General features: G+C 44.8%; 2 protein-coding genes across 2 annotated transcripts; one reads left to right on the forward strand and one right to left on the reverse strand.

Moving 5' to 3' along the window:
* Positions 1-19,439: 19,439 nt before the first annotated feature.
* On the forward strand, positions 19,440-22,393 carry LOC124675920. Its single transcript, XM_047211999.1, has 3 exons — positions 19,440-19,736; positions 20,104-20,151; positions 20,370-22,393. Exons 1-3 carry the CDS (start codon positions 19,447-19,449, stop codon positions 20,527-20,529), a joined length of 498 nt encoding a protein of 165 aa, XP_047067955.1. The 5' UTR covers positions 19,440-19,446; the 3' UTR covers positions 20,530-22,393.
* A 3,693-nt stretch (positions 22,394-26,086) lies between these two features.
* On the reverse strand, positions 26,087-27,926 carry LOC124672208 (exocyst complex component EXO70H1-like). Its single transcript, XM_047208478.1, has one exon. The coding sequence runs from the start codon at positions 27,924-27,926 to the stop codon at positions 26,262-26,264; it is 1,665 nt and encodes a 554-aa protein (XP_047064434.1). The 3' UTR covers positions 26,087-26,261.
* Positions 27,927-72,089: the final 44,163 nt, after the last annotated feature.

Below are 72,089 nucleotides of genomic sequence, written 5' to 3' on the forward strand. Positions count from 1 at the left end.
GCCCTTTAGCAGGAAAGTGGGACCCACCTGTGTTTTTGGCCCGCCCACCATCTTGTTGGGCGGCCCACTTGCTATATGGTGGACCCCACATACTAAATGGGCCGGCCCTTTAGCTGGAAAGTGGGACCCACTGTGTTTTTGGCCGGCCCACTATCTTGTTGGGCGGCCCACTAGCTATATGGTGGACCCCACATACTAAATGGGCCGGCCCTTTAAGCTGGAAAGTGGGACCCACGGTGCTTTTGGCCGGCCCATCGGCTTGTTGGGCCGGCCCATTTGATCTAATGTGGACCCCACGTACTAAATGGGCGGCCGATAGCGGGAAAGTGGGACCCACATGCTAATTGGGCGGCCCACCAACTTCTTGGGCCGGCCCAGTTGCTTTAATGTGGACCCCACTTTGTAAATGGGTCGGCCCGATACCAGGAAAGTGGGTCCCACATGTCTTGTGGGCGGCCCTTTTGCACTGTTGACCAGGTCAATCGAGTGCATTCGGCCGGCCCACATGCTTAGTGGGCGGCCAATTAAAGTTTTGACCGAGTCAACCTTAGAGGTTAGGCCGGCCCACGTAACTAATGGACCAGCCCGGCTATATAGTTGACCGGTCAAACTAAGTCAGTGGCCCGACCCGCAAACTTAATGGGCCGGCCCGCTTAAGACGTGGCGAGGCCTCGTGCGGGCCTACCATCTACCACGGGGTTTCGGCCGGTTAACGCCGTTAGCTGCCGATTAACGGCGTACGCCACGTGTCGGTTGCATGACGTCGGCGATCAACGGGCTCCCGGAAACACTTGGGCAACGGTCCGATTTTCCGTGGCGGAAGGGCGCCCAAGCGCGACGGACCGAAAAAATCGCCGTAGGACTTTGCTCGACGCGGTTTCACAATGAGAACCCATATCGTCGGGTTAGGCCCATAGGCGACGGAAAATACCCCTTAGCGGACGATTTTGAGACGTTGTCTATCAGAACTTTTCTTGTAGTGAAGGAAGACGGTGTAGAGTCTTATAATGTTTACAATATGTCTTTTATGTGAGTTTTGCTGCACCGGTTCATCCTTGTGTTTGTTTCAAATAACCTTGCTAGCCTAAACCTTGTATCGAGAGGGAATACTTCTCATGCATCCAAAATCCTTGAGCCAACCACTATGCCATTTGTGTCCACCATACCTACCTACTACATGGTATTTCTCCGCCATTCCATAGTAAATTGCTTGAGTGCTACCTTTAAAATTTCCATTCTTTACCTTTGCAATATATAGCTCATGGGACAAATAGCTTAAAAACTATTGTGGTATTGAATATGTACTTATGCACTTTATCTCTTATTAAGTTGCTTGTTGTGCGATAACCATGTTTTTGGGGACGCCATCAACTACTCTTTGTTGAATATCATGTGAGTTGCTATGCATGTCCGTCTTGTCTGAAGTAAGAGAGATCTACCACCTTAATGGTTGGAGCATGCATATTGTTAGAGAAGAACATTGGGCCGCTAACTAAAGCCATGATTCATGGTGGAAGTTTCAGTTTTGGACATATATCCTCAATCTCATATGAGAATAATAATTGTTGCCACATGCTTATGCATTAAAGAGGAGTCCATTATCTGTTGTCCATGTTGTCCCGGTATGGATGTCTAAGTTGAGAATAATCAAAAGCGAGAAATCCAAAATGCGAGCTTTCTCCTTAGACCTTTGTACAGGCGGCATGGAGGTACCCCATTGTGACACTTGGTTAAAACATGTGTATTGCGATGATCCGGTAGTCCAAGCTAATTAGGACAAGGTGCGGGCACTATTAGTATACTATGCATGAGGCTTGCAACTTGTAAGATATAATTTACATAACTCATATGCTTTATTACTACCGTTGACAAAATTGTTTCATGTTTTCAAAATAAAAGCTCTAGCACAAATATAGCAATCGATGCTTTCCTCTTTGAAGGACCATTCTTTTTACTTTTATGTTGAGTCAGTTCACCTATTTCTCTCCACCTCAAGAAGCAAACACTTATGTGAACTGTGCATTGATTCCTACATACTTGCATATTGCACTTGTTATATTACTCTATGTTGACAATTATCCATGAGATATACATGTTACAAGTTGAAAGCAACCGCTGAAACTTAATCTTCCTTTGTGTTGCTTCAATACCTTTACTATGAATTTATTGCTTTATGAGTTAACTCTTATGCAAGACTTATTGATGCTTGTCTTGAAAGTACTATTCATGAAAAGTCTTTGCTTTATGATTCATTTGTTTACTCATGTCATTACCATTGTTTTGATCGCTGCATTCATTACATGTGTACAATAGTATGATCAAGGTTATGATGGCATGTCACTCCAGAAATTATCTTTGTTATCGTTTTACCTGCTCGGGACGAGCAGAACTAAGCTTGGGGATGTTGATACGTCTCCGACGTATCGATAATTTCTTATGTTCCATGCCACATTATTGATGATATCTACATGTTTTATGCACATTTTATGTCATATTTATGCGTTTTCTGGAACTAACCTATTAACAAGATGCCGAAGTGCCAGTTCCTGCTTTCTGCTGTTTTTGATTTCAGAAATCCTAGTAAGAAAATATTCTCGGAATTGGACGAAATCAACGCCCAGGTTCCTATTTTGTCCGGAAGCATCCAGAACACCCAAGAGTCGCCAGAGGGGGGCCACACAGGCCCCAGATGATAGGCCGGCGTGGCCCACCCCCTGGCCGCGCGGCCCTATGGTGTCGTCGCCCCGTTGACCTTCTGACGCCGCCTCTTCGCCTATAAGAAGACCCTCGACCTAAAACCTCGAGACGGAAAAAGCCACGGTACGAGAAACCTTCCAGAGCCGCCGCCATCGCGAAGCCAAGATCTGGGGGACAGGAGTCTCTGTTCCGGCACGCCGCCGGGACGGGGAAGTGCCCCCAGAAGGCTTCTCCATCGACACCACCGCCATCTTCATCAACGCTGCTTGTCTCCCATGAGGAGGGAGTAGTTCTCCATCGAGGCTCGGGGCTGTACCGGTAGCTATGTGGTTAATCTCTCTCCTATGTACTTCAATATAATGATCTCATGAGTCTGCTTTACATGATTGAGATCCATATGATGAGCTTTGTATCGCTACTAGTTGTGTGCTACTCATGTGATGTTATTAAAGTAGTCTATTCCTCCTGCATGGTGTAAAGGTGACTAGTGTGTGCACCGTGTGGTTCTTGTCGTAGGCTATGATCATGATCTCTTGTAGATTGTGGAGTTAATTATCATTATGATATTATTGATGTGATCTATTCCTCCTTCATAGTGTAATATGGACAGTGTGTGCGCTATGTTAGTTCTTGGTTTATTTTGCAATGATCTATTATGCTCTAAGATTATTTAAATATGAACATCGAATGTTGTGGAGCTTGTTAACTCCGGCATTGAGGTGCTCTTGTAGCCCTACACAACGACTGGTGTTTGTCATCCAACAAAAGAGTGTATGTAGCACATATGAGAAAGAGTTATTTATTATGCGATCAATGTTGAGAGTGTCCACTAGTGAAAGTATGATCCCTAGGCCTTGTTCCTTAATACTGCTATCGCTGCTTGTTTACTGTTTTACTGCGTTACTACTGCTTGTTTACTGTCCTGGGCAAAGCACTTTTCTGGTGCCGTTGCCACTGCTCATACTTATTTATACCACATGTATTTCACTATCTCTTCGCCGAACTAGTGCACCTATTAGGTGTGTTGGGGACACAAGAGACTTCTTGCTTTGTGGTTGCAGGGTTGCTTGAGAGGGATATCTTTGACCTCTTCCTCCCTGAGATCGATAAACCTTGGGTGATCCACTTAAGGGAAACTTGCTGCTGTTCTACAAACCTCTGCTCTTGGAGGCCTAACACTGTCTACAAGAATAGAAGCTCCCGTAGACATCAGAAGGGCAGAGTCAGAGGAGGCACGGGGGCCCCACACCATAGGCCGGCGCGGGCCCCATGCTGGCCATGCCGCCCTATGGTTAGGGCGCCTCGTGGCCCCACTTCATATCCTCTTCGGTCTTCTGGAAGCTCCGTGCAAAAATAAGACCCTGGGCATTCGTTTCGTCCAATTCCGAGAATATTTCCTGTGTAGGATTTCTGAAACCAAAAACAACACAAAACAGGAACTGGCGCTTTGGCATCTCGTTAATAGGTTAGTGCCGGAAAATGCGTATAAATGATGTAAAGTGTGTATAAAACATGTGAGTATTGTCATAAAACTAGCATGGAACATAAGAAATTATAGATATGTTTGAGACGTATCAGGCAGCTATGAGAGGAAAACCGGCCGGTACCATGGCCGGACGCGAACTTGCCGGGAGGGGGCTGGTACCTCAACTCGAGGGGTGTGCCGGTTCCCCCCGTGCCGTGCGAGGGCCGAGAGCGGCGGGACGAGGTGCGCCGCCGCCAAGCGATCTTGCCGCCGGATCTGCGGGAGGATCCGCCTACGCGCTGAACTCCTACAACTGGATTTCATTCGGGTCGTGGGAGTTCGACGCGCGCCGCCGCGCTGGCTACCTCGCCGACGTAGACTACTTCGAGCGCGAGATCGCCGCAGAAGAAGAAGAGAACGACCGAGAAGATGCGGACGAGGACGGCGATGAGGACGAGGACGAGGACGTGACCATGGCATAGTACGACCACGACGACGGCGGGCCGGCGTGGGATCCAGAGACCCAGCCGCCGGACATTTCCGAGGAGGAGGCCATTGCCATGGCACTGGCCAACAACAAGCAGGACGAGCTCAACGAGCTCGCTTTGTGGGACGGGCTCGCAATCCATCTCCGCAAGTCAGCGCTCGCGCAGGGGAGGCCGGTGACTCCTCCGGCCATGCCGACGCGTTCCAACGACCGCTCTCCGCCTGCTGCTCCGGCGTGGGATTCCTGGCCACAGCCTCCTGCCCATGCGGCGGTACCTCCTCCACCGCCGGCGTACAAGCTTCCAAGGCCGACGCCGGAGTTGATTGACCTCATCAGCGACGACGACCAGTAGGCAGCACCTACTTTTAGCACGCCTTTCTGGCTTTTTTATGTTTTTTATTAATGTAAATTATGGCTTCATGAATGAAAAAAAAAATATGCGTCGTGCCGCTGGAGCCACCCCCGACGCAAACGGACGCCCGGACGATTTCGACCATTTGACCCGACGCAAACGGACACGACGCATCATTTTGAACATCCAAAATACGTCACGCCGCTGGAGATGCCCTTAATATAATTATTTTTCATGGCAACATTACCAGTCTACAAGAGTTTCATTTTTTTTATCACATGCCTCCTAAGACAATACATCGATTGTCCTTGATGTAGTACATCATTTGAACCTAAAAAAGAATTGCGTCTAGCCAAATATAATTAACATATTCATTGCATCACAATTATCGTTAGAAATTAGACAGTCACTATGGATTATACATGACTTCCATGTATAACGTTATTGTGATGGAAAGCATTTCTTGTGCCATATATTCTCAATCCGGAAGATATTTTTTTTATCATGTGATGGAAGAAAAATTCCTCTCCGGTGAAAACATTTTTTCCATATGAAATATTCTTTAGATGGCAAAAGATACCCCTCCGTATTAGCTGTCGCTCATTTAGATATATCTAGACATATTTTGTGTATATATGCATCCGAATCTGCACCAACTTATGAAACAAAATGATTATTAATTATTAAACATGTGAGGATATTGTTTTAGCTATGATGAAACTGGATATATTTCTTTTCCGATCATTTCATGACTACTGTATGGTAGTTTAACGTAACTTTTGGGAGGTGGAGACAATTATCAACCAAACTATACATAGAAGAGGTGCATGTGCACCGTCTTCCTGCACGATAAATGTAAATAGAACAAAACAAAATCGCAAAGATCAACAATTATGTGAAACCAGAATTATGCAGGGCATTATTATTATGCCTTAATAAGATTAGATGCTGTTAAGTAAAAGAGTTAGATACTGTTGCGCATAAAAAAGGGACGTACATTATCGTGCAAAGCACGTGCTGTTTGGGTCAATCCAAAATACCCATTGGGCCAACAAGAGCAGTGCTTAATTTTACATGGGTCTGACTGGGGGCAAATCCTATACACCGACCAGGTCGGCCGCTACCGCGCGCCGCACACCCCCCCGCGCGCGGTATGGGCCGGCCTGGTCGGCCCAGTTCGCCTCTTTTTTCTGTTTTCTGTTTCTCTTTTTTTTTCTTTTTTTCTTTTCTTTCTTTTCCTTTTTTATTTTCTGTTCCTTTTTGTTTCTTTTTTTGTTTATTTTTATTTTTGTTCAAATTTGAAAATATTTCAAATTCAGAAAATTTAAAAAATTGAAAAATGTTCAAATTTTAAAAACGTTCAAATTTTAAAATTGTTTAAATAAAAAAATGTTCAAATTTGAAATCCGTTCAAATTTGAAAAATGTTCAAATACAAAAAATGTTCAAATTTGAAATCCGTTTAAATTTGAAAAATGTTCAAATACAAAAAATGTTCAAATTATAAAAGCGTTCAAATTCGAAATCCGTTCAAATATATAAAGCGTTCAAATTTGGAAAAATATTCAAGTTTGAAAAATGTTCATAACTAAGAATGTTAATTTTTGGAAAAAATAAATTTTAAAATTTTTTAAAATTTTCCACATTTAAATTATATCCATATCCGAAAATATTCAAATTTCGAAAAAAATTAAATCAAAATCTGAACATTTTTAAAATTTCCAAAATTTCGAATCTGAACAGATTTTGAAATTTTGTTCTCCGAAATATATTTTTTAAAAGTTAGATATTAAAAAAGAAAAATATTAACAAAAAAGAAACAGCAAAAAAAAGAAAAAATCCGTACCAACAACTAATGGGCCGCGGCCCAACCAACCGGCCTGGTCGGTGGGGTGTGCGGTGGCCCGTACACACCGACCAGGTCGGTGTACAGCACTCCCCCTGACTGGGTCCTCCTCGCACAGGAATCCGTCAGGTGGGCTTTTTATTTGACAGCCCATTTACGTCAGACCGGTATCAATCGCTGTCTAACAGCTGGATCGAAGCTGGCGACGAGAACTGGTTGGCAACTACAACCGCGAGCGGGTATTTAAGCTAGTGTTTTACTCCTTCGATTAGCGATGTGGGACTAAAAAAGTGGAACTGCTCTGGAAACGTGGTGCGCTTCCGAGTGCATGCGTACGTAGCAACGTTCCGGGCCTTTCGGCCGCTTAATCCATACACGCGACGCTCCTGATCACCTACCATCCATGTACTGGGCCTAATTCATGCGACGTGACGCTCCCTGCCGCAGTGTCGCTTAAGCCATGTATGGCGTATTTGCTCCGGCCGTATAATCTATACGTACATGCGTACGTACCGAGCCACCGGCCAGCTGCTTTTTTTTTTTTGCGAAACACAGTACAATCAAAGACGCTCATACATACGCGCACACACTCACCCCTATGAACGCACACACGCACACCCTACCCTATGAGCACCTCCAAGAGACTGCGTTGAGAATTGATCCGGCGGGTCTTGAGATTGACGAAGTCACCACGAGCGCTCGTTGTCGACCGGAACGTCGCCTCCCACTGAAGAATATTCCGCCTTTATGAGACACCAAGTGTCAAATCGGGATTTGAACTCTGGTGGCTGAGGCATCAGTCCCTCCTAACCATCCAACCACAGGTTGGTTCTCACCGGCCAGCTGCTAGCTTGCTAGCTCCTGCCACTCCTAGCTGCGTAGCTACATTTTCTGTCACATGCACGCTCACGGCTCATTTTTTTTTGTCTCGAAATATTGTACATGCAAAGTTTTTGATTTGCGCATGCACGGACACACTTGCTTGCTAACTTGGATAGCGACCTATATCTAGCTAGGCTCATCTTAATAGAATGAAAAGGCATAGTACAAAATGAGCGGGACCAGCATAAAAAATATTCATGTTAGAAGTCCCGATTAAAAATATTCATGTTAGAAGTCCTGACATGTGGGAAAAAAATAGCGCTCGACTAATAAATGTTATCTACATGAAAAAAATGTAAATGTCTGAGAAAATATCGTATGCGCACGTAAAAAAAATATAGCGTATCAGAAAAATAATCTCGTGGGAACAAAAATATAACGTTCGAGAAAATAATCTCGTCAACTCGGGTAACAAGAGCGTAGATAGAGGGGAACAACAACTTAGACAGAAGGAAATAAGGGACTACATCAAGAGGAACAACAACCTAGATGGTGGGGAATAACATCTTAGACGGAGCGGAACAACAACCTAGACTGAAGGGAACAACATCGTAGATGGAGGGGAACAACAACCTAGAGAGAGGTGAACAACATCCTTGACAGAGGGGAAACACCAACCATGACAGGGGGAACAACAGCCTAGACGAAAGGGAACAAGGGCCTAGACAGTTGGGAACAACATAATAGACGGAGAGGAACAAGAACCTTGATGGAGGGGAACAACAACCCAGATAGATGGGAACAACATAATAGACTGAGGGGAACAACAGACTATATGGTGGGGAACAACAACCTAGTGAGATGGAAAAAACATCCTTGACGAAGGAAAACAACAGCGCAGACAAAGGGGAACAAGAGCCTAGACAAATGAGAACAACATAATATACAGAGGGGAACAACGATCTAGACATATGGGAACAACGGAATAGACGGGGTGGAAAATAGACTACACAGTGGGGAACGACAGTCTACACAAGGGGAACAAGAGGCTAGACAGAGGGGAACAACAACCTAGGTGGAGGGGTGTTATCACCAGAATTTGACCGAGTCAGAGGTGGGCCGCGATCAAGATGGATTTGAAGATATATACATGGAAGAAATACGTGAATCGGCCTTTTATACCAAGTTGGGCTTAATTGCCTATGTATCTGTAATATATTAGATCGCATCTTAGTTTAGAAGTTAGGATCTTACCCGTGCACGGTTTGGTGCACGCCCACATTAGAAAGTCCGCTGGACTATAAATATGTATCTAGGGTTTATGGAATAAACAACAACCAACGTTCAACCACAAACAAATCTCGGCGCATCGCCAACTCCTTCGTCTCGAGGGTTTCTACCGGTAAGCACCATGCTGCCTAGATCGCATCTTGCGATCTAGGCAGCACAAGCCTGCCCACGTTGTTCATGCGTTGCTCGTACTGAAGCCTTTTTGATGGCGAGCAACGTAGATATCTTAGATATGTTAGGGTTAGCATTGTTCTTCATGTTACATGCTATCGTAGTGCAACCCTTGCATGTCTAGCCGCCCTTACACCTATCTTAGGTGTAGGGCGGCACCCCGCTTGATCATAGTTTAGTAGATCTGATCCGTTACGATTGCTCCTTGTTTCATCAAGGATTAGTTTAACATCCGCAATAGTTAGGCCTTACAAAGGGTTGGAGGATCCAGCGGCGTGTAGGGTGGCGTTTGCTAGCCCTAGAAAGGATGTTCCGGGGATCAACCTCATGTTGGTTTTTAGGCCCTGTCTAGGATCGGCTTACGGTCACCGTGCGCGAGCGCGAGGCCCAATCGTGAGTAGGATGATCCGATTATGCGGTGAAAACCCTAAATCGTCGTAGATCTCATTAGCTTTACCTTGATCAAGCAGGACCACCATATATTCGGACACCCCGTCCGGATCATGGGTGGATCGGCTCTTTGAGCCGATTCACAGGATAACCTGAGAGCCGATCGAGGCTCGTATTTAATGTTTACGTGTGTGCCCTGCAGGAAACTAAGCGAGGCATCATCCACACCTTCCTGACCAGGTATAGGTCAGGTGGCACGCCCTTGTGATAAACATCGGACGTGCGACCGGGAGGCTTTGCGGGCCGTCGCTCCGAGGGACCGGGGCCAGCCGTAGCCCTAGTTGTTCCCGGCTCTACCGTGTTGACCGTCTCTCGCCCGCCGAGGGGTTTCGACGTCAACACATTCTCGGCACGCCCGGTGGGACGCCCTTCGTCATCCACAACATCGCCATCTACATCCGAGATGGCGGAAGGCACTCCGGTCAAGTACGAGGATCTGCCTGATGAGCTCAAGAAGAAGCATGACGAAATCAAGGCAGTCCTCGAAGCCGAACTCATCGGCTCTTTCCACCGAACCCGCTCCCATGGCGTCAGGTGGAAGGGTTTCACACCTGAAGGCGCACTCGATGGAGTGGACCTGTCCGCCCCGTCAGAAGAACGCACCAGGTCGCTGAAGTACGAGGATTTGCCCGAGGAGCTCAAAAGGAAACATGACAATATCAAGGCAACCCTCGAAGCCGAACTCATCGGCTCCTCTGAGAAGACCCAGCCGCACGATATCAAGCTCGGTAGAGACTCACGTCCGTCGCCTGGCGTCAACATGGTGGATCTCAGCCACTCCATAGGCCAGCCAAAGTTCTCCTTTGGTGTCAACATGGCAGGGCTTGCGAGCCGCCATGGCAAAGACGAAGCAGAAAGCAGCCACTCCCGTGGCAAGGACAAAGAGGAGGCCGATCCACGCGACCGGCCCCGAGATGATGATAGACGGTACCTGACAGAAGAGGAAGTGAGAAGCGTGCGGTATCAACGTCCACTCTCCGAGCATCTCCTCAACAAATATGAGCAGCAGTACGACCGACGTCGGCGCTACGACGTAGACGATGAGAGAAATTGTCGGTCTGATGCAGAGGTCAGGAGGTACCGTCAACATGATAGAAGCAACGACGGGTACAATCGTCGCGCCGAAGGAAGGTCAAGGGGGCAGGATGACATGGATAGGCACTGGGACTGTCCGTTCTTCAAACATTGCTGGGACTCAGGAATGAGCCGATTGCCAACAATCGAGAATTGCCCAGAATGCAAGCAAAGGAAGAAGGATGCTGCTAACGTGTCCGTGTTCAAGCGTCTAGGGCCTCTGCCGCCTCGGAACAAGCATGCTGAGTCCGCTCGGGTGGAAGATCTCGAGGAACTAGAGGACGATGATGAAGAAGATAAATATCATCGGCCCAGGTGGTGCCCTGATGGGCTCGGCCGTTCCCAAAAGCGAAGGGTTCAGCGTCTGCGTGGGTTGGAAGAAGCCGAAAGATTGTATCTGCACACGCTAAGGAAGGCACGGCCTGATCCGGCCGCCAAAATTCGGCGAACCCCGGACGAAGAAGGTCGGCCACAAAGAAAAGAGTGGCGCCCTAAGCAGAGGAAAGCCGATGATGATACATCGGCTGGCACAAACATGGTCTTCATTCTTCCAACGGAGTTTAGCGCTCCAAGATTATATGAAGCACTCGTGGCACAATTAGACTGCGGCCCACGGCCGGTCATCTTTGAGAAGCCAAAAGAAAGAAGTTACAGGCATCTGAAGGCCCTGTACTTGCGAGGTTACATCAATGGGCAGCCTGTCAACAAGATGTTGGTAGACACCGGGGCGGCGGTTAACATTATGCCATACTCCATGCTACGTCGGTTGGGACGCTCCAGCTCGGATCCGATCAAGACCAACGTAACATTGAGCGATTTCAACGGCCAAGCATCCGACGCACAAGGTGTTCCGAATGTGGATCCGACCGTAGGAAGGAAAACTGTCCCTACGACGTTCTTTATCGTCGACGAGCAAGAGTACCTACGCTGTCCTACTAGGGAGAGATTGGATCCACGCCAATCGTTGCATTCCATCCACGATGCACCAATGCCCGATACGATGGGATGGAGATGAAGTAGAAGTCGTCCACGCAGATGATTCGGTCGAAGTTTCAACGGTCGGCATGGACGTTTGGGAGACATCGGGCCAAGAGCCACTCTCGGGCATCAATTTGGACGACTCGCGAGCGCATCGACGTGACAAAGAACGGGGTTAGGCTGGTTTTATCCACAGGCCCGACCGTGTAACAAAGCGAACGTCGATGAACAAACGTGGCGAGGCTGATCTTTATGATCGGCCCCAAAAAAGTCCATGAAGGAACATTACAAAACCTTCATCGAACAAGCAACGTGGAGGCCGATCCCAGCAATCGGCCAAAATTATCTTCACCATCCATTCTGCCTGGGTTCAACATGTAACCCAACAGAGCCGATACCATCAATTCTCTTGATAGAATCGGCTCGGGGGGGGGGGGCACCCAGGTGGATAAGACATGAGGATATGCAGAGGAAGCGTCTCATCTTTTGATGATGGATATTGAAATATGGGGGCCGATACAGAAATCGGCCAAAAAATTCGAAATTTTTTGAGCACAGCCGATGTGCAGACGTCGACTTAAGAATCAATGGAGCAGGAACGTGACATCTTCTGGAACCAGAACTGCAGGATTGAGGATCGTAACCCTGACTAACGGCAAGGGCAGCATAAACGTGCCAGTCAGGTTAGGGATGAGCCTAACGAAGGGAGCATATCTCTTCTAAGACCAGGAGAACAGCCGATGACAGAGCCATCGGCTGTCACGTTTTCGACTCAGTACTGTCACTTCCAGGGGTTGTTGCACCCAGAGTTTGGAGGGCTTCAGAAATTCAAGGACATCCTCACCAGAAGTTACTGCAGCCTGCCGAAGATGATGAGCCGATCTGATCAGCAAGGCGCAAGGATTAAACTGAAGAAGCTCGGGGGGCAGCTCGCCCTGAAGGTGCTCTGCTCTTGGGGGCCGATTCTGTCGGATCGGCTGGTCCTGCTCTATAAGTTGGAAACCAAGGATGGCTGAGTTGGTCGGCTCACTGCTGTCCTCACTCTGACTGAGGCTCGGGGGGCAGTTTGCCCTGAAGAATCCTTTGCTATAGGGAGCCGATTTTTGCTGGAATCGGCTGGCTCTGCATCTCCGTTTTATCTTACGAGATGGTTGATGTTAAAAGACAGAGCAGGATTATAAAACGTCACTGCAGAATATCACCAGGGGATTTATGGACAAATGATATCTGTTCTGCGGAAGTGGCAGCTTCGACGTTCGAATTGATTCAGCAACCATCCTGAAGCTTTCCTGAAGACAGAAGAGGATCTGGAAGAGGGAGATTCGGCAGAAAAGTGTCTGAAACCTAAAGTTAATGATGAGATCAGGCATTTTTTCAGGAGTTTGCCATTAAATCCAGCACTACGCTCAGTGGATCGCGGTTCGGATCTGTTCAGTCGGAAGTTGGGGGATCTGAATTCAAGTTAGGTTCGCAACTGCCGTTTGAAGGGATGACTGATTTGGACCGCCCCGCAGGTTAGAATGAAGGACTTATGTGTTGCCATCGGCTCGTTGAACATCGATTAAGCTAACAATCGGCAGAGCCAGGATGAGGAAAAATCGGCTAAATTGGCATACAAGGAATCGGCAAGATCAAATTAAGGGAAATTCTTCATTGATAGCCAGATTTCTTACACAAAGAACCGAAATTGCTCTCAAAAGGAGTTGCTAGGGGATACATTGCCCCGTCTACTACTACTGGCCCTATGCTAAGATCCTATCTAGGGGCTGTTGCTGCCCTCATCGTCGTCATCACCGTCATCTCCACTGTCGGCGCTACTCCCCGCCGGCTCGTCGTCGCTGCTCCAGCGACCGCCGGCAGGGCCCTCGTTGTCCTCGTCCTCCTCATCAGCGTCGTCATCGTCGCTGTCGACGTTGCTGAGGTTCCCGGGCCAGAGGCAGCGGCGTTTGGCCGGCGGCTCGTCGGAGGAGCTGTCATCGTCCTCCTCCTCCTCCTCCTCCTTCGCCTCCTCGGAGGAGGTGAAGTCATCCCAGGAGAAGCGATCGTCATCGCTCTCCTCCTCCGATTCCCCGTCGGCGAGGAAGCGGAGGTCGCTCTCCCCACTGGTCAAGGACTTGTCTTCCTCGGACCAGATGGAGGAGGCGTGGTCTTCGAGGTCCCATTTTTCTGGTGCGCGAATGTCCGGCGGCGTCTCGCGGGAAGAGGAGGACCCAAGGGAGAGTTCCGATGAGGTGGAGGAAGAAGAAGACATGGTGCGCGGAAGGGTTTTTGGAGTGCTAATGCGGAGATGATGAGAAGAATAAACTGTGCGGAGCGGTTAAATAAAAGGGGATATAGTGGGAATTCAATGCCACAGCAGTTTCCGAGGAAGTGGTGTCTGAAAGAAAGAGAAAAACTGCCAGGTCACGCGGAGAAGTTGAGAAGACAAGGCATCATGATGACGGATACTGCGACGGTTCTGCCACGACATGACCCGACGAAAGAAAGGCATAATGATTTTGGAAATGTCATTTCCAAAACCAGGGGGGCATGTGTTATCACCAGAATTTGACCGAGTCAGAGGTGGGCCGCGATCAAGATGGATTTGAAGATATATACATGGAAGAAATACGTGAATCGGCCTTTTATACCAAGTTGGGCTTAATTGCCTATGTATCTGTAATATATTAGATCGCATCTTAGTTTAGAAGTTAGGATCTTACCCGTGCACGGTTTGGTGCACGCCCACATTAGAAAGTCCGCTGGACTATAAATATGTATCTACGGTTTATGGAATAAACAACAACCAACGTTCAACCACAAACAAATCTCGGCGCATCGCCAACTCCTTCGTCTCGAGGGTTTCTACCGGTAAGCACCATGCTGCCTAGATCGCATCTTGCGATCTAGGCAGCACAAGCCTGCCCACGTTGTTCATGCGTTGCTCGTACTGAAGCCTTTTTGATGGCGAGCAACGTAGTTATCTTAGATATGTTAGGGTTAGCATTGTTCTTCATGTTACATGCTATCGTAGTGCAACCCTTGCATGTCTAGCCGCCCTTACACCTATCTTAGGTGTAGGAGCGGCACCCCGCTTGATCATAGTTTAGTAGATCTGATCCGTTACGATTGCTCCTTGTTTCATCAAGGATTAGTTTAACATCCGCAATAGTTAGGCCTTACAAAGGGTTGGAGGATCCAGCGGCGTGTAGGGTGGCGTTTGCTAGCCCTAGAAAGGATGTTCCGGGGATCAACCTCGTGTTGGTTTTTAGGCCCTGTCTAGGATCGGCTTACGGTCACCGTGCGCGAGCGCAAGGCCCAATCGTGAGTAGGATGATCCGATTATGCGGTGAAAACCCTAAATCGTCGTAGATCTCATTAGCTTTACCTTGATCAAGCAGGACCACCATATATTCGGACACCCCGTCCGGATCATGGGTGGATCGGCTCTTTGAGCCGATTCACGGAGATAACCCGAGAGCCGATCGAGGCTCGTATTTAATGTTTACGTGTGTGCCCCTGCAGGAAACTAAGCGAGGCATCATCCACACCTTCCCGACCGGGTATAGGTCGGGTGGCACGCCCTTGTGATAAACATCGGACGTGCGACCAGGAGGCTTTGCGGGCCGTCGCTCTGAGGGACTGGGGCCAGCCGCAGCCCTAGTTGTTCCCGGCTCTACCGTGTTGACCGTCTCTGCCCGCCAGGGGGTTTCTGACGTCCACAAGGGGAACAACAAAATACACCGAGGAAAATAAAAACCTAGAGCGAGGGGAACAAGAGCCTAGACTACAAGAGGAGCAATAGTTTAGACCTGTGGAACAAATCGCATCTACACAGGAACAACGTTTTAGACCCGTGGAACAAATCACTCTAAATGAGGAACAACATTTTAACCCGTGGAACAAATGATATCTACACGACGAATAGCATTTTAGACCCGCGGAACAAATCGCATCTACACGAGGAACAATTCCCGTGGAACAACATTTTAGACCCGTGGAACAACATTTTAGACCCGTGGAACAACATTTGAGACCAATGGAACACATCTCATTTAGTCGGGGAACAAGATATTGCGTCTAAGGAACAGATGCCGTCTAACCGTGGACCAAGAAATATTGCAGCCGAGGAACAAATATCGTTTATTCGGGGAACAAGAATATTGTGTCTGAGTAACACATCTCGTCTACTCGGGGAAACAAGATATTACGTTCGAGGAACACATCTACTCGGGAAAACAAGATAGTGAGTTCGAGGAACACATCTCGTGTATGTAGGGAACGAGAATGCTACGTCCGAGAAAGACATCTCATTTAAATAAGGAACAAGAATATGGTGCATACGAAGAAATTCCGTCTACTCAAGAAGAAAAAATTGCGCCTCAGTTAAAGAAAATTAACTTAAAAAATAAAATGTATTGCATCTAGAAAATAACAAAAATGGAAATAAAAACGAGTGAAAGAAACATATATGCAAGAAATTAAAATAAAAAAAACTAACTAGATCCTATCAAGTATCAAAAGCTAGCGGAAATTCAATTCGGCTCTTGGGTGCATATGCTCCCTCCACCTAAAAAACATATTTCTAATTGTCAAAAAAATTTAACAAAAAAATTCGCATGTACATCTCGATAATCTATGTGCGTTCGTGCAATTTCGTGAAAATCCGATTGTTTTTGTGATCGATATAAAAAGATAAAATAAGTCTCACAAAAAACCTTATTTTTAGCACTAAATTTTGTCATTTTTACACAGGTCAAACTACAAATCGATTTTTCATGGAAAGACTTTGTGCGTACTTACCATGTCAAGATGTACACGTGAATTTTTTGTTTAGAATTTTTTGACATTTTAAAATATATCAAAATTACGGTTTAAACTAAAGGGAGCATATGCACCCAGGAGCCAAAACACCACTCCCGAAAGCTAGAGGCAACCCATACACGCTGAAGGAAGAAACAACTAAACGTTAGCTACCGAACCATATTGAAAGAAAGCCACGCGAATGTTCAGCTCAAACAAACGGAAGGAAGACGAGTTTTTTTGCTATTTTTACAGATCTCGCCTGCAAAGATAATATAAAGTATCCGGCACTCACAAAACATCATCACAACAGTAGCCCTGCGGTAAGCGCACCAACCTCACATACGCGACTCCCAGGTTCGAAACCATGTACTCCTATTTGTTTCCTTTTTTACGTGACGCGCCATTCATAATGGGCCGGCCCACAACCGCCCGCGCTTCAGCGAATTGGTGATCGGTAGCGAATTGGCCCTAAGGCTAGAAGGGCCAGGTCCAAGGCAAAGTTTGGATCGGCCCATTTCCATCCTAACCTAGAATGATTTAACTGCCCAGGGCTAAAAAATTGCAGGATGAACACCTATGCGTAATTAATTTTTAAATATGGTGTATGGATACCATAGAAACTTGATGAGAAAACATTGACCAGTGTTGGAGTTGCGTTCACAAATAAGATATGCAAGGTAATTAGCTAAGAGAACTTGTCAAGTAGCACATGTAATAGTGTAATACAGAATTTTCAATCACAAGACTATCTTCATGTTTCTATTGGAAAACAAATGGATGAGGTTAAAGTCATACAAACTGGCTCCTGCTATCCATACGCTGTAAAGGAATGTCATCCAAAAGATACATTGCACACCCAATAATTGGAAACATAAAGATTTTGTTCTTGCTTACAAACTTGAAGCGCCTTCCTAGAATTGGGTGGGTATAGCCAAGAAGCTCCGATGGTTAGACAAAAAAATAGTATACGAACAAATGAACATAAGAGCTTGTACCAGGGAACAAAATTAAATACAGCACGTGCTTCTTTTCCTTTTGCAAGTTCCATCTATTCATAAATACTACTCCCTCCGTTCCTTTCTATAGTGCCTATAAATTTTTGGCATTTGTTTCACAATATAAGGCTGTAGGCTTTTTTCAATTACCCCCTCCACCGGTCAACTCCCACATGACATGCATGAAAAAAAATCCGTACAAAATAGGAAACAATTAAATGAGATTCCTAATGCATGGTCCCTAGGATTGCTTAGATTTAGGAAGCAATGTTTTTCTTTCCTTAATTAAACCTGGTTGCACATATATGGAGAGTCAACCAGACAGATTTGTGGGATTTGTTATGGTAAGTTAGGAATTTATCGATTTCCCTAATTTTAGTCTGATCTCAAATCATTCAGCCAGGGAGTCTTGTGTAAAAAATACTCTTGCGCTAATTTCCGTGCCAAAAAACTATAAGCACTATAGAATGAAACGGAGGGAGTATATATTATGTGACTGCTACCATGTCGTGTCTAGTGTCTAATAGTGTCTGCTTGTTGTTCGTGTCGTATTCTGAACTATGATCGTGTTTGAACAATGATGTGTCCTAAACTAGTACTGTCTATGATCACTGCTAAGTTTGCTTGTGCTTCCATTGTGTTCTTGCTTGTGCGGTTGATTACTGGTAACCTCACCACTGAAGAGAAGAGGTAACCAGAAGCGGATTCTGGGTTGCAACCAAACAACAGGAGCGTCGTTCTGAGCTGCTACTAGGCCCGAAAACCGACCTACCAAACGCGCAGAATCCAAATCTCCATGGGGCCGAAAAAACTCTACGCAGGCGACCAAACAACGTGGCTTTTTTTTTGCCCACGACTCATCTCAGACTCGCTGGTGTTTCTTCCCACTAGCGCAGTGGTGCAAGAAATCGACCCAGATAATCAAACGCGTCCTTAGAGTCCATGTTTGGAAAATCTCTCAACTAGATATAACTACTATATTAAACCTTAACAGGCTTGATTTTTCTCAGATTTTTAGATTTTGTTTTGGATTAATTTGGTGCTTACACGTATGTGCTTTAGATGTTTTGATTTCTTCAGGGGTTTTTGCGTGTGCACTTTGGGTGCTCTCTAGAAGTTTTTAGGAATGCTGAAAGTTAATATGCTGGTAACACGTATGCAACTTTTTTCCTTCCTTCGTGCTGACTGTGGGATGCATCTGGTGCCTTTGCGTGTGGCTATAGTACAATATAGATGATCAAAGCGGTGTCCACTTCCATCGTATTACGAGCCAACCAGCCAATTTGCCCCCAACCTCTTCCATCTTCCATGGCCTCTACCGACATCCTTTTCCCATGCCAGTCTCCTGCTCCCCCTCCCTGGCCACGCCCAGCGGCGTCGCACGGCATCTCCGCCTCCCCGTCTTCCGTTTCCCTGACGCGGTGGTCGGCCGCTCAACTACGCGCGCCCACGAAACCCTAGCCTCGCCATGGGCTTGGTCACCGCCGCACCTCCAGCTCCTCCTCCTGCTCCTCGTGGAGCACGACTTCGTCTACTTCGCCTGCACCTCCTCCTCAACCTCCCCGAGATCCTGCCTACATCGACGTCGACGACCGCCTCCTGGAACCCCGCCTCGACCACATCATGCCCGACCACCCTGTGGCGTCCCCGATGGTGTGGTGGTCTGGTGCTGGTGCTACTGCCTCCTGGGCTGGCCGTCGCCTCCCGATCTCAGTGCGGCGGTAGGCTCAACTAGCCCCTTTCCTTGCATTTTGTGTAGATTTCCTTCAGTTGGTGAGGGCGGCAGCGTTTTCAGATGATTTCTTGGCTTCTTGAAGGCCAGATACATCTTTGACCCGACTTTGCCTCATAGTTTTGAGCAATTTTGCCATTTTGGTTGAGCTCGAGCGCCCCTGATCTTGATCCGCTCCACAGGTCTCCCTCTATGGAAAATCTACGCGAATCCGTGAATCTTGGTGCAGGAGCCCCGCGTAGCCTCCGGTGCTGATGATTTTGTCCAAGTATGTTTCCAGCGTCAAGCTAGAACAACTCGCCGATGAACTTCAGCCTGGCATCCACGCTGGCGAGTGTCGTGTTCAAGCGGCCGTTCCCGCCGCCATCTATGGCGAATCGTATTGGCGCGCTCCTGCCACGGCGGCCGAGGGAGCCCAACGAGGCATCCATCAGTGAGGCAGGACAAGAGATTTGTTTTTCTAGAACTTCTTCGCCAAGTACAGGCTCGGTTAGAAGGTCAACAGCGGCCACTTCGGTTACACGTGCGCCTTCAAGGCCAAGAAGGCAAGCAAAAGGGCCAGGATGGTCACCAAGGTCATTCCCAAGGCAAAGGTCAGATGTTATTTGTCTCAGATTCTTGGAAACGCTATTTGCTCACCTGAAATCAGATTAATTGATCATGATTTCTGTGTCATATATACCATGTAGTTTAGATCAGTTTTGTGACTATTTGGCTGTGCAAATTTGATGTGGTACAGATTCATTTCCTTCTGGATATGTTTTGGCTTAGATGAGTTCAGATGACTGGCCGGCCTAATTTTCTTGCCTTCATAACCTGTGAAATGTTGTGCGAGAACTGAGAAACCCCTCAATATGAATTAACCATTCTTTCCTCTTCAGCAATTAGCCATTGATTACCATTCATTATTGCGCTAGCTATTATAAAATATAATCTAATGAACACAGATCCTTTGCACAGGCACTGCAGACACCATTCAAAAGCTATTCGCCTGACATGCTGCGTCTGGTAAGTGTATTTTGTAGTGCTTGCATCGTCTGCTTCGTTGCAGAAATCTCTCATACTGTCTATGTTCAGTTGCACTCTCTACATCTTTACCAGATTTTACTTATGTGTAATTGAACATCATCATGTCTGAATGATGCAGTATCTGCTCATTTGTGTCATTTGCAAGCTCATCTTTATTAGCCACCATCCTTGCTTAGTAGTCAGCCCTTCGGTTTCAGGTTGACCGCTACGAACGCTGATTACTCGGTCGCACTGCAAGTCGGCGTTCCGGATAATTCGTGGAAGCTGTCAAGCGCACGAGGAGGTGGCTGGTTGGCGCCGTTGTCGTTGTCAAGACAGCCCAAGTGTGCTCTCTTCTTGGTTCCCTGCATCCTGTGATCTTCCGCTCTGTCCTAGCCTACAGTTACACCGTGACTTCACCGCTTGGAGGCTTGGAGCCTTCGGCTGCCCTGTGTCCCTGGCTCCCTGCTTTCCATCTCTGGCCCAGAGTTCAGAGCTGTAGGCGCCTTTGTATTTTGTACTGTCTGACGCAGGACCGTACTGATTTTAGTTCATACTCTGGCTTACATCTCTGACATGCACAGCCGCGGCACCGCTGATGAGCAATCAGCTCACATTGGACTGTAGCACTCATATTATTTGTTTTGAGGTAAATAAATCTCCTCCATAAGAGATTCTTTGCTTTAGTTTCCAATAGCAATTAGTATGCATATATATGTTTTGAGTGGCTGCAGATAGTTTGTGTTTTGTTTCCTGTCATTTTGCATTTATATATGGGCTCAAGGTGGTGTATTCACTTAGCTAACACGTATTGTGACAGCTCAAGTTATCTACAAAGTGTCATTTTTTCTTGCTCATGGTGCATCTATGTTTGCAGCAGCTAAAGAAATTTTCTTAAATTAAGCTCAATCCTTTATATCCATAGAGCAAACATTTTGAATTTAAATGCATTTCAAGCATATTCTTACATCGTCTCTTGACCTGATATGTTGATAGAGATCATTCGTTCTCACTTTGGCACTATTTGCTAATAGAAAATGTTTGTCTGACGCCTCGATCATAAATGAGATGAGCTTTGCTGAACTTCAGGTACTAGAAAACATCAAGGAGGAAAGGAGGGCCAAACATGGACCTAAAACCTGGAAGTCTTTATAAAGGGCAACAACAGATAAAAGCTACGGGGCCGTTTTGGATAACTCCTTCCATGAAGATTGAATATTCTCCTCGGATATTACCTTGCCACGTTATATCTAACAGACAGTTTGCATATTTGTTAGGCTTTATTGAACATGTATTAGAACATAGGGCCTGCTTTCAGTGAGGTTTGATGGTAGATATTTTGTGTTTCTTCACAAAATCTTACAAGTTCAAATTCAGATCAGTGGGGTATTTTCTTAATGGGATTAAGGAGGAGTATATAATAGGATCAAGGAATTGATCGTGTGTCGTTCCAGTGATCTCATAACAGTCTTGGGCTAGATTGTGGAGAACTATGAATAACTAAAAGTTAACAATAATATATTTATAACATATCGAACTTCAGAATGAGTTTTGGGGGTTACTTTGATATATTCTTTAATATCTACTGATATATCTAATCTCATTTAGCTTCTGCTTAACATTTATGCATCATTAGTGCGGCCATAGCAACACTAGAACTCTGAGCATACAATGTAAAAAAAAAAAGAACTATGAACAGTGCATGCACTCTAAGAAAGACAATCTTTTATTCTACAACTAGCATCCACATTTTTTGGGTCTAAATATAGATTCATGTCAGATGTCTTGGCTGTAGGTCCAAGCGCCAACACTAAAACTGCATATGATTTGTTTCTGTGATACCTTCTTATTCTTTTTCATATTAATATAGTGGTGTCACTAGAACTGCTAATTAGGAAAAATTTAATTTCCCACATCGTGTTCACTTCCATTGATAAACAGCTCAGAATTAGAAATTTGCTTATAGACAATTAAGTTTCCATTTAGCTACATGTACCACAATGATGTAGTTTATAATTTCAATGATCTCTGATGGTGCATAATTTTCGATTGCTCCACACCTTAACGTTTCAAGATTAATATATATTTTCTTATAGTAATGTTGCCGATAGAGGAGTAGGGTCGATGCAACAATTACTGTGTTTTCAGTTTTTTTTGGAAGTGAGCTTTTGTTTTGGTTGGAGTTTCTCTTTTACGTCAAGGTTTAAGTATAATCAGTACCCTTTTAAGATTGGGATCTTTAGATGCTACAAAATTATGATATGTCCCATCGCCCAAGGATGAATGTCCAGGGTGAGCAGCACGGCAGTGCGCCATTCCCTGTTGGGTGAGGAGGAAGAGCATGTTAGTGCCCATAGATGAGCCTCCTCCTTCTCTGATTCATTTCTAGGTTAGTTTATCATCTATGTAAAGGGCCTTTTGCTTTAGAGATGGGATCACCATAATTTCTATGCAGTACTTTTTTACACCCGAATTTCTGAATTCAAAGCAAGTTTTAATAGTTAGCCTACCCCAACTTGTTTGGGACTGAAAGGCTTGGTTGTTGGTTGTTGTAAAGCAAGTTTTAATAGTTATGTGTATTAGTATAATACTTTTGGTCTTTGCAAACTCGCAACGTCTGTTGGTGATATGTTATTGCTGAAGCTTAATTCAAGAGGGTGATATCTCGCTGTTTTTTCGCATCATTACCTTCTCAAGGAAATGGGTATATGCAAAGTCATTATTGTGGGTGAGAGAACAGGGAGATCATTCGAGGCAACACACCTGACATGGATGACCTCCAATGGTTCTTGTTATATATGGATTAAATAGTTCCATGTAAATATTAACCTTAAATGTTTTCTGGTGTAGATATTGCTCATGCAGATACATGTGCATCAGCTGTCGTGAGACCAACAGAGGATTGCCAATATCAACTACCAGACTGATGTACATGTCATGATATCCATTTCGTTGGGTAATTTTACTGCCGAACCATATGCAGCATCACCTGTAAGTAGTGTTTAGTAGACAGCCTTTCAGTATCTGTCATAGCATAACCATCTTATATATCTTTTCGTAATAGTGGGATTTTAGAGTGCCTTTTGCATAAAGATAAAACTTAAATCTATGCAAATCATATGTGTTTAGAGGCCAGTAAAGAGTGTTCCAGACTATCCTTTTCAGTTCTTTTTAATTTTCATTTGTCTCTAACATACAAACTCTATTATGAAATTGTCTGATGTTCTTAGTCATGTATAGTAGTATTTACATTTGAATGCAAGTTGCAAGGCATAATTATGTTTTTATCATGGGTTGTTGGCGTCCTCCAACAAGGCTAATCCTGGGATTAATTTTTCGGAGGATTTTACATGTGACCCTTGTATATGCTGAGAAAAACTGCTTAAACTTAAGCGATCTGAAGTCATAGAAAGTGCACTTCAGTTCTTTCTACATAATTACCACCATTGACTTGCTAAATGAACAATGCAGTTTGTGCCCATTTGAGCTTTGTGTAGTCCGCTATATATAGTTTTCTTTTGGTGACTTTTGTCTGTTCACCTAGGTAAGCCGCATTACCTAAAAGCTCAAGATTTATGTTAGATTTCGAGTTTTGAAAATATGTTTCCATATGTTCTTTAAATTCAGAGTAGTGGAACTTTATACTTACGTGGCCATCAAGTTGTTCAGTCCTGCATGTGTTGCATTATCCAGCGTACTAGACACATTTTGTCGTTGTTGTTATTAGCTCAGGGAACTTTGCATCGTGGCCTAGCATTTGAACTGTTTTGTAGCACTGCCGTGCTTACTCGGTCCTCACACCCATCTGTACTTGCAACATTGGCTAATTTCGTAGACATTCTAGCTGGAGGTCTTACTCGGTTTTTTGGTCAACATTGGAGTGGAACTGATGCAACCCTTATTGTGCATACCACGACGTTGATGAGCAGGCCCAGCGAACAAGCTGCAGATAAGCAAGGTACCGACTATAGGCCTTGCCATTTTGTCTTTGATCCATGGATTTGCTCACGATTTAGTTTGCGGTTGTCATGTGTGCATGCGGTGTGTTCTCATTCAACCTGGAACAGATATCTGCTCCTGATGCTGCCATACGGTAATGGCCAAATAATCATTTGATAGTGAGGACCGAGGAGAGGTGGAAATGAGATTAAGAACTGTGTTTTTTGTGATTTCAAGGCTGTAGTGCATAATTTAGTTGGTTGAAGGAGGGGCGCAAAGTAGGTTTGCTTGGCTGCATTGTGTTTTTACTGTATAGTGGGGTACTTGCTATATTTCCATTTTACACAAAAAGAACTTGTTTTATGCATGTTCCACTCAATGTGTTCTAAAAGATGTATGCTTACCATTCTCCTACATTTGTAGATGATCTGAAGTCCATTGGAGTACACGAGAAAGCTCATCTTCTGATTAACAATTTTGTCTTCTAAATAGGATATGGGTTCAACTGGCAAATTCTATAGTGATATATTTGGAGAAAACACTAAGAATTTGCGTTTCTTTTCATTAAATAGAAGAACGGTACATGCCTCCTAGGAGGTGAGTTACATCATTTGTTACAAAGTTTAGTAGACGTCCCAAGTTCTTGGGATGATCACTCTTTGGCCGGCAGCCCCGGTTTTTGCCCAAAGTGCCGCCTCCGCCCTAATTCTCTCTACTAGAAGGAAATTGAAGGCTGATCCTTATACATGTATCTTGGTGTGGCTTGCCTGGCCTTGATCCACTGGTTGCTAAGTGAGGCTTTGTCTTGGTCTTTAGGTGGTCTGCATGTCATTCTTAGCCAATAGAGCGTCTCATGCCACACTTGCCTTAAGAAGGGGCAAAAAGTCAACTACCATTTGGCGCCATATGGTGCCTGATTAATGGTATTTTTTGAAGCTGATAACTATTTGCCATTAATTTTAATTGTTTACCATTAATGAGCCATCATCTGGCGCGGCGTGCCGCCGCGCCGATCATTGCTAGTAACTACTGATCCCACTGTAAATTTAACCGCTCAGATTCGCCTTGTGAACACAAGGCATTGCGGTGCTCACGTCCCCTTCGCCGTGTCAGATTTGAGCACTTTTCCATTGAATTGGGCATTGGCGCTTGACTGGACCCGTGTCACGACCCCGCGCTGCACTTTCAACGTAACCCTTGGCTCCATCGTCACGCTTTTCTTTTTCGTGTCCCATTATAGAAGGCTATTGCAGCTAAATGGTTCATGAAGCTACCTGACCATGATGATTTAATTTTTTTGAACATGGCAAACTGTGGACCAAATATCCAGTATCATATGCATTTTTTAGGTGTGCGCGCGAAAGCGCATTTTGTTTCTTTATAGATAGAGGAAGAACCAAATTAAATATAAATCCATGCTGAGCGAAACACCGGCGACTTGTGGAGCCAACTTCATCGTCTAAGTGTGCACGTGGCCACTACTAAAAGAGACAAGGGTACGAAGGCCGACCTAAACGGGGAAGACCCCAAACCAAATGGTGCGAGAGAACTAGCATTGGAGAAGAAGGTGCTCCATCATCTCAGAGTTATGCAATTATGCAAACATAAAGAATATGCATCATCGTCCGTCTGACTTCGGCACCGATTAGCAGTCCAACAACGATTCCAGACAATTTTTGTGATGCCCTAGTTTATATATACACTCAATTTTACCTAAAATGAGCGAACTTATATACTAAGGGTGTGATAAGTTCTTAGTCTACTAAGAATTAACTTAGTTCTCATTAGAATAACACTATCGAATCTTACTTGTAACTTACCATTAGCATGGATGACGAAACAAACTTTAAATGGTTGAAGCCATTTTTCGTAATTGCAACCACACTTACAGTCGAAAATTTTCTTTTTTTGCGGGTTACAACTGAAATTTTTTGGTTGCAATTGGGAGCGGAACTAGCAATTCACATATACTAAAACAAGCATTTGGAACGGAATCTGACTAAAACTGCATCAGTTAATTTGAAAACGGGGGCAGTATTTATTTCGGAATATGTACACTCATTCTTGTTTACAACACGCACAGGTCCCGTGCTGCAGCCTGCATATATGTACCGTATTCATATCATCGTGAAACTAAATGAGTATAGTAGATTAACCTACGTACCCCATATTTACTTTCGTTGCCTAGCTAGTGCTAACTGTTGTGTGAGTGTGACGTCTGGCCGCCGAACAGCCCGTCTACGTACGTACACCTCCATGTACCCTCGTGCCTTGGCCGTCTGCGCTTCCGCCCACTCCTCCCCGAGGACCGCCTCCAGCTTCGTGCCGCCGCCCACTTTCTTCGCCATGTAGTGCGTGTTGTTCGCCAGGAACAGGTAGCTCAGCGCCGCCTCCCGGTAGTTCGCGGCAATGGCGTCCAGCTTCAGCTTCAGCACGGACACCAGCCACCCGATCGGGTTCGACCACAGGCTCAGCGTCCTCAGCGTCGTCGACGCCGAAAGAACCAACGACGACGAGCCGGCGGTGCCACCGCCTCCAGAACCCAGGGTCGACGACGAGCCGGCGGTGCCACCGCTTCCAGAGCCCAGGGTCGACGACGAGCCGACGGTGCCACCGCTTCCAGAGCCCACGGAGGACGACGTGTCGTTGAACTGCTCTGCCGAGTATATTTGCGCCAGAGCGTTCTCATAGTCGGCGAGGAAGACGAGGTAGTTCATGACGTAGCGGGTGAGCGGGTGCAACTCTCCGCCCGGCACCGTGGCCTTGGCCGGCTCCTTCTCGATGGCCGCCTCGAAGCTGGCCACCATGCCCCGCGCCGCGTCGGCGACCTTGGTGACCGCGAGCGTGACGGCGCGGGCCTTGAGCTCTGACCCGTCCCCGAACGTGGCGACGATGGCCGGGATGATGGTCTCGGTGAGCGCGTCGTGGACGTCGAGCATGCGGAACAGCCGCTCCGGGGCGCGCTTCGCCTTCGCCACGGCGGCCTCCGCGAACGCCAGGATGCTCGTGGCGTGATCCTCGGCGATGGCGGAGAACACGGCGTCGCCGACGGACGCGTTGTCCCCGGCGAAGACGCGGTCACAGAGCTCCCTCTCCCCGACGAATACGGACGCGAACGCTTTGCGCGCGCCGGCGAGCCAGGACTGCATCTTGGGGTCGATCTGGTCCCAGGTGAGCTTGTTGATCGTGGCCTGCTGCAGGGAAGGCGAGAAGACTTGCAGGCACTGCAGCGCGGCGGCTACGGACGCGCGGCGGTGCGCCTTGAAGACGGAGACGCACTCCGTGCCGTACCCGACGGCCAGCATGGCCTCCGCAACCGCGCGGAGGTGGTCGCACGTTTCTCTCACTGCGTCGGGGCTCTGGATCTCGTCATCATCGTCGGCGTCGTCGTCTTGTTGGAAGTGGAGCACGTTGGGGAGGGAGGAGAGGAGGATCTTGAGCTCGAGCTGGAGCCTCCGCATGGCGGTGTCGAGAAGCTCCTGCGCCTCTATGAGACCATGGCCCCCGCCGTGGATGTCCTTGGTGGTGAGGCCGGACGCGTAGAAGAGCATGGCGCGGTGCAGGTCCTTGGCGGCGCGCAGGAAGCTGTCGGCCTCGTCCGGGGTGGTGGAGTTGAGGAAGAGCGAGCGGCCGGAGGAGGAGCCCTCCGGGTGCCACTTGTCGAGCAGGACGGCGGCGGCGTCCACGGTGTCGTCGACGACGGTGGCCGGGAGCGTACGGCGGGGAGCCAGGGGGCTGCGGCATGGGCTGCGGGGAGTGAAGGGGCTGCGGCATGGGCTGCGGGGAGTGAAGGGGCTGCCGGGAGCCATGGGGCTGCGGCTGCCGGCGCGTGTCATCGTTGCTGTCGGTAGGATGGTTCGGGCGGTGTGGTCGGCGTGTGACCGTGATGTAGCGCTCGAGCTTCGCTGAGCTTTGGGTTCGGGAGGAGGAAGAAGAGGAGCTTTGGTTGTTAGGATGGCAGGGAGCCGCTATTTATCGACGCCGGTCAAACGCGACACGTACTTGGCCCAGCGGCGTCGATCCATCTCCATCACGATGTGAGTTGCGTGGTAGCCGTGCACTGCAATCTTCGAATAGTCCTATAATCAGAACGCGGAGAAACAGCGTATTTTGGAAACGATGCTAGCTCCAGTTTGCGTGGAGTATTAGCGGCCTGTAGTGTGATTAAGCTGCTCGCTCCAAATACCAGGTTTACTTTTGTTATGGCCGCTACGCGTTAACGGCAGTTACTGTTACCACAAGTCCGGAGCACACACGTGCTTACGTAATTGCATCACTTAGCATGGTAGCATGGAACTTACCCCGTCAGTTCCTAAGTCTTGAGATTTGACCCACACTTCATGGCTACTAGCAAGGTCTGGGGTTTATGATATTGTAGCCGGCCGATTGTCAAACATAGCCGCCACCTCTTCTCCCGTGTGGCCTGCAGATCTAGTCACGTCATCTGCCCACTATATTCTCACAGGCGCCGCAAGATAAGGCAATAAGGCATGCCTCGTTTTCAGCTAGCTAGTTGCAATAGTTCAGGGCATATATTGAGATCTAGGGTTTATGATATTGTAGCTGATTGTCCGCCACCTCCAAGTCTAGTCACGTCTTCTACCCCTTATATTCTCTCTCTCTCAGCCACAGGATAAGTCATGCCTCGTTTCTCAGCCAACTTGTTACCATAGTCCAGGGTATGTTTTAGGTACGTAGTACTGTATTAAAATGTGTACAATCTTTGTTTCTAAATATAAGACGTTTCGGGTACTATATTTTACAACGGATGGAGTAACTAACAACTTAACTGGGATGTGTACACGACCCAATAAGATGTTTTTATCGTATGTGTTTCATATAGTCTCTAGAAAAAGCAAAGATAAATATATATTACCACTACCTGTTTGCATGCTTGTAAAGGTTGATTGTTCTGTAAATTAGCCTATGTTCTTCTCGTGTGGGAATATAAAATAATGAAACTAGCTTTTTCATGTTTTCACTAGAATAATCGAAAACTCCAAGCGACCTTGTCTAAGCTCTTTGATTTAAAATATAGTTCTCCCGCCGCAACAATAAGTTGGTGCTTCAGTTTAAATTATCTTAAACCTGAACTAAACTCTCGACACTTATTATGGATTGGAAAGAGTAGATGGTTGTGGTGGGTTTAGTGCATACAGATCGAGAGTTTAAAGCATAACATGCGAGAGTTAGTTTGAGAGCGCATACTAGCCAAGAGTTAGAAGTGTACTAGTTAAAAGCACCGAGAGCCCAAGTTCCTAGTTGAATCTGGACAGTACCCAAATCAATAGAGGAAAATGGCTAGTTCAAAGTGGTTTATGATTATTATTTTCAACTCCAAGTACGACATATATACTGGAAGTAAACATAGACACAGTGATGCTCAAACGATAGCGATCAAACATACAAAGACATTAGCTTTTGACTAAATTTGCAATCCTTCGCTTCTGAAACAGAGGATGTACATACCTAAGGGCATCTCCAGCGACGCGACGCAAACGGACGCTGAGCGACCGTTTGTGTCCGCCGACCGAAAATGCGTCGTGCACCACCTCCAGCGGCGCGACGCAAAGTGACCGGGCCGTCTGCAGAGACGCAAACCTGGCCCAAATATGCGCCAGGTTTGCGTATCGGCGGACGCTGCGCGGACGCGCAAAGTGTCCGCTCGGTCCTCGCACGGGCCCGCCTGGCAGCGGCACAACTGCTTCGACTTCGGGCATTACTTCCGGGCGGCGCGCTGCAGCCTTCGCAGGGCCGCGTTAATTCGTGCCTCGGCTTCCGCGAGTGTGCGCAGCTAGTAGACGTTGCACTGGCAGGCCATTGAAGGCGATATGGCGTCGGAGCCTTTTAAATGGACGCTGCCGGCGTCCATTTCGACGACCAAACCATTGCCAAATCCCACAGTATCCACCCCACCGACGCCATGAGAAAGAAATGCTGGCCGTTCCGCAAGACGAAGAACGACCACGAGGCAAGCGGCTCGCGTTCCGGCAAGAAGGCAAGGGTCGGCCGGTACGTCCGCGTTGAGCTCGCGCGGCAGCTATGGGAGGAAAACCGGCCTGTGCCATGGCCGGACGCGAACTTGCCGGGAGGGGGCTGGTACCTGAACTCGCGGCGCGTGCCGGTCCCCCCCGTGCCGCGCGAGGGCCGAGAGTGAAAGTGCATGGAGCCCCCATGTGTGGTTTTGGTAATTAATGACAATCCCTATGGACTAATGTTTGCATTGAGTTATATTTGTAGGTGTTGTCCATAGGCAATGCTTGAACCATATGTTGGCTTCAAGGTTGCAATAAGAAGAAATTGATGAAGGATATCAAGTGTCAAGTATGTCTTGAAGATGAAGATGAAGATGAAGTGAGCCCTCAAGTTATCTCAAGACATCAACATGATGAAGAATGAAGAAATGAAGTGCAAGTTCAAGATGAGCCAACTCGAAGAGATCATATGCTTGAAGCTTGCCATCCATATGGTGTTCATGGATTTGAGAAGATGCGCCGAAGAAGAAGCTCTCCCATGGTGGATTATGGGGGAACAATCTACGAGACTTCGTCAAGCAAGCACAATCAAGAAAGGCGTTCCATCTTGTTGCGGTCAAGACCATCATCATCAAGCTCAAGTGGAATGCGCAAGGTTAAGGTTTGCTCTTGATAGGGTTTCTTTCTCACCGGTCTCATGGTGTAGTTGGAGACCGGTTCATAGTTTAGTTGCCGTACTATCAAGAGGGCTCTCGAGTGAGTAACTCGATCGTATCATTCGGAGCGAGCTCAAACCTTTGCATCCTTGCATCATCTTTCTTGGTTGTTACTTGGATCTTATCCATGTGATATTTTAGAGCTTGTGCTTATTCTCATGACAAGCTCTAATTCATCGAAAACGGATTTCGCATAAATCACTTGTTGCGTTTTCGAGTTTGGTGATTTTCTCGGTTTCTCATATTGAGGTGTTGCACCTCTAAAAATAATAGAAAATCACCCCCAACTAGTTTCCATATTTTCAACAAAATTGGTTTCGTCTTGATCGGAGTTTCCAAACTCTAGATATTATCTTTTGAAGTTTGTCTTCTATTTGGGTTTAAAAGAAAGAAAAGTAAAAAAGAAAGGAAAAAGGGGAGGAGGGGCAGCCGCCGGAGGCACGGGCGGTACCACCGGCCTCACCATGGCCGGAGCCTCCGGGCTAGGTACCGCCTGTGGTACCGGGGAGCCAATTGTGGCTCAGTACATGTGCCAGGGAGGTTGGAGCCCCGACGGTACCTTGGCCGGTACCCCGGCCGGAGGCTCCGGCCTCCCCTCCCGACCCGCACGCCCCAGGCCTCTCCTGGCCAGCGCTGCTCGACCATGGCCGGTAGTACCGGCCCTACCTGGCCGGTACCTCCGGCCTCCCCCTCCCACGCGCGCACCGGCCTCCAACGGGCAGATTTTGGGGCCTCCTTTTATGTCCCCTCTCTCTCTTGTTTTTTAACCCCTTGCTTCTTCTTCTTCCTCCTCTCTTCTCAAGCTTTGCTCCTCCATTGTTGTTGACTTTTTGAAGCTTGAGATCTTTCTCCCCTTCCCATGATTCTTGCATCTATTTGAGAGAAAGATTGAGGGGATCTAGATCCACACTTTGACCAAACCAAATCATCTCTTTGTGAGTGAATCCTTGGGATCTAGATCTTGGAGAATTTTGTGTTCTCCTCTTTGTTCTTCCTCTCTTATTCCCCCAATAGCTTTTGTAGCTTTGTTGGAATTTGAGAGAGAAGGACTTGAGCATCTTTGTGGTGTTCTTGCCATTGCATTTGGTGCATCGGTTTGAGTTCTCCACGGTGATTTGTGGTGGTGAAAGCAAGAAGGTTGTTACTCTTGGGTTCTTGGAACCCTAGACGGATTCTACGCCTTTGTGGCGATTTGTTGGGAGCCTCCAATTAAGTTGTGGATGTGTGCCCCAATCTTTGTGTAAGGCCCGGTTTCCGCCTCGAAGGAAATCCCTTAGTGGAACCGTGACCTAGGCCTTTGTGGCGAGGGTCACCGGAGATTTAGGTGAGGCGCCTTCGTGGCGTTCGGTGTGTGGTGTGAGTACCGCATCTTGGGGTGAGGCCTTTGTGGCGTTGGTGTGCATCGAGCAACCACACCTCAAGGTGAGCCTCTTGTGGCGTTCGGGAGCACTAAGCAACCGCACCTCTCCACCGGAGATTAGCACTCGCAAGAGTGTGAACTCCGGGATAAATCATCGTCTCCCGCGTGCCTCGGTTATCTCTATACCCGAGCTCTTTACTTATGCACTTTACCTTGTGATAGCCATCGTGCTTGAAGTTATATATATCTTGCTATCACATACTTGCTTGTATTGCTTAGCATAAGTTGTTGGTGCACATAGGTGAACCTTTGCTTAGAATAAGTTGTTGGTGCACATAGGTGAACCTTTGCTTAGAATAAGTTGTTGGTGCACATAGGTGAACCATAGTATATAGGCTTTGGGCTTGACAAAGTAAACGCTAGTTTTATTCCGCATTTGTTAAGCCCATCTCGTAAAAGTTTTAAATCACTATTCACCCCCCCCCCCCCTCTAGGCGACATCCGTGTCCTTTCAGAGAGCGGCGGGACGAGGTGCGCCGCCGCCGAGCGATCTTGCCGCCGGATCTGCGGGAGGATGAGGCGTACGCGCTGAACTCCTACAACTGGATTTCATTCGGGACGTGGGAGTTCGACGCGCGCCGCCGCGCTGGCTACCACGGCGACGTGGACTTCTTCGACCGAGAGATCGTCGCAGAAGAAGAAGAGAACGACCAGGAGGACGCGGACGAGGACGTCGACATGGTCGACTACGACCACGACGACGGCGGGCCGGCGTGGGATCCGGAGACCCAGCCGCCGGACCTTTCCGAGGATGAGGCCATTGCCATGGCACTGGCCAACAGCCGCGCGAACGAGCTCAACGAGCTCGCTTTGTGGGAGGGGCTCGCAATCCAGCCGCGGGAGTCGGCGCCGCGCGGCGAGGCCGACGACTCCTCCGGCTACGCCGACGCGTTCCAACGACCGCGCTCCGCCCGCTGCTCCGGCGTGGGATCCCCGGCCACGCCCTCCCGCCCATGCGGCGGTACCTCCTCCACCGCCGGCGTACGAGCTTCCATGGCCGACGCCGGAGTTCATTAACCTCGTCGGCGACGACGACCGCAGAGGCAGCAAGCAACTTTTAGCATGCCTTTATGGCGTTTTTATGTTTTTTTTTAAACGTAAATTATGGTTGCATGAATGAAAAAAAATTATGCGTCGCGCCGCTGGAGCCACCCCGACGCAAACGGACGCCCGAATGATTTCGACCATTTCGATCGACGCAAACGGACACAACGCGTCCGTTTTGACATCCAAAATGCGTCGCGCCGCTGAAGATGCCCTAATAAAAACCGAGCCTGGGAGGACTTAGGAGGACGATCCATGCCTTGGGACTTGGGAGGACGATCCATGCCAAACAAACAATAGTTGGTCCTGATTGCTGACGTGGCTTTGCGATTCTGGAACACTTGAATTTTCTTTCAGGAAAACAGCGTCCAGTTGAGAGAATTTTACGTAACTTGCAGGTTTGAGATGCTCGACCACCCTACTCGTTCACATGCAGAGCCGTACCGCACACATGTGCAGAGTGTGCCAGGGTCTCCAAATTTTTCACGAAAACTCAAAAGCATTGAGTTGTAAGACGGGGTGTGTGTCCTCTCGAGAACTTGTACCAGGGCCTCCAAATTAATATGCTAAACTAGTACTCTAATGATCGGTTTTGTTTACCTTAATTAGCTCATTGAGACTGGCCATAGTGTTAGTATCTTAGGTAGTATCATGCAACTTAGCTCCACAAAAATATTAATATGACATCTAATTAAGGAGGAGAGATAGAATTAGAGTAACATAGGTAGATACTGTATCATAGCGCATGTTACGAGAAAAATTAATGCCAAACAAATCTTGTACACATATTTGCATTGAGATTCTATAAAACAATAAATTTATTAAATTATGATACTACTTTGCAATACAACCCACTATAGAGATATTATCATAGAAAAATATCATATGTATGATACAACTGTATAAATAGTTGAATACTATGCACTATAACCAATATGTGTGATATTACTAATTACAAAAAGAAGTACTAGTGCATAGGCAATCTGCAACCATATTAACTCCAAAGGCCCCTAAGCCCACCTACCGGCCACGCCTCACTATTTTCTGTACTATCTTCTCTTTCTCTTCCATCGCGAGCGCAGCTAATTCAGCCCATCTTCCAACAACGATTAACTCTCGCTTCTTATTAAGTATATGTTGGCCAATATGGCAGGCACTTTGCACTTCCTTTCCCAATACGCGTACTTGAAGATCCATTATAGAAAGATGGTACGTTTTTGCTAAAAAAATAGCACTTTTGAATTCATAGATTGCTTTTTCACAAAATGCAGTTTTTCCAAGAAAAATACCACGTACTATCTCCGTTTCCACACCCATTTCAAGGTAAACTTTGATCAAGCAAATTAAACAATAATATGTACATTATATAATACATAAGTGACATTGCTAGAATCGTGTTGAAAAATACTTTCTAATGATACCAGATTTTTATCAAATATTTTTTATATACTTCATCCTAAAAAGAAATCTCAACTTTGTCAAAACTTGTACTATATATCTACAAACTAAACTCATCTAAATACATGTATATTTAGATAAAGTTGCGACATCTTTTTTAAATGAAAGGAGTATATAGATTAATTTTTAATCAAAGACATAACACGAAAAAAGGAGACCTTTTGTTTGTTAGAAACTTAGAATGAAGAGAATAGTATAGGTGAGTGGTGTTTTGGAACATGGGTGCATATGCTCCCTCTATTTTAAAATTCATCTTACACATATTTTGAATTTTAAAAAAATTAAAACAAAAAATTCGCACGTACATCCTCATGTGCTACGCGCTCACAACAAAGTTGTTTTCTTAAGGAAGTATAAAACCATCTTAGTTTCCAACGATTATGTCGGGGGCCCCAGTTTCTTATTTTGCATAGGGCCTCCTTGTTCACATGTTCTCTCGTATAACTATTGACTATTTTGATTTGATCTGCTGCTCGCCGCCGGACGGTAGTAGGCACCCTACATCGCGTCATCGCGCACGCATGAGGTGTCCATCCGATCCGACCACGATGGCTGCTCTAGAATTTACTCTTCTTTTTTTTTTGCGAAGAGGGTGATATTGATATTAACCAAGCATCTTACAGATAAACCCAGAAAAACACAGAAAAATACAAATAGGCCCTTGTCCTGGATTCCAGCTTCTTCTCCGACGAGATGCACGCGCCGCCGGCATGGGCCTCCGCTGCTCCACCGCCAAACCTTGAACTGGGTGGGCTCCCCAAACGGAGGGGGGGTCGACGAACCTCGGCGCCACCGCGCCTCCATCCACCCCGACGAGAACAGCCGGCTTGATCAACAACAACACCAACCTCAAGGACGTCAACGCCGACACCGCCATCACGGCCACCGGCGAGGGGAACACACAAACCGCAACTCCCCGAGCTGCAGACACACAGAGGACGACGGATTCGGCCTGGAACTCCACCGGAGCCGCCAGATCGAAGAAGAGCGCCGCCGTCTTCAAAAGGCCATCCAACCGCGCCACCTCCTCCGCAGCGCCGCCAGCAGCCACCCCACGCACACCTAGACTATGTACACGCCGGGATCCGTTGATTCCCCGTCCTCCCGCCGCCGTAGCGGCCGCCGGAGGGCGAGGAATCAGACGAATCGCCGGCGGCGAGCTGGTCGGCACGGGTTCGCCCAAAAAACGCCTCCTTTCACTGTAGATGGGGAAAGGATGAGAGGTCCAACTCTCTCTTTAGCTGTTTTTTTAGTTCCAGTGATTCTTAGCGATAGAATTTACTCTTCAGTTGGCAAATATAAAGAAATTGCCAAGACATCACCTCTCCTCTCTGCAGTAGCATTTCTGTTAAGCTTTGTTTAGTTTGTGACTTGGACCTGCCATGGGATGTCACGGATGATCTAGAAAGCTCTGAAAGATATGCAAAACAAAAAAAAGTTAATCAGTACAGGTGCTGGTGGTCTATTCTTGAAAAATCTAAAAACGGGTATTATTTTTGAAATTAAAAAATAATGATATTCTAAAAATAGTGACATTGCTATCTGCAGCAAAGGGGGACATTACCTTGACTTGGACGGCGTACGCATGTGCTGACAAGATATACAAATGAGGATTCGATGCTGACGCAGACAGAGATTTGACGTTTGAAGAGATCAAGCCAGCTCAATTACTGATCTGATAACGAACTCGATCGCATGTTATCAGGACAGTGACCCAGAGGTCGACAGAAAAAGAACCCCTCGGCGGTTGAAAAGGAGCGGAAGGCACTGGATGGTCCCGTTCCAAGTTAACCGACGCAGATTTGTTTGAAACGAAGAAAATATGATCTGAAGCTGGATGCTGAATATGAAACTGTGGCCCAATATTTTACGGCACGTTTCCTCCTTCTTCGGGGAATCTTCTATTGCAAAAATAGCTTGTTTGACATGGTCATGCACAAGTTTTCCAGTTGAAACATGCCTACAGATGTAACCTCGTTAATCAGTTGTCTTATATTTCCTTGGGATAAATAAACTAGATATATTTCCAGTGCGTACTTGGTAGCTAAGCGTTGATTTTCCCTGCAGTCTTGGGGAAATCTGAGTGATTAAATGAGGTGTATCCGAGTTTGTCAACTGAACTTTCATCAGATTTGGCACATTGCTCAGGCTAAACTAGTTATGGCCCGATCATGTCCTCTGGTACCATTTTATATTAGCATGTGGTGGCTGATCTGCCGTCCGTCCGATCTCTGGATGCATATATAGGGGCGTTTGACATTGACCGATTCTATAGGGCCTTGCTCGATCCAACTTGCTGCTCACGGTCATGCCGGTTTTTGTGATGGATGGATACCCTTGCTTGGACTCAACCAATGCGAGTTGCAAGTTTGGACCGTGAGAACGAAGAAATGCACATGCAAGTGCTAGGGTCAGCGGTCTTTCCTCTCTGCCGCACTCGCTTACGGCTTACCCATCACAGACTTCGACTTGCATCCTTCCGTTAGTTGACATGGAAGGAGAGGTGGGAAAGGGTAAAGGATAGGGACACTCTGATAGCAACATATAGTTCTGACCTCCTGTTTTGCATGCGCAATGCTCCGCTCCGAGACACAAATCGCTGTATCTCTAAGACAGAACCAGTGACGAAGTAAATCGATTCAGGACCAAAATTTAGGTGAGGTGGTCCGATCTTTCTTGTCATTGTCCTTCATAGCAGTAACAGTTATCGGTTTTTTTTTTCTTAAACGGGATTGCCGGTTTTATGACGTGTGTACTTCTGTTGAAATAGGGAGCGTTCTCGGCACTAGCACATACAGTTTGAAGCGTTAGAGTTCTTAGAACATCTCCAACAGCCGCGCGAAACGACGCGCTATCGTGTTAAAACTGAATTTTAGCGTGTACGAACCTTCCCCCACGTCTCTAGCGGACGCGTCAAACCGACGAATCTTTTCCTGCGCGCTATTGTTGTATCCCGAGCGTCAAAGTTGCCCTCGCGCGCTATATAAAGTGCTGCGTGCGCGCGTAACCAACCGCCACGGAAACTTCCAGCTGCCGCTTCGCCTCGTCATGCCCCGCAGCTTCCCCGCGCCACGCATCGCCGCCGCCTCCGCTCCTTCGTCGCCGGGATGCCACCGCGCCGTCGTGGGTCGTTCGATTTCCGCGGCGTCTGAGCGCGTCCGAACGGTAGGTTCTACGCTGAGCTGCGCGTCGGTGGCTTCCGCCTCACCCTCGGCACATACAACACGCTGGAGCTGGCGGCGCGCGCTTACGACGCGGCCGCGTGGCGATTCTAGCGGCCACGGCGCGACATGAACTTCACGGACGTCGAGTCGCTGGAGGAGGCGGAGTTCCTCGCGCCAGCATCGTGCCTCGTCGACGAGGAGGACTGTCGCCACCATCGCCAGGCGCAGCGCCAGATCGCTATCGCCGAGCGCGACGAGGAGCTGATGCGCCAGTGGAGGGCGCACTTCCCAGCGACGTCGACAACACCGACGCGTTCTTCGCTGACCTCAGGGCGCAGCTTAGGTCCGACAGGCGCCGTCATCGGGCCGTCGCCAAGTTCGAGCTCGACAACCCGAATACGACTTGGGCCGACAACGACCCTCGCTGGGACGACATTTGGACCGAGACACCTCCTCCGACGAGTAGACTAGTCGTTTATCTATTTTAATTGTATTTTCAATATTTTTTAGACTATGTTCGATCTTCTATTTAGACTATGTTCTATCAAAATGTCTTTATGGCACTGTAAATTAGCGCTTCCCCTGTGGGCGCTTTTTCAGTGGGCCACCCGCGTTACGAAATAGCGCCTCCGGTGGAGGGGATTTTGGCACAGCGCGCGCGAAGTTGGTTTTGCGGCCCCATAAATTGGTTTATTTGCAATTTTTTGGCTATTTGTGGGCTCTTGCCAAAATTACTCTTCTTTAATAAGAGGATTATTAGTGCACTCTATTTGACCTCATTAGTCACTAGTTGCGAAGGATTAACAAAGATAAGAGAAAACTGGCACCAACAACCTTAACGTATTTATCTACATTGCTTTAGTAGTAGGGAATTTGCATGACTTCATCTGTGAACATGATAACAAATTTGTTACTGATAGCTCTCTATCAACAATTCAACATGTACGGTAGAGAAGAACACAGAAGTGAACTTGGGGAAGAACTTACGGTAATACCATCCACCTGTGAGGCTCTAGCCTAAGATCTTGTTTACTTTTTGTGTATTTTAGAGGATTGAAGGGGATTATCCCGAATCTCGGAGAATCCTCGGTAGTCCGTCTACTTTTCCCGGTTTGAACAGGGTAATCTTGAGATATCCTCGCAAATCCCCTCATCTTTGCCTAGATAAAAAAACAAATCATACTAATGTATTTTTGAGAAAGAGTATTTACGGGGATGGTACAAAATTGGTTAAACACCAAGTCCACTCTTATTTCCAAAATTCTTAGGGTGAAAATACGAGAGAAGTAAACGAGGTCTACTGAATTTTGGATGCATTAAATTAGCGTAGCCATCATAGTATATATGAAACCATGTCTGGATGTCAAATAGATGGGCTCGTTAGTCCAATGGCCAGTTTGAACATCAAAAGTTCTGTCTACCTATATCATCCTCGGAGCCACCACACAGCAGTATACGCCGACAGTTCAGCTACAGCTTGAAGCTGCTGCTTCGTCTCTGCATGCCGCTGGGGAACAGGACGGGACGGCACGCAAGCTTTCCAATTCGGCCCGTCTCACTAACCCGCGGCCAGGTCTGAGCTGAGCCTCGAGCGGAAAAGCCTATACACCGCCCGCTGGGCCGCCAAAGCATTCGTACTGCACACCCCGTTCGTGCCGCAGCGGGCATTTGGGCCTGCCCATTACGGTCTCCCACGTTTTTCAGATTTAATTGCTGGGCTTTTGTTTTTCTGCTTTTTTTTCTGTTTTCTGTCTCGTGTTTCTGATTTTCTCAGTTTTCTGTTGACAGTTCTGGTTTACCGGATCAGTTTTGTAAATTATTTTTAAAAATGTTCAGGTTCAAAAAATAAAATATTTACATTAAAAAATGTAAAGATTTTCAACATGTTCAAATTTTGAAAATGATTAGATTTTGAAAATGTTAAATTTTGAAAAGTGTTTAAATTTCGGATGACTGGTGCACGCGAGAATTTCTGCAACTCGTTTGGCTGGAAGGGAACATGCTGGCAAGCACGAGGACGGCCACATATTCAGCGTTGCCTCGGCCACATGAGGATGAGGTGCATAAAAAGGCTGTTGTGGTTGCACTGGCCAATGGGGGATGCCATCTTCAACTTTTGGTCCAGGGGAGGAGGCTGCTACACCACCTACGGCTCCTCGTGTTGTCTCTCCGACTCTAACACCGTCGTGGCGTAGCGACTGCAATGTAGTGTTAGAGGATGGAGCGGCAAGGATAGGTGAGGACTCGATGTCTAAGGCGATGTGCCACACTACAACCAGTTCGGGTTTCGCTGACGATTTGATTTCGTCTGCGAATGTCCAAAAACTGCCATAGAGACGTGTTGCTGACGGTTTGAAATTCCATGGGAAACCTCGCGTCACAGATGGTCCGACTGACGGTTTGGCTTGCTCGTCATGGATCCATGACGACTTTATGCTGGCCCAGAGCCCACCCAGCCCGGTTCGTTGTGACGGTCATGGCCGTCGCGGATTGCTGTCCCCCGGTCGGATCCTTTCGGGCATTATGTCAGTTCAATGATTGGCATGTCAGTTCTGTCGCATGATGTCATCATTGTCATCTAGCTGACCACTCCGTACGAACCTGCTACCACCAAGTGTCCATGTAAAATTGCATTCGAAGGTTGACACGTGCCTAGATAGTGGCCATTGGCATGTCGACACGTATCACTCAGAATACCAACATGTGCGTGTAAAAGGCCCACTGTCATCTCGACACGTGGGCTCCTGAAATGTTGACACGTGGACAGCGGGCCCACATACGGAAACACACGTGGTAGGGAACTGGACATACTAAGTGGGCCAATGTTTGTAGCCCAAGAAATTTGTTACAGCGGCCGGGTTCATTTATCGCGGTCCGATATAGAAAAGTCCCATTTGTCGTGGCACATGATGACAAGCCCGTTGACGATGGTCCTTTTCTTGACCCACTCACGGTCGGCCTTTTAAACTTAGCCTACATGCGCGTCCTTACTATCCCGGCCCGTTAGCACATCCCAGCTTGGTTATCGCAGTCGGCCCATTACTTTTAGCCCATAAATACCAATGTGTCAAATAACAAACCGTTGACATCGCCCTGCCAGGTTATTTGTACCGCTCCATTCGTACATGCCCAATTATATCGGCAATCCTATTTAGTCAGGTCATTTTGTGGCTGTCTTTATGGGTTATTACATGCTTACATATAATACTTAGACGCTCAAAAAAATACATACACAATAACTATATGACTGTGTATCGAGTTACATACGATTTTAAATTCATCGTGCGTACTTGTACTTGCACCATGAACATAATAGTTCAGCTCCTCTAAAATAAATAGCAGTTTAGCTTGTACCAAAGCAAAACCACCATCCCAAATACAGTTCAACTGTCCATCATAACACTACCAGATCACCATGTTTACTCGATCACGGACTTGGTAAACGTATAGCTTTGCCTCAAGGGCAACCTGCCTATCTCTCTCTTCATGTACCTTTCTGTTAAGCTCGAACAGATTAGCATTCTGGGAGTCAACAGGGATCTTGCAGCTCCGCTTTTTCCCTCAGCTCTGTCTCCAGTAAATCAGGTAGGGTGATAATATTTGATAGAGTGGATTTATGCTTGAGTCCCACATTCTGAAGAAACATATGTTTCTTTATTCTCTTACCAAGGACCTTGGATAAAACCACGGTCTCATTCTTTCTCTCTCCATCTAATGTAGGTTTACACATCTTGTTTTTCAATCTCATCCTTGTTTAGAAATAAAGATAGAAGATAGATTGGTGTTAGATAAAGCAATGTATAAGCTTCATTTCAACGATAACTCATTGAAAGCTTACTCACAAGTACAAGTTCTACTTGAGGGGAGTAGTAGTCGTCCTTGTTGCGGTGTGTCTCCCTGAACAGATCCACATGACTTGGCTGTTTACCTCTGTAAGTCTCCCTGAAAAGAAACACATACATGCAGCCAGAAAATAGCTTGATGGCTATGGTGATCGAGTAAACATTGTGAACTACTAGGAAAAGCACTACTGACGGCGCACCATTTTGGGCTACTGCCGGCGCACCAGAGCCCGCCGTGCAAACGGGCCGGTGATAACTGGCTACTGTCGGCGCACCGTCCTGTGCGCCGGCGGTAGTTCAGTTACTGCCGGCGCACCCGCCCTGCTTCGCCGGCAATAGCCTTGTACCGCTGGCGCACGTGGTGCTGCGCCTGCAGTAGGGCTGCCAGCAGTGGCGCATGTCCTGTGCGCTGGCAGTAGGGCATGGAGGTGCGCCGGTGGTACCATTCGAAAATACAATTTTTATAGCTTTTTCCAGCGTTTTACAATGCATATTTATACAGTAGTATATATTTATACAACAGTTCATATTTATACATTACATGCAATATAAAAAGCACATAGAGAGCCAAGTCTCATTTCGGTATCAATACACAAATAGGCAAGTCTCGTTTCGAAATGTTGATTCATACAACACACATGCAACACCGAACGACGAAGTTTCACAAAGTTAGAAGTCTCGGTACATATAGTCGTCACAAGTATCGTCATACACCTCACAATGTAGCTACTAACCTAAACTACAATCACATAAAACATGACCATAGTCACGATGAGCATCATCACGAAGGCCATAGTCTTCATCCAGTTCCTCCTCATGTCCCTCATCTCTCCCGCTAGATAACGCGCATATCTTCCTTCCGCCTCCACCCTAGTGGGGTATCCCTTGTAGTTGTTGCCGCTGAAGCGGTGCGCATGTCTCCGACAGTCCTCCCAATCACCGTAGACTCCAGGAACCCTCCCCTTGTACATGACATATGTCGTCGGCATCTCCACGTCTGTACCAATGAAATTAATAAGTGCCAACTCAAATAAGAGACAATAGTATGAACTAAATAGCATGTGCCTCATACTTTGCTGTTCGAAATAAATATTAGCATTCAGGGATGGGGTCAGCGAAGCCAAGTAGAATGCACAGGAGATTGATATTTGTCCCATCACACCAGGTTCACTGGCCCCACCCCAGAGTGTACAAGTGACCAAACATTCTAATCATCGGCCAATGCAATTAAGAAGTGCTAACTCAAATAAAAGATAAGTAGTACGAAGTATAGCGTGCCTCATACTTTGTTGGTCAATACAAATATTAACATTGTCGTCATGGTGAACAGACAGATGCCATAGGATGGCTTAAGTTGGGGCCGAATGTGCGCTAGAGGATTTGGGGGAGGGTTTTGGTTACACAAGGATGGATTTTGGTTGGAATACCGGTATCTTTACTGATGAACTTGGCCTTAGCCAGAGGTTGAAGAAGAACAGTACAAGCTCTACTTCTCTCCTTCTAGCTAGTGAACCGTCCCGCGTAGGGGTGTGCTCCCTCTCCTTATATAGGGGAGAGGGTGGCTTACAGGGGAAGAAACCCTAATGACATCTTTGACTAGACAAATTACTTTACAAAGCCTCTTTGGCATCAGGTGACGCTGGTATGTCTTTAATCAAGGAACGATGACATCCTCCGGTAGCTTTTACGTCATCTTCTGCTTTGGCTTCAGAGTTTCGATTAAAGCTGAAGTGCTTCGCTCATCCTTGTCTTCTTGTCCTTGAGGGAATATTTGACCAGACTGCCGACGTGCTACAGTGTGGCCTGTGCCGGTACTCCGGTATCTTCTTGAGTTTAGCATATTCCGGTATACCCCTTCTGGGATACCGGTACACTTACACTTAGCCATAAACTTAACTCTGTCATTCGGATTAATCTTTAAACCGGTACCTCGATAGCCTAAACAAGGCAAGTTTGCCATGCCTTTGGCATACTGGGGGTCATCCCCCCAACATTAGTCCGCGAAGCTGGTATAGTCCGGCGGATTCTATCCGACGGACCATGCCAGGTTCCCATCTTAAATGTACCGGTTTAACCTTCCGGTTTCCAGTTAAAACCTTCCGGCGTTTCTTTGCCGGACCAAGATCATCTTAGCGTTCCTACCCAAACTATCTGGTACCTTTTTCCGGTAGTTTCACTATTAAAGTCTCCTCGGCGAAGTCGAGAATATCTTGGGAATCACGCCTGATAGGGACATGCGCACTGTGCCTGGTGCACCAGTGTCAGGGGTCAAATCATTTCGACTCCCACGCACGCAATTAATACGCCGCACCGGATCCGCGCGGCCGCACCGAATCACTGTGATTTTGGTGTGGCTTCTCGCCAACAACACGTGTACCGCTGCGCCACGTGGCGGCCCATAAGGAAAGCGGAGCAGGCCAGGCCGCACCGCAGCCCATTAACCCTCTCGGTATAAAGGGGCGCGACGGTTCCCCTGCGTCGCCCACGCTTCACTCATCCTCAACCTCCGCCAGTTCGAGCCCTCTGTCGCTTGAGCTCTCAGCGCTTCCGCCCGCCGTCGAGCCCTTGCCCTTCGGCGAACCTTCGCGAGGGACCATCAGAGAACTTGTTCGCCCGTCCTCGTCAACATCCTCTTCTTCTCCTACGCTGGAGCGCCGCACGGCCGCTTCTACATCCTCTGCAGCCACCGCCGCCGCTCTCCTCTACAAACTTCGGTGGATCCCCAGGCCTTCTGACGCCGTCGACCTCCTCCGCCGCCCTCAGGTGGGTTCCTTTGGCTCAACTCGTTTCCCTCTGTGCAACATTGTTCTTGGGCCGGTAGATATTCATTTCCTCTTTTCTTTTGTTTTTTCTCTTACTCGTAGATCTTCGTGAAGGGATAGATTTGGGGAAAGTTGTTTGTAGCTAGGTTCCGCACTTAGCGAAATATGTCTTCAGAGGACTCCCTTCCGGAACTCTCCGCTAGCACCCACAATAGCGAAAGCCCCACTACCTCTTCCGGAGAAGAGCTTCCGGCTGACCAAGCTGCCGACGGGCTCGAAGATGATCTCGCCCAGACCGGAGAAAATACCGGTAGCTCTGCTCAAGCTACCGATGATCAAGGAAAAGAAGCTGGTAGCTCAAGCCAGGGCGCTGCTGCCCAGTATTCCGGCATTAATCTGAACTCTTATACACGCGGGGCCTGGATGGGCTCCGACGTGACTCAGGCTGAGATTGACTGGCTCTACCGGTCTCGCAGGATACCGGAAGAAGTATTCTGCCGATCCCCGGCAAAGAGCGGGAGCCTGTGCCTCGTCCAGGTGAATATGTAGTCTTTACCGTCCATTTTGAGCACGGCTTAGGCCTTCCGGCGTCGGATTTCTTCCGGCGCTTTTTAGATTTTTACGAACTTCAGCCCCACCATCTGCCGGGCAACTCCATTTTCTATCTTTCTTCCTTTACTGCTTTCATGGAGGGATACACCGGTATCACTCCCTCTGTAGACAATTTCTCCTTCTTTTACTATCTCCGGAAGAATTCTATCCAAGATAGGAAACTTCCGCACCCCAAGCCATTCGTCCGGTGCGGGGGCTGCATCCTCTCGCCCCGCCAAGGGAGCAGCTTCTACAAACTCTCCGGTCTGGAATCTGTCCGGACCTGGCAGAGATCTTTCTTCTATGTCCGGAACGGTGGCCCGGAAGATTTTATCAACCTTCCGGAATATGTTCCCGGGCCTCCCAGCATGAAGAATTGGCTCCACAATCCCAAGGACGATAAGGAGTCCAAGCGGGTGGCCCTTTTCGTTGAGACGAACAAGAAGGAGACCAACCTTTGCACGGAAGACCTCGTCAGGGTTTTTCTCTTGCGTCGGGTCCTTCCCCTTTAGCGCCGCGCTCATAAGATCAGCCAGATGTTAGGCCCGAAGGACCCGACAAGAATTACCACCCACTCGCTGAGCGCCGCTGACTTGGTCCTTAAGGCCAAGCAGATCTGCTAGAACACGCTGAGTCCCAGCGGAAAATACGGGCTGCTCCCTTACAGCCGCAGCAACCCTCCTCCGCCCCGAGTAAGATCTCGGGATCTCCGGAAAACCTTTCACCGGTGTAGTTGTGAATCTTTTGTTCTGGCTTATTCTTTTGTGTTGCAGAACTTCTCCCGGATCGCCAGGGAGGAGCCGCCATCTTACGCCCCCAACCGGCGTTTCCACGACGACTCGGACGCTGACCCCTTGATTTCGCGTGAAGCACACGTCCGTTGGGAACCCCAAGAGGAAGGTGTGATGCGTATAGCAGCAAGTTTTCCCTCAGTAAGAAACCAAGGTTATCGAACCAGTAGGAGATGAAGGCCACGTGAAGGTTGTTGGTGAAGGAGTGTAGTGCGGCGCAACACCAGGGATTCCGGCGCCAACGTGGAACCTGCACAACACAATCAAAATACTTTGCCCCAACTTAACAGTGAGGTTGTCAATCTCACCGGCTTGCTGTAAACAAAGGATTAAATGTATGGTGTGGAGAATGATGTTTGCTTGCAAAGAACAACGAGAGAACAATGATTGCGGTAGGTTGTATTTCAGATGTAAAAGAATGGACCGGGGTCCACAGTTCACTAGTGGTGTCTCTCCAATAAGATAAATAACATGTTGGGTGAACAAATTACAGTTGGGCAATTGACAAATAGAGAGGGCATAACAATGCACATACATATCATGATGACTACTATGAGATTTACTTAGGGCATTACGACAAAGAACATAGACCGCTATCAAGCACGCATCTATGCCTAAAAAGTCCACCTTCGGGTTAGCATCCGCACCCCTTCCAGTATTAAGTTGCAAACAACAGACAATTGCATTAAGTATTGTGCGTAATGTAAACAATACAAATATCCTTAGACAAAGCATTGATGTTTTATCCCTAGTGGCAACAGCACATCCACAACCTTAGAACTTTCTGTCACTGTCCCGATTCAATGGAGGCATGAACCCACTATCGAGCATAAATACTCCCTCTTGGAGTCACAAGTATCAACTTGGCCAGAGCCTCTACTAGCAACGGAGAGCATGCAAGATCATAAACAACACATATATGATAGATCGATAATCAACTTGACATAGTATTCCATATTCATCGGATCCCAACAAACACAACATGTAGCATTACAAATAGATGATATTGATCATGATAGGCAGCTCACAAGATCTAAACATGATAGCCCAAGAGGAGAAGACAACCATCTAGCTACTGCTATGGACCCATAGTCCAAGGATGAACTACTCACGCATCAGTCCGGAGGCGGGCATGGTGATGTAGAGCCCTCCGGTGATGATTCCCCTCTCCGGCAGGGTGCCGGAGGCGATCTTCAGAACCCCCGAGATGGGGTTGACGGCGGCGGCGTCTCTGGAACTTTTATCGTATCGTGGCTCTCGGTCCTAGGGTTTTTGCGATGGAAGGATTATATAGGAGAAGGGGCAGAGTCGGGGGACGCCCGAGGGGCCCACCCCATATGGCGGCGCGGCCAGGGGTGGGGCCGCGCCCCCCTATGGTGTGGCCGCCTCGTGGCCCCTCTTCATCTCCTCTTCGGTGTTCTGGAAGGCTCCGTGGAAAAGACCGTGGGCTTTTGTTTCGTCCAATTCCGAGAATATTTCCTGTGTAGGATTTCTAAAACCAAAAACAACAGAAAACAGGAACTGGCGCTTCGGCATCTTGTTAATAGGTTAGTACCGAAAAATGCATCAAAATGATGTAAAGTGTATATAAAACATGTGAGTATTGTCATAAAACTAGCATGGAACATAAGAAATTATAGATACGTTTGAGACGTATCAAGCATCCCCAAGCTTAGTTCCTACTCGCCCTCGAGTAGGTAAACGATAACAAGGATAATTTCTGAAGTGACATGCTACTATCATAATCTTGATCAATACTATTGTAAAGCATATGAGATGAATGAAGTGATTCAAAGCAATGGTCTATAGTTTGTTAACAAATAGATAATGACTAAACAACTGAATCATATAGCAAAGACTTTTCATGAATAGTACTTTCAAGACAAGCATCAACAAGTCTTGCATAAGAGTTAACTCATAAAGCAATAGATTCTTAATAGAAGGTTTTGAAGCAACACAAAGGAAGATTTAAGTTTCAGCGAGTTGCTTTCAACTTTCAACATGTATATCTCATGGATAATTTTCAACACAAAGTAATATGATGAGTGCAAATAAGAAAGTATGTAAGAATCAATGCACACGAGTTGACACAAGTGTTTGCTTCTAAGATAGAAAGAAGTAGGTAAACTGACTCAACATAAAGTAAAAGAAAGGCCCTTCGCAGAGGGAAGCAGGGATTACTCATGTGCTAGAGCTTTTTATTTTGAAAACATGGAAACAATTTTGTCAACGGTAGTAATAATTCATATGTGTTATGCATAAAACCTCCTATAAGTTGCAAGCCTCATGCATTGAATACTAATAGTGCCCGCACCTTGTCCTAATTAGCTCGGACTTCCATGGATTATCATTGCATTACATATGTTTCAACCAAGTGTCACAAAGGGGTACCTCTATGCCACCTGTACAAAGGTCCAAGGAGATAGATCGCATTTGATTTCTCAATTTTGATAGATCTCAACTTGAGGACATCCATACCGGGACAACATAGAAAACAGATAATGGACTCCTCTTTTATGCTTTAAGCATTCAACAACAATAATATTCTCATAAGAGATTCTGAGGATTAATGTCCAAGCTGAAACTTCCACCATGATACATGGCTTTGGTTGGCGGCCCAATGTTCTTCTCTAACAATATGCATACTCAAACCATTTAATCATGAGAAATCTCCCTTACTTCAGACAAGACGAACATGCATAGCAACTCACATGATATTCAACAAAGGTGTAACAAGTTGATGGCGTCCCCAGAAACATGGTTACCGCTCAACAAGCAACTTATAAGAACTAAGATACATAAGCGACATATTCATTACCACAATAGTTTTTTAGGCTACTTTCCCATGAGCTATGTATTGCAAAGAAAAGGAATGAATTTTTAAAGGTAGCACGCAAGCAATTTACTTTGGAATGGCAGAAAAATACCACATAGTAGGTAGTTATGGTGGACACAAATGGTATAAGTTTTGGCTCAAGGTTTTGTATGCACGAGAAGTATTCCCTCTCAGTACAAGGCTTTGGCTAGCAAGGTTGTTTGAAGCAAACACAAGTATGAACCGGTACAACAAAACTTACATAAGAACATATTGCAAGCATTATAAGACTCTACACTGTCTTCCTTGTTGTTCAAACACTTTTACCAGAAAATATCTAGACCTTAGAGAGACCAATCATGCAAACCAAATTTCAACAAGCTCTACGGTAGTTCTCCACTAATAGGTTTAAACCACATGATGCAAAAGCTTAAACATGATCTACTTGAGAGCTCAAAACAATTGCCAAGTATCAAATTATTCAAGATAATATACCAATTACCACATGAAGCATTTTCTGTTTCCAACCAAATAGCAATAAATGAAGCGACTTTCAACTTTCGCCATGAACATTAAAAGTAAAACAAAGAACACCAGTGTTCAATATGAAAAAGCGGAGCGTGTCTTTCTCCAACACAAGGAATGCTAGGATCCGATTTTATTCAAACATAAACAAAAATAAAAGCACACAGACGCTCCAAGTAAAGCACATAAGATGTGACGGAATAAAAATATAGTTTCACTAGAGGTGACCTGATAAGTTGTTGATGAAGAAGGGGTTGCCTTGGGCATCCCCAAGCTTAGATGCTTGAGTCTTCTTGAAATATGCAGGGATGAACCACGGGGGCATCCCCAAGCTTACACTTTTCACTCTTCTTGATCATATCATATCATCCTCCTCTCTTGATCTTTGAAAACTTCCTTCACACCAAACTCAAAACAATCTCATTAGAGGGTTAGTGCATAATCAAAAATTCATATGTTCAGCGAGGACACAATCATTCCCAACACTTCTGGACATTACCCAAGGCTACTGAAAGTTAATGGAGCAAAGAAATCCACTCAACACAGTAAAAGAGGCAATGCGAAATAAAAGGCAGAATCTGTCAAAACAGAACAGTCCGTAAAGACGAATTTTTTCGAGGCACTTAACATGCTCAGATGGAAAATCTCCAGTTGAATGAAATTTGCGTACATATCTGAGGATCACGCATGGATTTTTTCATCATTTTACGAGTTTCGTACAGAGAGATCAACTCAAATTCGTGACAGCTAAAAATCTGTTTCTGTGCAGAAATCCAAATCTAGTATCAACTTTTCTATCAAAGACTTTACTTGGCACAAAAACGAAATAAAAATGATAAGGATAGGTTGCTACAGTAGTAACAACTTCCAAGACACAACAAAACAGTAGCAAAATAAAAACATGGGTTATCTCCCAAGGAGTGCTTTCTTTATAGCCATTAAGATGGGCTCAGTAATTTTAATGATGCTCTCGCAAGAAATAAGAGTTGAAACAAAAGAGAGCATCAAAAGCAAATAAGAAACGCTTTTAAGTCTAACCCACTTCCTATGAAAAGGAATCTTGTAAATAAACAAGTCATGTAAGCATAATGCAGTAAGCATTGGAAAACAAGACAAGCGCAACTTCAAGATTTTAAGCAAAAAGAGAGGTGTTTTAGTAACATGAAAATCCCTACAACCATATTGTCCTCTCTCATAAAGATTTTCAGTAGCATCATGAACAAACTCAACAATAAAACTATCACATGAAACATTCTTATCATGAGCTACATGCATAAAATTATTACTCTCCACATAAGCATAGTCATTACTATTAATTGTAGTGGGAGCAAATTCAATAAGATAGCTATCATTATTATTCTCATCACCATAATCATCATATATAGGAGGCATATTGTAATCATAATTAATTTTCTCCTCAACAAGTAGGTGGACTGAAAATATGATAGTCATCATTGTAATCATCATATATAGGAGGTAAAGTATCATCAAAGTAAATTTTCTCCTCCATGCTTGGGGGACTAAAAATATCACAACCAGCTTCCCCAAGCTTAGACTTTTCCATAGCATTAAACATAATAGTGTTCAAAGAATTCATGCTAAAAACATTGCTACAACTATTTTGCAAACAAAGTTCCATGGGTTTTTTAATTCTCTCTTCAAACACATCATGTCCTAATTCAATATAAAGTTCATAAAGATCTCTAATTTTTTTGTTGTTTTCCATTAAGCCTAATGTAATATCCCAGGTATTGGGGTTACAAAAATAGAGGAAACAGGTGTGTGCATTGCATTCATGCATAGAAAATCTGGGGAAATTTCGCGCTTTAAAGTAAAACAGTCACAAGATATCGAAGTTTCACTTGACCTTGGTGGAATTGAAGTAGCTCATCAAGTCAAGCGCTATAAACCTCAATGTGACTTTGTTCAAACCTTGTTTTGGGTAGAGATGATTTGATCTAAGGGGTTAGATCAAATGGAACTAATAATCAACACAACAACACTTTACTCAATGATCAACTGCTTGATCTTATAACAGATCATAATAAGGTAATCCTTGCCATAACATATGAACCTACAATTAATTGTAAACCAAGTAACAATATAATGGAGAAACCATTCTTCACTTATCTTTTCCATGTCTTAAACAAATCCTTGATCCTACCATGAACCTCATGGTATTCATTCTACTCTAGTCTTGGAAATATAACAAGGAGATCAACTCTAGAAATACATTTCTCTATTCCATATAATTAATACACATCAAACCTAGAGAGGTGAGAGTTCTAGTATAATTATTAGAGAAGCAATAACAAACCTTGAGCTAAACCTTGGATATACATCCAAGTACTCAAACTATCATCTTTAAGAGGAACCCTAGGATATTATTCAAGATATTCCTAGAGAGAGGAACCAATTATATTAAACATAGATATTGATGATCACATCAATCCCTATGGAGCCTAACCTTAAGTTAGAATTAAAGTCCTTTCCAAAATGAGTGAGACCATTCATACCACTCTTAGCTTTACCTATTTAAGACTCAAGGACAATCATTGAACCAAAGTATCAGGAGATTAACCATTACATTTTGGAGTAGTGAGACAACCTAATATCACATGGAATAATAACATATCCATGAGTTGATAAAAGTAAGGAGGAGATTAATTCAACCAAGATAGCCAAGTGGAGTTTTAGACTGAATATTTATTGAGATATGGTGAGTACACCATCAACATTAGAATAAACCATTCCTTTACAAGAGAGCCCAAGCTAAGGTGTTACACTTAAGAAAGTAGAATAGAAGTGAGAAATCCATTTAATGAGAGATACCTTAGGAAGCCAAACCTTGATCATTATAAATTGAGTGATGATCATAAACCATAAGAACTTGAGGTAAGGATATCAAGAACAAGTGGATCATGTCTAACCATGATCATGCCCTTGAGAAATGTGAGGATAAGTTAAACCCTAATAGGATAAGTAGATATCATTCACCACAAAAAATTATGGGGAGATCATTAGTAAGCAACCCTAGACTTATATCCCAACCTTTACTTGTGAACCACTAGGTGATCACAATTAGAATCCTACCATATCTATATTTCCTAAATTAAGGAACCCAAGAGCACCTTAGAGTTAAACACTATACTTTATGTAGTGAGAAACCATACATCAATGTGACCAAAGTTAACTATAAAAAGAACTATAATCAATGTAGTTACTTTAATGATAAGTTGGGAATAATAATAGGAGTTAATTGGCACAAGATAAAACCAATTCTTAAGTCCTTAGTAATTAGGGAAGCACAGGAAATATTAAGCAAGTAACCACCTTATCATGGTTAGGGGAGACAAAACCCTAGCACATGCAATATGGTGTCATCTCATCTCTACAACCTAGAATTAAACCTCAACCCTAGTTTAGGTATCACTATGGTGATCATAATATAAATCATGCTATAATTGAGATTTAAACCAAATGCCATTAGGTAAATATCATTAGAACCCTAATGGTTCATTAATTAAATACAATTTTTCAATTATAAAACATAAGAGCCACCTAATATTAAATCCTATAAGTAAACCATATGTGTAGTGATCAACCATTTCTCTTTGTAACCAAGATCAACCATGATTGAAACAATACCTACATATATACTTTCAAAGATAAGGATAAGTATTAACCTTAACAAGTGGTTTATCATAGATACTATGAAACCCTAATACATTGGTGCTCACATAAAATTATGTGCATGTGACCAATTCCCTAAAATTGAAACCAAGTCTTAACACAACCTTTAAAATACTTTGAGTTGAAAGTATCAACAATAATGATCCAAATAATTGAATCCACAAGGAAAAAGAAAATTAAAAATAAGAATATAAGCTCATGCCTATTTATTTTTAATAAGCCAACAAGCATGACATGTAAACAAATGTAAAATACTTGCTTCATATTGGAGTGTGGAGCAATACATCACACTACCTCTTAATTGAATTCACATAATAAGAAACCTGCAAGAAAATTTTGAAAACAAATTAGATTCAAAACAGAATTCAAATATGAATTCAAATGAGCAAATTGAAAACAGAAAATAAAAAGAAAATAGAAAAGGAGAGGAGAAGGACTTACTCGGACCCCTGTCAGCCGAAGAAGCCCAGCGAGGAGTCCACTCGAGCAGCCCAGCAGTGGCCCACGAGGCAACCCAGTACCACAGCCCAACCCAGCCCATGTACCCCTTCGTGGGGATAAGACTGGAGACGAAGCCTTCGTCTTCGTCTTGGCCACCGTCGACGCACGCGAGGGCGCCAGCACGACGACGAGCTCCACGTCCGCGATTGCCGCCGTTGTTGACCGCCAGCGCACAGCGGTGAAACTATAAAGCGCGCAAGAGCCCTCCATTTCTCTCTCTCTGCTCAATTTTCGTCGCCATGGCCGAAACCCTAGCCGACGGCATCCCTAACAAACCACCGATTCCGACCACCCCTGAGCCCGCCGTTGGGCTCAGGAGGAGCGCCTTATTGTCCTTGTTCGCCCGGTGAAGTCTCAGGTCGAGGGGAGCTCGGGGAATGGAGAATTCGACCGCCCCTTTCCCGTCATTGCGGAAGAAATGGCGACCGCCGCGACACCTTCGTCCCTAATCAACGTCGCCGACCCTCTGGGAAGCCTCACGGTAAGATTTCCCGTCGAACGGTGCTAGTTTCCCATCCTAATTCCCTCGGTAGCATCCAGTCGTCGTGAGCCGACGTCCGCCGCCGTAGTTTGAGCTCGCCGGAGCTACTCCGGCGACCGTTAGGGCGCGGCGCCGCCATCATTTGGTTCCCCATCGTGCTGCGGTTCTATTGCGCGTAGTTGCGCGTCCTGGGGGCAGCCTAGCTCCGGCGCCGTCGCCGTTTGACCGCCGGCCAGAAGCTCCCTGGCCACATGGTCAATTTTGACCCCGATCCAACCGCAACGTGGCAGTCGACGTGGCTCAGGCCCACAAGTCAGTGTCCCTGCGGGTAGTCTGGCCGGGTACATTTAGTATTTCTTTTGCTTTATTTCAAATCCAATAATTGCTGAAACTTTGCAAATAATTAGGAAAATGTATCATAATTCAAAAAAATACATATGAGATATCAAAATGATCCTAAAAATAAAATCTATCCAATAAAAATATAATATGAAATTTTTATTTTTATTAAAAATTCAATTATTTAATACTTGTTAATTAAGCCTTTAATTTTAATTCTAAATTCAATTCAAATTCAATACTTAGTAAAAATTTCCAAAAATAAACAAAAACCAGTAAATAAATAAAGAAAACATTAAAACTAATTTCTTTATTTGATAATTTGTTAAATCCTTATTAGAAGGATTTAAACCCTAATTAACAATTACCTTAATTATTAAATCCATTAAAAATAATAAAATGCCAAGTTAAATATTATTTTTATTTCCAAGTTACTAATAACTTCAACTTTACCATGAAGTTATTAATCATAGAACCATAGGGTAAATAGCAAACCCTAATTCATTATGAAATGATGTGACAACCTTACCATTTCATGTGTAACCCTAAAACCCTAATTCAATTAGGAACCTTAGCTCCACTACTTCATATGAACCCTAATTTATTCCCAAACATAAACCTAAGTAACATGTGATCATGTTACTTCATTAGTAACCATAGATTCATATTTAGCAACTTAATGCTTGTTCAAATCCACATAACATATGGGAACCCTATCACTACTAACTAGCATCCCATGTGTTCATCTTAATCAAACCTAGTTCCTATCACAAGGATCTCATCCTTAATTAACCTTAACTAGCATCACACCACTGTGATGAGCTCCAATATCATCTATACCCAATATTTATCATTATATCCTATGCCCACTAAACCCTATTAGTGTAAAATAATTATTAAACATCCTACTTAGGAAACCACCATTCCTTACTTAGTGAATCCAATAACAAAACCTAGACAACCTCAACCTTAATTGTTATACTTCTTATTATATAAGAAGTATGTTCGATCAAAAGTTATTCTTTTGAAGAAAATAAGGAATCATCTTCAACCCTGCTTATAAGAACCTATAAACCCTATCCAGCTATCACTAGCAAGATAAACCAATCTTAATAGAAACCATGTGTAATTAATTACTTAGGATGCCTAGGCATAACTCCATCTGGTGTTGATGAATCTAACTAGGTTGTGATCCATCTAATATCTACTCCAAAACCAATTGGAACCATAGTTAACCATAGAACCCACCAACCTAATTATCCTACTTGTTCTTTATTAAGCACATGTTCTTCAAAGGTTATTCTTTTGAAGTATATAATAATTAATCATTAACCATGCCATATAGTGTTAAAACTAACCACTGTTCTTTACTTGATAACATTATGCCCAACTATCATTCTTTGTGTACTCAATTGATTATTATGCTTTATGATCTACCTGTTTATAATACCAAGTAATCACACTCGAATCGGAACCTTGTATGTGAATCACTCTAAAAAGTGCAACACACCCTAAACCAATTATTACAACTTACTAATCCTAAATCATCGGGGTTAGGTCACGCTTAGAGCGATTGCATCTCATTCTTATGCATTATTGCATCCTTGCCAATCTTTTAAACATCGTCCTTACCGGACGATGATGCTATTTCAGAATTTGGAGTTATTGCGTATCGAAGACCTTGACCGCATAATCTTGCAAGCCAAGAAAGGCAAGTTCATCACTTGCTCATGTCATTTGATTATCTTTATCAAATTACTTGCAAAGTACTATGGTTATCACTATTGCATAAAAATCAAAACCACTACTTTCATAACTATGAATATGACTATGTGGTGGGCAATGGAACCATGGATTGTGTTGATATGGTGGAGGTTCCATTGCACGGGTTTATATCCATCTAGGATTAAACAACAAATGTCGCCAGTGATTCTTGTGCCGTAATACCCGTGTTAACCATAAGATCCGGAGTGGGACGGAGTAGTCAAAAGTGTTTCCACCTCTCGTTCATCAACGGATGCGCTTACCGTAGCAGCTTGTGTCTTGCGGAGTAACTTGAGGGTGGGGAGCCCCTTCTAATTCCCCACGGTATAGCTGTTGCTTACCGTAGCGGTTATCGCTTGCGGAACAACTTGAGGGTGGGGATCCCCTTCTAATTCCCCACGGTAATGTGGTCTATGATGGGTTGCGGCTACCGGCGAAGGAGTTTGGTTAACGAGTCCCAAGCCGTTGTCGTGGTCGGGGTCCACCCCGAAATTACGGGAATAATGGGACCGACGAGGACCCAGGGTCGGGGTATGCAACAACGGGTGGGTGTTCGAGGTAGCGGAGGAACATGATTGGCTAGACCTTATACCGGGCCTCACACCAAAGGAAGTGTGGACGAGAACATGACTCGGTTGGCACCAAGGTTAAGATCTCTTATGGGTAAAGCAACACACCTCTGCAGAGTGTAAAGAACCGTGACTCGTCACTCCCTGTTCCGGGATATGGAACTGCGAACGCGGCCGGAAAGGAGCTCCATGAAGTTCTAGTAAACCGGTGAAGGCTGACGGACATAGTTCTTCTGAATAAAAGCAACCTCTTGAAGAAATGGTTATGAAAACCTGCATTGGTATTAGACTTTCTGGTCTAATGCCGTAGTTAGTGCATTAAACACCTCTTTCCTATAATGAACTTGTTGAGTACGCTCGTACTCATCCCACTCTTAAATCCCCTGCTTAGATTTGGAGGCATCGAAGGAGGATCTACAGTGCAACTCGAAGGCCGAGGAGTCAACAACTACTTCAAGATACAGGACCCTGTCAGCGGAGTCAGATACGTCATCCAACAAGGAGAAAACCTAGATTAGCAGTAGAAAGGAACTAGCTTCCTCAACCTAGCTCCTACTTAGCTAGAATCTATTCTTAGCCTCTTTAGCTAGTCAAATACTCTACAAATAGAGTTAGTGATAGAATTAGACTACGAATCGTTCTTCTGGAGTTTATTTGCAGATTTACCTCATTGTAAACTAGGAGGCTGTGCTGATCTTATGTAATAGAGTCAATGTTGTAATTCTATAGACATGCCTTGGACCCACATATGTTTACGTTGTACCACTCGAGCGATATAATACGAGTGGAACGGTGTTTCATTGGTGTTATATCAGACTTGCATACTACACCATGCAGTGGTATGCCGGGTCACCACAGTTGGTATCAGAGCAAATGCTTTGACCCTAGGATTAAAACCTTTTAAAGGAGACCTATAGGATTGGTAGTGTCTATAGGAAGTTGTCTTAGGTGAACCAAATCTTTTTATGACTTGAGATGGATATTCACTTGAGAATAATCCTGACACACTTAAGTCAACATTTCTTACCTAACTTACCAAGATAAAGTAAAGTTAGTCAGCTAATCCCAAACTTGTAGTGCACAATTAAGTTCCTAAACAATAGATGAGTAGGTCACAGTTGGTATACAATACATGGTAGTCCAAAGAGAGGATACAACCATAAGGAAGATATCCTATTGGAAGATGTGTACCAACACAAGTTATGGTTAAGTAAGAATTATTCAGACCTGTAATAGGAGTAGTATCAAGTGATGAAGATAATTAAGATATCTTAATAGAGAATGTAGACCAAGTTAAGTAATGAGTAAGTAAAACTATCTAGATATGTGAAACAATTGATAGTAAGTGATAAATATGAGTTATATGAAGTAGTATAGATCATGATGAGTCAATCATGAGAAATAAGGAAGAATGATAGGAATACTATATGCTTACTTACATGATAGAGTTGTTAATCATATGTGTTTCACTTGAGAATCATTATGTGATGGAATAGAACATTATAAGTATTTTGGAGGAGTACAACAAGAAGCCAAGTGCTAAACAATAGTGCAATAATTATGTCCCAAAAATATGGGAAGTGTGCCAAGCACATTATGACCATAGACTTATGATAGAAACACTTGGAAGTATAAGAGCTATATTTTCATAGTTATGTGTTTAGAGTAGCAATGTTAGAACCTAGACATATCATAGGAAATAGTCCTCAATAACACTTATATATGGTATAATACTTTGCTAGTACTTCCAAAGAAAATTAGGTTAACCACAACTATCCTAGACCACTTTGTTTCAAGTTTATCTTATTGCAAATGTGCAATTAAGGTAAAGGTTGAGACAGATAGTAGAATTCCCTATATTCGTGTTAAGTATCACGATATAAACCTATATTATGTGGTGTTATATACTACACGTCAGAGCCTGATGTTTAGAGATGTATTACTCAATTATTTTATTCAGGCTTATGATGGTGTGTAATATATGCACAAAGCTGAATCTTCTTGGATTTTATTGGATTTTCATTGTTTGACTAGATCCATACATGAAGTTTGACTTTGATTTGCAAATGCATGTTGCAATATCAAGTCTTTACTTGATGTTATAGATCTAGAAGGAAATGGTATTCGTGTGAGGAAGTGACGAATTCTGACGATTCTGAAGACAAGATGAAGGTTCATCAGAAGAAGGAAGCAAAATTGTGGGAAGTAACCACAATATTCAGAAGGAAGTACAGTCATAAACTCATGCTTTACCTCAACAGAGGAGTACTTTAGTACGAAAGAAGCATGAAGATGAGAAATATAATGATTATGGTGAAGCTGAAGCAGATCCATAGTCAACATAGAAGAGGGAATGCATGGGAAATCACTTAGGATACTATAATCATAGTGTCAGCTAGTGGTTTTCTTGCAAAATAAACCCTGAATGAAGGAAGGTGATATATGAAACCATAGCAGACATAAGAAGACCATAGTCGATATCAGAATACCACAATTGGTATAATATCAATACTGCGAGATAAAGTAGAAGATGTCTCGTCCAGTTGATCAGAACCTATAATAGAACCCATTTTTAGATATCTAATAGCCACAGTTGGTATAATAACCACAGCTGGTATCAGTTGGTATTACAAATAGTCCACGATTTAATTATTTGTAACAAAAGTTTGTGAACAAATAAAACCTTATTAGCCAAATAACAATGACCTATAAACATTTAGTCGAAGGATTCACATTGGAGGTTCACAATTGAGTGGATACACCACTGATATCCTTCGTAAGACCTCAGAAGAGTACAACCCATAAGCTAGACCCAGACTAATATTCTAAATCATAAGCTCAATAGTTGGAAGAAAAGGAGTCGAAGAACATAAGTAAACTCTAAGGGGTAGAGTAAAGATTGAGTTGGATGTACAATAACTCAATACTTTGAGCATAATAGAAGAAGAAGGTCTGAACTGAGAGGAAGTTCGATCTTATTTTCATAAGATTATTGAACAATACCTTCAGAAGAAGGTCAGACCAGAAGCCGAGGTTCATACCTCGAGGACGTAAGAAGTGGATTATAACTTGAGCAAATAAGTAATATCTACTCAGAAGTACTTAAGCTCAAGTAAGTCAAAGATAAAGAAGTTGGACGAAGAAAATATCAGAGACCAAATAAAGCTCAAGAAGACCCAAAGACCAAAGGAAATTGACCATACCAGAACCACATACTAATATAATGATTCCTTTCATGGAACCTAAAGAATCCAAAATAGTTATAAGCATCAACTATAAACCATGATTGGATGGACTAAATGAGTCTAATCCATTCCTAGGAAAATAAACCATCACAACCATTTCCATGGTAAGTGCCTTACCAAGCACCATTACTGCAATTTTGGTAGTAAGGGAAAACAAAGACCTATTTTATCAAATAGGAGAATGTTATCCAATTAGTCTTCAGTCAAGACTAGCAGCACCAGAAGAAGTCTCAATCATTGATTCTTCAATGAGAAAGGAAACAAGCTTATAGAGTTGAAAGAAATTAAATAATTAAAGTTAGAAGCCATGGCTCAGAGATAGGTATCGTAGAACTGGAGTAAGAAACAAATGTTCAGAGACAAACTCTAATGGATTCCAGGAAGAATCTGGACAAGAGATATATTCAATTATATCCAGTGAGATCACCACGGAGTTCGAGAAAAGTCGTAGTCTGCACAAGTCAGAACCACACTCCGGAAACTTGAGAGAGTTCGAACTTCGAGGACGAAGTTTAGTTTAAGGGGTAGAGACTGTAATATCCCAGGTATTGGGGTTACAAAAATAGAGGAAACAGGTGTGTGCATTGCATTCATGCATAGAAAATCTGGGGAAATTTCGCGCTTTAAAGTAAAACAGTCACAGTAACTGAAGTTTCACTTGACCTTGGTGGAATTGAAGTAGCTCATCAAGTCAAGCGCTATAAACCTCAATGTGACTTTGTTCAAACCTTGTTTTGGGTAGAGATGATTTGATCTAAGGGGTTAGATCAAATGGAACTAATAATCAACACAACAACACTTTACTCAATGATCAACTGCTTGATCTTATAACAGATCATAATAAGGTAATCCTTGCCATAACATATGAACCTACAATTAATTGTAAACCAAGTAACAATATAATGGAGAAACCATTCTTCACTTATCTTTTCCATGTCTTAAACAAATCCTTGATCCTACCATGAACCTCATGGTATTCATTCTACTCTAGTCTTGGAAATATAACAAGGAGATCAACTCTAGAAATACATTTCTCTATTCCATATAATTAATACACATCAAACCTAGAGAGGTGAGAGTTCTAGTATAATTATTAGAGAAGCAATAACAAACCTTGAGCTAAACCTTGGATATACATCCAAGTACTCAAACTATCATCTTTAAGAGGAACCCTAGGATATTATTCAAGATATTCCTAGAGAGAGGAACCAATTATATTAAACATAGATATTGATGATCACATCAATCCCTATGGAGCCTAACCTTAAGTTAGAATTAAAGTCCTTTCCAAAATGAGTGAGACCATTCATACCACTCTTAGCTTTACCTATTTAAGACTCAAGGACAATCATTGAACCAAAGTATCAGGAGATTAACCATTACATTTTGGAGTAGTGAGACAACCTAATATCACATGGAATAATAACATATCCATGAGTTGATAAAAGTAAGGAGGAGATTAATTCAACCAAGATAGCCAAGTGGAGTTTTAGACTGAATATTTATTGAGATATGGTGAGTACACCATCAACATTAGAATAAACCATTCCTTTACAAGAGAGCCCAAGCTAAGGTGTTACACTTAAGAAAGTAGAATAGAAGTGAGAAATCCATTTAATGAGAGATACCTTAGGAAGCCAAACCTTGATCATTATAAATTGAGTGATGATCATAAACCATAAGAACTTGAGGTAAGGATATCAAGAACAAGTGGATCATGTCTAACCATGATCATGCCCTTGAGAAATGTGAGGATAAGTTAAACCCTAATAGGATAAGTAGATATCATTCACCACAAAAAATTATGGGGAGATCATTAGTAAGCAACCCTAGACTTATATCCCAACCTTTACTTGTGAACCACTAGGTGATCACAATTAGAATCCTACCATATCTATATTTCCTAAATTAAGGAACCCAAGAGCACCTTAGAGTTAAACACTATACTTTATGTAGTGAGAAACCATACATCAATGTGACCAAAGTTAACTATAAAAAGAACTATAATCAATGTAGTTACTTTAATGATAAGTTGGGAATAATAATAGGAGTTAATTGGCACAAGATAAAACCAATTCTTAAGTCCTTAGTAATTAGGGAAGCACAGGAAATATTAAGCAAGTAACCACCTTATCATGGTTAGGGGAGACAAAACCCTAGCACATGCAATATGGTGTCATCTCATCTCTACAACCTAGAATTAAACCTCAACCCTAGTTTAGGTATCACTATGGTGATCATAATATAAATCATGCTATAATTGAGATTTAAACCAAATGCCATTAGGTAAATATCATTAGAACCCTAATGGTTCATTAATTAAATACAATTTTTCAATTATAAAACATAAGAGCCACCTAATATTAAATCCTATAAGTAAACCATATGTGTAGTGATCAACCATTTCTCTTTGTAACCAAGATCAACCATGATTGAAACAATACCTACATATATACTTTCAAAGATAAGGATAAGTATTAACCTTAACAAGTGGTTTATCATAGATACTATGAAACCCTAATACATTGGTGCTCACATAAAATTATGTGCATGTGACCAATTCCCTAAAATTGAAACCAAGTCTTAACACAACCTTTAAAATACTTTGAGTTGAAAGTATCAACAATAATGATCCAAATAATTGAATCCACAAGGAAAAAGAAAATTAAAAATAAGAATATAAGCTCATGCCTATTTATTTTTAATAAGCCAACAAGCATGACATGTAAACAAATGTAAAATACTTGCTTCATATTGGAGTGTGGAGCAATACATCACACTACCTCTTAATTGAATTCACATAATAAGAAACCTGCAAGAAAATTTTGAAAACAAATTAGATTCAAAACAGAATTCAAATATGAATTCAAATGAGCAAATTGAAAACAGAAAATAAAAAGAAAATAGAAAAGGAGAGGAGAAGGACTTACCTGGACCCTGTCAGCCGAAGAAGCCCAGCAGGAGTCCACTCGAGCAGCCCAGCAGTGGCCCACGAGGCAACCCAGTACCACAGCCCAACCCAGCCCATGTACCCCTTCGTGGGGATAAGACTGGAGACGAAGCCTTCGTCTTCGTCTTGGCCACCGTCGACGCACGCGAGGGCGCCAGCACGACGGCGAGCTCCACGTCCGCGATTGCCGCCGTTGTTGACCGCCAGCGCACAGCGGTGAAACTATAAAGCGCGCAAGAGCCCTCCATTTCTCTCTCTCTGCTCAATTTTCGTCGCCATGGCCGAAACCCTAGCCGACGGCAGCCCTAGCAAACCACCGATTCCGACCACCCCTGAGCCCGCCGTTGGGCTCAGGAGGAGCGCCTCATTGTCCTTGTTCGCCCGGTGAAGTCTCAGGTCGAGGGGAGCTCGGGGAATGGAGAATTCGACCGCCCCTTTCCCAGTACTGCGGAAGAAATGGCGACCGCCGCGACACCTTCGTCCCTAATCAACGTCGCCGACCCTCTGGGAAGCCTCACGGTAAGATTTCCCGTCGAACGGTGCTAGTTTCCCATCCTAATTCCCTCGGTAGCATCCAGTCGTCGTGAGCCGACGTCCGCCGCCGTAGTTTGAGCTCGCCGGAGCTACTCCGGCGACCGTTAGGGCGCGGCGCCGCCATCATTTGGTTCCCCATCGTGCTGCGGGTCTATTGCGCGTAGTTGCGCGTCCTGGGGGGCAGCCTAGCTCCGGCGCCGTCGCCGTTTGACCGCCGGCCAGAAGCTCCCTGGCCACATGGTCAATTTTGACCCCAGTCAACTGCAACGTGGCAGCTGACGTGGCTCAGGCCCACAAGTCAGTGTCCTCGCGGGTAGTCTGGCCGGGTACATTTAGTATTTCTTTTGCTTTATTTCAAATCCAATAATTGCTGAAACTTTGCAAATAATTAGGAAAATGTATCATAATTCGGAAAAATACATATGAGATATCAAAATGATCCTAAAAATAAAATCTATCCAATAAAAATATAATATGAAATTTTTATTTTTATTAAAAATTCAATTATTTAATACTTGTTAATTAAGCCTTTAATTTTAATTCTAAATTCAATTCAAATTCAATACTTAGTAAAAATTTCCAAAAATAAACAAAAACCAGTAAATAAATAAAGAAAACATTAAAACTAATTTCTTTATTTGATAATTTGTTAAATCCTTATTAGAAGGATTTAAACCCTAATTAACAATTACCTTAATTATTAAATCCATTAAAAATAATAAAATGCCAAGTTAAATATTATTTTTATTTCCAAGTTACTAATAACTTCAACTTTACCATGAAGTTATTAATCATAGAACCATAGGGTAAATAGCAAACCCTAATTCATTATGAAATGATGTGACAACCTTACCATTTCATGTGTAACCCTAAAACCCTAATTCAATTAGGAACCTTAGCTCCACTACTTCATATGAACCCTAATTTATTCCCAAACATAAACCTAAGTAACATGTGATCATGTTACTTCATTAGTAACCATAGATTCATATTTAGCAACTTAATGCTTGTTCAAATCCACATAACATATGGGAACCCTATCACTACTAACTAGCATCCCATGTGTTCATCTTAATCAAACCTAGTTCCTATCACAAGGATCTCATCCTTAATTAACCTTAACTAGCATCACACCACTGTGATGAGCTCCAATATCATCTATACCCAATATTTATCATTATATCCTATGCCCACTAAACCCTATTAGTGTAAAATAATTATTAAACATCCTACTTAGGAAACCACCATTCCTTACTTAGTGAATCCAATAACAAAACCTAGACAACCTCAACCTTAATTGTTATACTTCTTATTATATAAGAAGTATGTTCGTCAAAAGTTATTCTTTTGAAGAAAATAAGGAATCATCTTCAACCCTGCTTATAAGAACCTATAAACCCTATCCAGCTATCACTAGCAAGATAAACCAATCTTAATAGCAACCATGTGTAATTAATTACTTAGGATGCCTAGGCATAACTCCATCTGGTGTTGATGAATCTAACTAGGTTGTGATCCATCTAATATCTACTCCAAAACCAATTGGAACCATAGTTAACCATAGAACCCACCAACCTAATTATCCTACTTGTTCTTTATTAAGCACATGTTCTTCAAAGGTTATTCTTTTGAAGTATATAATAATTAATCATTAACCATGCCATATAGTGTTAAAACTAACCACTGTTCTTTACTTGATAACATTATGCCCAACTATCATTCTTTGTGTACTCAATTGATTATTATGCTTTATGATCTACCTGTTTATAATACCAAGTAATCACACCTGAATCAGAACCTTGTATGTGAATCACTCTAAAAAGTGCAACACACCCTAAACCAATTATTACAACTTACTAATCCTAAATCATCGGGGTTAGGTCACGCTTAGAGCGATTGCATCTCATTCTTATGCATTATTGCATCCTTGCCAATCTTTTAAACATCGTCCTTACCGGACGATGATGCTATTTCAGAATTTGGAGTTATTGCGTATCGAAGACCTTGATTGCATAATCTTGCAGTCAAGAAAGGCAAGTTCATCACTTGCTCATGTCATTTGATTATCTTTATCAAATTACTTGCAAAGTACTATGGTTATCACTATTGCATAAAAATCAAAACCACTACTTTCATAACTATGAATATGACTATGTGGTGGGCAATGGAACCATGGATTGTGTTGATATGGTGGAGGTTCCATTGCACGGGTTTATATCCATCTAGGATTAAACAACAAATGTCGCCAGTGATTCTTGTGCCGTAATACCCGTGTTAACCATAAGATCCGGAGTGGGACGGAGTAGTCAAAAGTGTTTCCACCTCTCGTTCATCAACGGATGCGCTTACCGTAGCAGCTTGTGTCTTGCGGAGTAACTTGAGGGTGGGGAGCCCTTCTAATTCCCCACGGTATAGTCGTTGCTTACCGTAGCTGGTTCTGCTTGCGGAACAACTTGAGGGTGGGGATCCCCTTCTAATTCCCCACGGTAATGTGGTCTATGATGGGTTGCAGCTACCGGCGAAGGAGTTTGGTTAACGAGTCCCAAACTGTTGTCGTGGTCGGGGTCCACCCTGAAATTACGGGAATAATGGGACCGACGAGGACCCAGGGTCGGGGTATGCAACAACGGGTGGGTGTTCGAGGTAGCGGAGGAACATGATTGGCTAGACCTTATACCGGGCCTCACACCAAAGGAAGTGTGGACGAGAACATGACTCGGTTGGCACCAAGGTTAAGATCTCTTATGGGTAAAGCAACACACCTCTCGCGAGTGTAAAGAACCGTGACCTGTCACTCCCTGTTCCGGGATATGGAACTGCGAACGCTGCCGGAAAGGAGCTCCATGAAGTTCTAGTAAACCGGTGAAGGCTGACGGACATAGTTCTTCTGAATAAAAGCAACCTCTTGAAGAAATGGTTATGAAAACCTGCATTGGTATTAGACTTTCCGGTCTAATGCCGTAGTTAGTGCATTAAACACCTCTTTCCTATAATGAACTTGTTGAGTACGCTCGTACTCATCCCACTCTTAAATCCCTGCTTAGATTTGGAGGCATCGAAGGAGGATCTACAGTGCAACTCGAAGGCCGAGGAGTCAACAACTACTTCAAGATACAGGACCCTGTCAGCGGAGTCAGATACGTCATCCAACAAGGAGAAAACCTAGATTAGCAGTAGAAAGGAACTAGCTTCCTCAACCTAGCTCCTACTTAGCTAGAATCTATTCTTAGCCTCTTTAGCTAGTCAAATACTCTACAAATAGAGTTAGTGATAGAATTAGACTACGAATCGTTCTTCTGGAGTTTATTTGCAGATTTACCTCATTGTAAACTAGGAGGCTGTGCTGATCTTATGTAATAGAGTCAATGTTGTAATTCTATAGACATGCCTTGGACCCACATATGTTTCTGTTGTACCACTCTGAGCGATATAATACGAGTGGAACGGTGTTTCATTGGTGTTATATCAGACTTGCATACTACACCATGCAGTGGTATGCCGGGTCACCACACCTAACTAGTGAAGTCACACAACTTAGTGTTCTCAGGAGTACTCATTTTAGCAATAAGCAAAACCGAATTAAATAAAGTAAAACAAGTAACTAATTTTTTTGTGCTTTTGATATAAAGAAAGCAAACAAGACAGAAAATAAAATAAAGCAAGACAATAAACAAAGTAAAGAGATTGGATGTGAGAGACTCCCCTTGCAGCGTGTCTTGATCTCCCCGGTAACGGCGCCAGAAAAATTGCTTGATGGCGCGTGAAGCATACGTCCGTTGGGAACCCCAAGAGGAAGGTGTGATGCGTCCAACAGCAAGTTTCCCTCAGTAAGAAACCAAGGTTATCGAAACAGTAGGAGATGAATGCCACGTGAAGGTTGTTGGTGAAGGAGTGTAGTGCGGCGCAACACCAGGGATTCCGGCGCCAACGTGGAACCTGCACAACACAATCAAAATAATTTGCCCCAACTTAACAGTGAGGTTGTCAATCTCACCGGCTTGCTGTAAACAAAGGATTAAACGTATGGTGTGGAGAATGATGTTTGTTTGCAAAGAACAACAGAGAACAATGATTGCAGTAGGTTGTATTTCAGATGTAAAAGAATGGACCGGGTCCACAGTTCACTACTGGTGTCTCTCCAATAAGATAAATAACATGTTGGGTGAACAAATTACAGTTGGGCAATTCACAAATAGAGAGGGCATAACAATGCACATACATATCATGATGACTACTATGAGATTTACTTAGGGCATCACGACAAAGAACATAGACCGCTATCCAGCATGCATCTATGCCTAAAAAGTCCACCTTCGGGTTAGCATCCGCACCCCTTCTAGTATTAAGTTGCAAACAACAGACAATTGCATTAAGTACTGTGCGTAATGTAAACAATACAAATATCCTTAGACAAAGCATTGATGTTTTATCCCTAGTGGCAACAAGACATCCACAACCTTAGAACTTTCTGTCACGGTCCCAGATTCAATGGAGGCATGAACCCACTATCGAGCATAAATACTCCCTCTTGGAGTCACAAGTATCAACTTGGCCAGAGCCTCTACTAGCAACGGAGAGCATGCAATATCATAAACAACACACATATGATAGATCGATAATCAACTTGACATAGTATTCCATATTCATCGGATCCCAACAAACACAACATGTAGCATTACAAATAGATGATCTTGATCATGATAGGCAGCTCACAAGATCTAAACATGATAGCACAAGAGGAGAAGACAACCATCTAGCTACTGCTATGGACCCATAGTCCAAGGATGAACTACTCACGCATCAGTCCGAGGCGGGCATGGTGATGTAGAGCCCTCCGGTGATGATTCCCCTCTCCGGCAGGGTGCCGGAGGCGATCTTCGCGAACCCCCGAGATGGGGTTGACGGCGGCGGCGTCTCCGGAACTTTTCTCGTATCGTGGCTCTCGGTACTAGGGTTTTCGCGACCGAAGGATTATATAGGCGAAGGGCGAGTCGGGGACGCCCGAGGGGCCCACCCCATATGGCGGCGCGGCCGGGGGTGGGGCCGCGCCCCCCTATGGTGTGGCCGCCTCGTGGCCCCTCTTCGTCTCCTCTTCGGTGTTCTGGAAGGCTCCGTGGAAAATAAGACTGTGGGCTTTTGTTTCGTCCAATTCCGAGAATATTTCCTATGTAGGATTTCTGAAACCAAAAATAGCAGAAAACAGGAACTGGCACTTCGGCATCTTGTTAATAGGTTAGTACCGGAAAATGCAACAAAATGATGTAAAGTGTATATAAAACATGTGAGTATTGTCATAAAACTAGCATGGAACATAAGAAATTATAGATACGTTTGAGACGTATCACCCCTACGTGAAGGGGAGACACAAGATGGGTCCAATGCACGTCAGGCGCCCCGGTAACTTTTCAACTCCTCGTCCGGCACATGATTCCGACACTGACGATGAGGTTGTTATCCTCGAGGTATATCGCCCACCTCTTTTTCCTTACAAAGTTGTTTCTCTGTAGTTCCTCCTTCAGCCGGTGAAAATCCTCAGGTCGTTGAGCACGTCGCTCCTCTGACGGCCGAGATTGGCCAGGAGTTCCTAGACAACTTGGCCTCCCGGGGGCGGAAAAACAAGGCTCCGGCTCCTGAGGCCGGCTCCAGCGAGGCTCCACCCGCCAAGCGCGACAAGAAGAAGGGGAGCGTCGGGCCTCCCGGAAGGAAGCGCAGGCACGAGATGCCGGTCGCTACTGGGTAAGATTTCGGTTTTATATTTCTCCGGTAGAGATTTTCTTGCTGCTTTTTTAGCTAAACTTCACACTTTTTCTTTTCCAGGGCTCCCCTGGTCCTTACTAGGAGCGCGCCAGGCATGAGGCCGGAAGCTCCCGCGGACGCTGCCAGGACCTCTCCTCCTCATGCAACTCCGGTAACTTCTGGTGCCGGTAAATCTCCAGCCTCCCCTCGGGGAGGAAACACAAGGTTGGGGCGCGCGGCCCCTGAACCTTCAAACCCCCGCGCGGAGGAGGACTCTATCTTCCCTCCAGATGTTGAAGACACCGGCGCCAACAACATAGGCGCCGGTAGCGAAGATGCTGAGCGGGCGGAACCTCCGGTTCCTCCCCCTCCCAAGAAGAAGAAGAAAGATGTTGCTTCCCCCTCTAAGACTGCGCCGGAACCTTCCGCGCCAGTCACCTCCTCGCCGGCTAAGGAAGTACAGGAAACTTCTTTGCCGTCAAAGGACGCGCCGTCACCTCCTCCGGCACCTCCTACCGGCGAAGCTACCGCCGCCCCCGAGCCACCTCGCCCGGAAGGCGCAACCTTCACCGCTCAGCAACTTGCTGCAGCGGTTACCGCGGCGACTGCGCCCCCTTCCGGCTCGCAGTCGTTGGTGCTGCACACCGGCCACGCCGCAATCATTGCTGGCGAAAAGGCTTCAGCTCAGCTGGGCCTGATCGTCGAGCTCAGCCGCGGTGAGGTTGACTTGGGCCCTCTACGTGAGTACGCGGAGAAGTGGAACCGGGCGGACCTGTCGCCGCCACTCGCGGCCTCGGCAAGGACAAACTGCCGGTCGTGGACAACTCCGGCCCACGGAAGACAGCGCAACACCTCGGCCGGCTCAAGCGTGCCATAAAGGAGTTCGACACAGCCTGGCACGATGCCAGCGCCAACGTGGTGGTAAGCTCTTTATTCCAACTTCAAACTTTTCTCTTTTACACCAATGTCGGTTTTCAAACTCCGAACTTATAGATATATTCTCCTAGTCCCCGAGTTTCGGGTTAAGCACGCATTACTTAGCGTGAAACTTTGTTGAAACAAAAAAACCGGCATAGCCAGTCCCCGAGTTTCGGGTTAAGCACGCAGTTCTTAGCGCGAAACTTTGTTGAAAAAAAAACCGGCATAGCCAGTCCCCGAGTTTCGGGTTAAGCACGCAGTTATTAGCGCAAAACTTTGTTGAAACAAAAAACTGGCATAGCCAGTCCCCGAGTTTTGGGTTAAGCACGCAGTTCTTAGCGCAAAACTTTGTTGAAACAAAAAAAAAACCCGGCATAGCCAGTCCCCGAGTTTCGGGTTAAGCACGCAGTACTTAGCGCGAAACTGCAAAAAACCGGCATAGCCTTACCATAACTTTTAACCTGGACAGGGCACCCTGGACACCCGGAAGCAGCTCTTCGAGGAGCTCCTATGGGAGCATTGATACGTCTCCAACGTATCTATAATTTCTTATGTTCCATGCTAGTTTTATGACAATACCTACATGTTTTATATGCACTTTATATCATATTATGGCATTTATTGGACTAACCTATTAACAAGATGCCACAGTGCGGCTTCGTTTATTATGTCCGTTTATTGCAGAAAAGGCCCAAAAACCAAAGTGCTCGGAAAAATCCAGAAAAATTACAGAAATTCTATTTCGCCAGAAGACCCATGGAGCCAGAAGGGCCAGGCCAGAGGAGGCCCACGGCCTCCTCCCCATCCACTGGCGCGGCCAGGAGGGGGGCGACGCGGCCCTATGGGGTGGGCCCCTCGGGACTCCACCGACGCTGCCCCTTCGCCTATATATTGCCCCAGATGCGAAAACCCTAAATAATCCAGCCATATTCCACGAAGGGTTCCGCAGCGCCGCCGCCATCGACGACAAGTTTCGGGGGACAGAATCTCTGTTCCGGCACGTCGCCGGGACGGGGAATTGCCCCCGGAGTCGTCTCCATCGACGCCACCGCCATCTTCATCGCCGCTGCTGACTCCCATGATGAGGAGGGAGTACTTCTCCCCCGAGGCTGAGGGCTCTACCGGTAGCTATGTGGTTCATCTCTCTCTCCCATGGTGTGATCTTTATGTGATCATGAGCTTTGTGATCTAGTTGAATATGTAGATGTTACTCTTGTTTATTATGCACTCTAAAGGTTACTTTAATATGAACTCCGGAGTCACTCTCCACGGTGTGATGGTGACAGTGTGCGCATCGTGTGTGATTCCTTTATGACGTTGTGGAGCTTGTTTACTCCGGCTTGAGGTGTGCTTTTGCAGCCCTACACAATGAATGGTGTTTGTTATCCAACAAGAGAGTGTTTGAGAGTAGCATTTATTTATTCAATTATGTGATCATTGTTGAGAGTGTCCACTAGTGAAAGTATGATCCCTAGGCCTTGTTTCTAAGCATTGAAACACCGTTTCCAACAAGTTCTGCTACATGTTCTCTTGCTGCCATTTTTATTTCAGATTGCAATTACTACTTATAATCATCCATATTACTTGTATTTCACTATCTCTTCACCGAATTAGTGCACCTATACATCTGACAAGTGTATTAGGTGTGTTGGGGACACAAGAGACTTCTTGTATCTTAATTGCAGGGTTGCTTGAGAGGGATATCTTTGACCTCTACCTCCCTGAGTTCGATAAACCTTGGGTGATTCACTTAAGGGAAACTTGTTGCTGTTCTACAAACCTCTGCTCTTGGAGGCCCAACACTGTCTACAAGAATAGAAGCACACGTAGACATCAAGCTATTTTCTAGCGCCATTGCCGGGGAGGTAAGGTAAAAGGTATTCACATCCTCCGTCTACTAAGCTATTTCATGGGAGCCGCTCTTTGAAAGCCTGTTTGACAAGGGGGTTAGAGTGCCCACTACCATTCGTTGACAACAACAAACACCTCTCAAAACTTTATTTTTATGCTCTCTATATGATTTCAAAACTTAAAAAGCTCTAGCACATGATTTAATCCCTGCTTCCTCTCGCGAAGGGCCTTTCTTTTACTTTATGTTGAGTCAGTTTACCTACTCCTTTCTATCTTAGAAGCAAACACTTGTGTCAAATGTGTGCATTGATTCTT

This window comes from Lolium rigidum, chromosome 7 (assembly GCF_022539505.1).
Source record: "Lolium rigidum isolate FL_2022 chromosome 7, APGP_CSIRO_Lrig_0.1, whole genome shotgun sequence".
NCBI lineage: Eukaryota > Viridiplantae > Streptophyta > Magnoliopsida > Poales > Poaceae > Lolium > Lolium rigidum.

Bases quoted from the DNA above. Each gene is read 5' to 3' on its own strand.
- LOC124675920 (XM_047211999.1), top strand. From the start codon at position 19,447: ATGAACTTCAGCCTGGCATCCACGCTGGCGAGTGTCGTGTTCAAGCGG. The intron at 19,737-20,103 runs GTCAGATGTTAT...TCCTTTGCACAG, and splicing joins AGGTCATTCCCAAGGCAAAG to GCACTGCAGACACCATTCAA. The intron at 20,152-20,369 runs GTAAGTGTATTT...CTTCGGTTTCAG, and splicing joins CGCCTGACATGCTGCGTCTG to GTTGACCGCTACGAACGCTG.
- LOC124672208 (XM_047208478.1), bottom strand. From the start codon at position 27,926: ATGACACGCGCCGGCAGCCGCAGCCCCATGGCTCCCGGCAGCCCCTTC.